The 72,089-nt window shown below is 38.1% G+C and overlaps 1 protein-coding gene and 1 pseudogene across 1 annotated transcript; one reads left to right on the top strand and one right to left on the bottom strand.

Moving 5' to 3' along the window:
• Nucleotides 1-2,647: 2,647 nt before the first annotated feature.
• Nucleotides 2,648-4,787, bottom strand: LOC140231160 (uncharacterized; annotated as a pseudogene).
• A 26,974-nt stretch (nt 4,788-31,761) lies between these two features.
• On the top strand, nt 31,762-54,364 carry LOC140231309 (alpha-2,8-sialyltransferase 8B-like). Its single transcript, XM_072311458.1, has 4 exons — nt 31,762-31,894; nt 46,388-46,472; nt 52,991-53,539; nt 54,070-54,364. Exons 1-4 carry the CDS (start codon nt 31,762-31,764, stop codon nt 54,362-54,364), a joined length of 1,062 nt encoding a protein of 353 aa, XP_072167559.1.
• Nucleotides 54,365-72,089: the final 17,725 nt, after the last annotated feature.

The following is a 72,089-nucleotide window of genomic DNA, read 5'->3' as shown; positions in this document are numbered from 1 at the left end:
ATAATTATGTAGTCCATGGGCCAAGACCCGAAAAATGGGTTATTGGTACCACCTGAGGTGGCAAAACCTTTTTGGTGTCATTTTGTTTGTCGGGCATAGGTATGCTTATCAAGCTATGATAGCATTTCCAAATGAGTAGGTTAGCCATAATAAATAAATTTTTAACCAATTTGGTCTCGTTGTTATATCCCTATACTTCTGAATCGAGACTAACCGCTATACAAAGAAGAGCACTGTCTTCTGTATGTCCCACCGAACTAGAAACACAGACGGTGGTATGTCCACAGGTGTTCTGTTGTAAACGCGGTGCGCTTAGTCTTTATTCAAGGCAGCGAAGGGAATATCCAAAGGTTTAAGATGTCCACAGCTGTCACGCGGTGCGCTTAGTCTTTATTCAAGACGGCGAATGGAATATCCAAAGCTTATGATAGAGTGTATATCCCTTTACCTAAAAACAACAACAACAACAACAAAGAAGGTGATCCGAGAGGATACTCGGATAAAGCAATTCCTCGTGAATTTTGCCGTATTTTTCAATTCATCATTTTCCGGTGAAAACGCTACGGGAAAACACTAATGCCACGCCAATGTCGCTTTATTTCCATCCAACAATGAACGATAATGCAAAAACAATGTACCGGTACACTACAATACATTATAATAAATAATGTAAATGAACAGAGTGATTTTTGTTTAAAACTGATGTATTTATTGAGAGGGTAGTATAAAAACAGTATAGATAATCCCTTTTATTAGGAACTTTAGATATGATAACGATACATTGTTTTGTTTTGTTTTTCTTTTTAGCACAGTGTTTACCAGAATATTGTTGTTAATCAGGCAAAAAAACAAACAAAAAACAAACAAACACACAGACACGAAAACAATTGTCACATAATTAGTCCATGAGCCAAGACCCGAAAAATGGGTTATTGGTACCTCCGTCCTGAGGTGGCAAGTTCTAGTTGTGCATTATGAAATGGCATATATCTAAGGATTATATTTTGCTATGATAGCATTTCCAGAGTAGTAGCTTAGTCATAGATTTCAGCCATTAACCCGACCAATACCAAATATTTTTTGACGTTCTTTGATCAGAGACAGGCAGAGTGTGACCTTTGAAAATGTCAAGGTTTTTAAACCAATTCCTCTGAAATTTGGCACATATATTCAGCATAATGATGATGCTCTAAAAAATGACACCATGAAAATTTCACCGGTTATATTAAAACAGAAGCACAGTGAAATGTAACAACTCACTTTGATCATCGGGACGACTTCCATTCGTACTTCCAGCAAGTGATGGAGTTGCGTGGCATCAGATCTCTCTTTTTTTCTTCTCACCCCCTTCTTTTGTCTCTTTGACCTTCATCGTCCTGTCAATGTGTTCTTAATTTCTGCTACAACACTGCGTCTTTACATTATGTGACAATTGTTTCCGTGTCTGTGTGTTTTGGGTTTTTTTTTTTTGCCTGATTAACAACAATATTCTGGTAAACACTGCTAAAAAGAAAAAAAAAAAACAGAACAATGTACCGTTGTCATATTTAAAGTTCCTAATAAAAGGGATTATCTATACAGTTTTTTTACTACCCTCTTAACAAATACATCAGTTTTAAACAAAAATCACTCTGTTCATTTACAATGTTATTTATTATAATGTATTGTAGTGTACCGGTACATTGTTTTTTGCATTATCTTTCATTGTTGGATGGAAATAAAGCGACATTGGCGTGGCATTAGCGTTTTCACCGGAAAATGTTGAATAATTGAAATACGGCAAAAAATCCACGAGGAATTGCTTTTTTTTTTTGGGGGGGGGGGGTAGATAAAGGGATATACACTGTATCACTGATAAGCTTTGGATATTACCTTCGCCGTCTTGAATAAAGACTAAGCGCTGTGGACATCATAACCTTTGGATATTCCCTTCGCTGCCTTGAATAAAGACTAAGCGCCTGTGGACATACTGAAGACAGTGCTCTTCTTTGTATAGCGGTTAGTCTCGATTTAGAAGTATAGGGATATAACAACGAGACCAAATTGGTTTAAAATTTATTTATTATGACTAACCTACTCATTTGGAATGCTATCATAGCTTGATAAGCATATCTATGCCCGACAAACAAAATGACACCAAAAAGGTTTTGCCACCTCGGGTGGTACCAATATCTGGCCTGGCCCATGGACTAATGTGAGCAAAATACTTGAATAACGATGTCAACATGAACATCCCAAAATAAAAGTGCCTCCAGAGTGAGCTATTGGGGCCATTTGCAAGGTTTACAGTGTTCAGAGGGTTGCATAACAATTCAAAGAGCATCACGGGAACTGTTTTGTATGCCATACAGTACAGATGGCAATTATGAAAGAAAACACAGCTGGCAAACGTAGCATTCATGTGTACTTCTGAGCAGTTTTAATACTCGCACTTTGTTCAGTGAGAACCATGACAAAAATAATAACATCAATTGACAAGTTGAATAGCAAAACGGCGATATACACAAGGCTGTTACAATAATCTTGGTAATAACATTAAGTCGCTGTATACATGTCAAAGGTTATACACGAAGGCACTGTTGTATACAATGTTAAACAAAGCACATATCGCCACATTTAAGTTTATATACAAACCGTTCACGATCGTCTAGGTCCCAAGATTTAGAATAGTGCACGCAAAATTTTGTTCTGTAGAAGGCTTAAAGTAGAACTCCCTAAAGGTTCTGGAGTTTGACCAGTTTGCTCTAGCCATTATTTCATGGATCGAAACACCGTGGCAAAGGGCAGCTGAACTGGCCGCACTACCATAGCTGTGGGCCGAGAAAATTGATGTATCTATCTTTGCTTTGGCTAGAACATTCTTTAACCATCTTGCTATAGTGGCGTTCGACGCCTCGTTGTGTGGCTTCCTCGTCGAAAGAAAAAGCATTGTCTCCTTATTAGCCTGACGAGCCACTTCCGTTCGTTTTAGATATTCCTTTAGAGTGGACAAAACGCAAAGTTTTTCATTTGGAGTGTAAGCGGGTAATTCAACCGACTGGGAAGCGATATTCGCCTTGGGTGACGTTGTCTTTAGCAAACCCATGATTTGAAAACTTGCACATTCATCATTTACAGTCATGTACGATGCATCAAGAAGACCTAACGTCTGAACTCTTTGAGCTGAAACAAGTGCAGTAAGAGAAATAAGCTTTTCACTCAACTGGAGTAAATCGAGATTTTTATTAACATCTAAGGAACTTAAATAGTCAAAAACCTTGGAAACTTCCCAAGTGCTCCTGTACCTCGGTTTTGGAGGTTTCTCATTAAATATTCCCTTCATCAATCGTATGATTAGCGGATGCTTTCCAACAGAATAACCATTAATAGGTGGTAGCGCAGAGGATAGCGCTGATCGATAACAGTTCACTGTAGAATAGCTCTTCCCCAAACTTTGGGAAGACAAAAAAAAAAATGAACAACATGAACCATAGTTCGGTTAAACGGATCAAACGATTGTCTATCATACACCAATGTAGCCACTGGGACCAAGGAGGTTTTATACGTGGAGTTCCAACTGGCTGTAATTATTCAAACAGTTGTCAGATTTCTATTGATGTACAAAAGAATTCCACAGGTGCACTTGTGCCTTTGATGATGGATGTTCCAGGCCGCCGTCTTGCTGAGCAATCTGAAGATTCATTTTGAACGTTATCATAATGTTGGCTATATTTTGCTTATTTATCTATTAAATGAAATGGAATTTCACTTAATGATAAACCATGTAAAACAACAATCAATTCCGTTCAAAAATTTGCGCAAAAGTGTAAATCAGAGCTATATTATGTGAAAATGTTTAAAACTGTACCATCCTGGAAAGCTGGTTTTATCACTTTTCCGCAAGCTGATTTTATCACTTTTCCACAAATGAAACTAACATGGAATAATCTTCAAGTATAATTCTTTATTGATATATATATCAGATTAGTGCCCGGGTATGCCCAGTCGAGTAATTTTCATCTTCATTTCAGCATTTTTTGCTCAATTTCTATTTGCGCATCCTCGTGTCTGTACCACCTACCTTTTACAAGAAGAGATAGCGAAAAGTAATTACCATCACAAAGACATATCTTCCTTTGAAAGTGGCTGGTGATTATGCAATGAGACACGAGTCGATTGTCTTCCTATCTGGGATCATTCCTCGCACTTCGGCCTTTTGGAGTGTTTGGGCTCGCGAGTCGGCCGCTCTAGCTCTGGTAGGAATGGACGCCTATAGCTGTTCATCGACACGGGGAGCACACAGCGCCGGGGCGTTTGCAGGCGTCGGATATTGCTTATCCAGTTTTTCAAGACACTCAGTCTTTGGCGGCATGATCACTGCTTTTGTTAGCCGGGTAGAAAGTGCGTCGAAAACGGGCTTTCCAAGCACCTCGGGGCCATGACCATAATTCGTCGTCAGAGTCAAAGCCATTGTTTTTGTTCAATTGTGCTCTGGAGAAAATCTCAAGGTCCGCTTCTGGGTCATAGCTGACCTGACGACTGGGGGACGACACGCCTGATACAACAGACTCCTCCGCAAAGATGCTTAACAAGTCATCTTCATCATCCCGGCTACGCCGAGGATGCCCGCCTGCAGATTCGGGCACATGCTTCGCATGCTGCCCGGCGGGATGTTGAGCGTCAGATGGTTGGTTCTCCATTAAAGCTGTTAGTTGCGTTTTTAACAGTTCGAAATCCGCCATCGACGGCACAGCAGCTGTGGACGGGACTGGGCCCGTCGACTGTCCCCCGACTTCCGACATATCCATAGTTGAGAAAACTGCGTATGATAAGATGAATACGTCGTCGGTGTTACCACGAACCGACGCTATTTCGTTTTTGAGGGAAAATGCAATTCTGAGAAAATCGCGTTTAAAGATCTCACAAGTTTTAGACAACGTTTTCAATGACTTTTCCTGTCTTGTGTGTGAAAATTTTGACAGGGTAATGAGAGTGGAAGTTGTTCTTCCTATCCATAGTGTAATTTTAGTGTGAATTCAAAAGAATTACGATATTTCTGTCTTCAAACTCACTGCGTCGGTTCGTAAATCCATCGTTTCTTGCGCGCACCATAGGTTATGTACTTAAGCGCGGGTCTCACGAACCGACGTAAGTTGTATTACGCCGGTTCGTGAGACCCGCGCTGTAGGGCCTGCACAATAGGTAACGTGCAATACGCGTGTATTTACGAACCGTCGCTATTTCATTTTCGTATGTGTTTACATACAAATACTATTAGGGCTATACCTGCTTATCAACAATAACCTTATTAATTGAAATCAATTGTCATGTAATGATTATTGTGATGATTATAATACATTAGGTGATAATTAAGATGATAATATAAGCCAGTTTCTCTTAATTGTTCTAAAAAGCGTGTTGTCCTTGTTTTCATCTTCATTTAGCATTGTTATTAGAGCTGTCGTTGATCGCTCCAAAGATTTCTTTGCCCTCCCCCCTCCTTTTTTGTGTGGATATATTATTCAACACTTTTGCATGTGGACATTTATCATTTGGTAATTAATATGTACTCGGTATACTGTGTTTCATATTTTTTTACTTTTTACTGTTTTATTTTTTACTTTTTTAACTTACTTTCTTTATTTTTCACATAATTTTTAATTCAAATTCAGTTCACTTCTTTCATAATAATTATGAATGTTTGTTCTAAGATGAAGGATACCGCTAAATATAGGGAAAAAGATGTGCCAGTCAGTAATGATTACTTGCATTTACTCATCTTTCATACTCATGCACTCTGTTATTTCTTTCTCTGAAATAATCTATTAATTTCTTTATTTCTTATTATTCCACATTATTTGTGACTTTTACTTTGTCACAATTTTTATCGGTGTCATTATTGTCATTTGGCGTGCATGCGAATTCACTCATAATTCCTCATTTTCCATCTTTCTCTTTCCTGCTCAACAGATTCTTTGATAGCTGCACTTGATCATACAAAAACATAAAACTCATCCTGCATGCACTCTTCGAAACTGATAAACTCCTAAAAATACATAAATATGAAAATTATCAGAATTTCAAGCTTCATTTTAAATATATAACAATGGTCATGTTTTATTATGCCTTTTGCAGCAATATATTGAAGAGGTACATTATGTAATCGAAGAAACATAGGTTCTCAATAAAGTATCAAATTTGAATTATTCAGAGATGAGTAATGACAATGGGAAGGATAACAATTGTGGAAGAGCTCCATAAATCAATAAATATCTAATGGCAAATGGAGATGGAATCAATATTAAAGAATATGCGTAATTCAAGTTCATTATTACATCAGTTCTTGTGTGTTCACAAAAAGAAAAACACAGTTCGAACATGCGCACCAAATCTTACAATGTACATTTACATCTATAGAGTGCGGACGGAACATATACAAAAGAAAGAATAACATTCTCAAATTAATATATCAAGCATAATTATGTATATGAACATAAAAAGATGTTGCTGCATATGCATGATGCTTGAGAGTGCTGCGACACACATTATGCTCAGATGGAAACTTGATGTATATCATACAAAAGAGAAGAGGTACTGCATGTACATGTAGTTACACTATTCACAGGACAGTATAGAAAAAGCAAGAGAGAGAGAGAAGGAAATGGGTGTCTAAAATAGGTCGATGTAAGGAGTGCCAAGCCAATTAAGTCTCTAATAGAAGTCATACATATATGAAAAGGAAACAAATTAATCACAACATAAATGATCGTGCTCATATTAACCAATAATTAGCATCTAAAAATGTGTGTAGAAAGCCCATAATATCAGCCTTTCGCCCCGTAGGCTTGTTACATATGAGAAAAGAGAAATTTTGGCCGACCCCCCCCCCTCCGAATCCTTAATCCACCAGTACTATAAACACATGTGCTAGCAAATTCACAAGAGGGGTGGGGAAATTCGGCCAAAATTGTGTGTGGTTAAGATAATTAAAAAGAAGGGTCATCAGCAAAACTACGGGGTGGATGCAGACGAATTTTCATGTGATGACTAAAAAAAAAATGCAGCCAAAGGGGAAAAAAAAAAAGGACGGTGGAGAGGGGCCAAGGCTAATTTGACTCCCCTCCCCCCCCCCCCAAAAAAACAAAACAAAACAAAACAAAACACGCCACTGTTTTACAGCACCTTTAAAGGACTCTTAATTTTCTTTTGTAAAAAACAAACGTCTCGAAGTAAAGAATTCCATATTGTAGGCGAAATGTAGACCGATACAGTGTATGAAGTGTACATCCCAAGCTATTAAAGAAAAAAAAAAACAGATTATGAATATTATTTAAAGTAAGAATTTCAGTGCGTTTAATCATCTTTAGTCGAGTTGCAAATGACATGTGCATATTTAATAAGAGCAGTTAACTTCGAAGCGCCCCCAAGCCATTCTATATTTAATCATTCATGTCTAAAGGTAGTGCTAGGGCATCCCGGTGGTCTAGTGGTTATGGCGCTGGTCTAGTAATCAGGAGGTCGTGGGTTCGAATCCCGCTTGGGCTGCCTGTGATTTTTTTTTTTTTTTCACAGCAGCCCACAAACTGCACACTGCAGTTGCATGTGTTACTACGGATGGAGACAAACGAATAATCTATTATTTTAATATACAATGTTTGACATCCTTTTTGTAATCACTTTCTTTAATTGTACATTTAGAGACATAATGAATTATTATTAAAAGAAATCATATTTCTGTATTTTGTTGTGAGTTGCATGGGAGCATACACGTATCATAATTTACAATTTAGTTAAATAAAGAACATCTCATAACAGAACTGTGTAGTGATGGTTGAATGATTATGTCAATTTGATATAAGTCCTATCAGTTATATGGAGTGCATTTCCCATGTTTATAAGAATCATACGTAACACATTCAAAGTGGGTTGAAGACAACAAAATAATAAATAAAAGAATAAAGGAGAATAGAATGAATTACAGTTTGAGGTGAGTTTGGCATGTCATTAACTGGATTAATATTATCATCTAGCAGAGATGCATATTTGATCATTTGTTGCATTAATTTCATAAAAATACATACATGTATAACATGTCTCAATCAACATTCAGAATGTTTGCAAAATGTAGATGAACATGTATCATGAACATGGTTGAAGATGAAGCTGGAACTTTTTGTTAATGGGTCTAAGCTACCATTTGTGACTCTCATAAATCTGTTTTCTGTGAAAATTCGTACAGCGAGCGAAAAGTTTCTGATATACACATTTTGACAGTGTGACACATTTGGTTATGCCCCCGACAATTTAGATTGACTCTCGCAATTATCACCGTTTACGAAAAATAAATCAGTGAAGGGCATGTTAATCCTCAGTCGATAACTATTACAACTATGCAATGATTATTCAACCATCTAACTTCATCTGATTACAGCATCATCTGAATATTGCCAATGTGCACTTAGAAATTTATCAAGATGTATCACAAGGTTATAATTACCACACAAAACCTTCAAGATTTATTATCATGAAATATATACCAATGAACACTTAAAGAAAATCTAACATTCCATATCCACATGAAGCTTGCCTTGATATAAATGTCTCTCAGTAGTGTTATTAAAGTGTAGCAAAATTGTAATTACGACATCACAGAATGGAATGCATGTTTTCACCTTCAATCTTAGAATCTTCTTTCATGTTTCCACTTTACAATCACATTTTAATGTAGATATACCGTCCTTATGTTGTCGCCCTTCATCCCAAGTTCTCCCTTCTATCCTATCTGTAGATTGTCTTCTTTCCTAAGCCATTGTATTCACATTCCTTGATGATAAGCACGATGCTGTACTTTTTTCTTCTCTGAAACAGTCCAGCTCTTCGCTACTGCATGGCATCAGTCATGTGAAAGAAAAGACAGAAATTAAGAACTTTCGATTAAAATCAAACATCATGATACAAGATACAACTTTCATTTTGAGAAAAAGAAATCAGCCAACTAAGCTGTAGTTGAAATCATTTTGCTCTATTTATATTAAACATAAAACAAAATGGTAGGCCTATGCAGGATCAAAGAATGTCAAAAAATACTGCTGTTCGTCTTTGATGCATATTCAAATTGTCTCGCCTTTTACATATTTTAATGATGCAAGATCTTATGTCTAGCACTTAGTAAGTCTCATGTAGAAATTAAATTATCATTCACATGAATAAATCTACATGTCCTTGTAAATAAGGCATTGCTTTGAAAAAACTGAATATTACTAACTGCATTTGGGAAACAGTCTACGACAATCAAACTTCTTTATTATCAGAGACTTTAACATCTTGTTTAGACCTAGACTCTAATTACCATTGTATTCACATCCGTTGATGATGTACACGACCCTGTACTTTTTCTTTTCTTTTCTGAGACAGTCCAGTTCTTCGCTACTACATGGCACCAGTCATCTGAAAGAAAAGAAAGAAATTAAGAACTTTTGATTAAAATCAAACATCATGGTACAAGATACAACTTTAATTTTGAGAAGAAAAAAAAATCAGCCAACAAAACTGAAGTTGAAATTATTTTGCTCTATTTATATTAAACATAAAACAAAATGGTAGGCCTATGCAGGATCAAAGAATGTCAAAATATACTGCTGTTCGTCTTTGATCCATATTCAAATTGTCTCGTCATTTACACATTTTAATGATGCAAGATCTTATGTCTAGCACTTAGTAAGTCTCATGTAGAAATTGAATTATCATTCACATGAATATAAATCTACATGTACTTGTAAACAAGGCATTGCATTGAAGTAGCTGAATATTACTACCTGCATTTGGGAAACAGTCTACGACAATCAAACCTGTTTCTTATCAGAGACTGTATCATCTTAATTAGACCTAGTCTCTACATTATCATTCAGCTTTTAAAGGTATTAACCATTCACCTATAAAACAGTGGCATTGTCATGTGCATCATATTTCTTTGATACTGCACATATTTTCATGAAGTCTGTGCAAGAATGCAAATGAAACACGTCTGCTGTTTGGTATTTATCAAAAAAAAAATCACTAACCCGGAAGTCCTTGGCCTTAGGAATAACACGTGGCGAGTTAGCAGGAATTGATATTAAAATAGAATAAGAATAGATCTACTAAATAGGCCTTTGCCTCATGAATGTCTGGTCTAATTATAGACTAAGTGAAGTCTAGACCTTTCACTTTTAAGTTACACAGATTTCATATTACTTAGATCTAGACTACATCTAAATCTAGACATCTAATACTATTAGATCTTGGCAACTTTTGTCTTTGTGACACGAAATTAACACGTCACGGATGATATTTCGGCGATGTCCAACAGGGTGACAGTACCACTATTACTAAATCAGTAAGTTGACATAGATAACTAACATCAACTTGTTAAAGTACGTTAGAGATGGCACCATATACAATAACCGGTGACACTGACACTGACAGATCTAGCGACTACGTTTAGACTAACGTTAAAGAGTGAGACTCGCCATCTCAGTAAGTCGGCCAAAGACAAAGTCAATACAGGGCTAAGTCAGTGTTACTGTTATGTTAGGCCTAACAAACGTTAACGGTTACTCGGTAAGGTTAGGTTTACCAGGACTCAAGAGTCCTGGTTAACTCAGTCGAGGGACATTTCTTAGGAAGTCCTTCGATTCCAAGAATAAAAAGAGTGAAAGAACAAAGGGAAAAAAGGAAAGAAGAAAGGACAAAAGATTATGTATGGCTGCTGTGGAAATCGACAGCGCCACTGTATCACTATCAATCAAGCGTAATTATATAAACGCCATTTGGTTGGGCCACATTCACAAGTTTTAGGGGAAAAAAGCCCCACCGCTGTGCTTAGGTACTCCACTCGAACTAACGTTAGACATACACTACACACAGTACGGTACTAGGGCTGAATTCACAAGTATACTTTAACACTGCACTGTACAGGAAAGCCACCTAACCTTTAGAGTACTCGTAGTGTTTAGGTAGTATCACTAGACCACATACTGTCATAGATGACATCTACACCAACGCTGCACACTGGCACTGGTCCGACGGTCCCTGACCAGGAAAAATCACTGTTGGACACTGACCAGTAACTTTTTCAGGAATGGACCAGTAAAGATTGGGGGGAAAAATGGGTGGACTCTACCTACTATTACCACTAGTCTAGATGTAGATCTAGAGCTAGACTACCGGTATGGCTCTGAACTGTGTTAATTTGACTTGGTCTTAGACTTCAGCTGATCTTAGTTTTAGTAACTGGTATTACAAGTAAAGTCTTAACTTAGACTTAATAGTTAGACTTGAAAGTAAAGGTCTAACATGTCTAACTTTATTCTTTACTCTTCCTTTGAGTTTTACTGTTAGACTTTTTATTTTTTTTTTTTTTAGTTTAGTACGCCTTACTTTGTCAATCTCATGATTTCATTTTCAACTCAAAAGTCAAGGCTTTTAGTGTCTTCGAGACTTTGAAATCTTGCAATCTGCATGTCTTGCACACAGACGTTACGACTACAGTACTCAGTAGTCTCAGAAGTAACGACATAAGTTGAAAAGAAACAATAAATAATATGATTTGGGATCTAATTTGAAATTGTATGGCGTTTACAGACTAGGCTTCATAAGCATCACGCGATTGAATACATGGGACTACACACTACCGCAATTAATGGTTATGGTAGTCCAACTGAAACTGTTATTTTGAGCATGATTTTAATAGGATTATAGCTTACCATTCACTTCACTCGTGGACAGTGGGCTGGCTTAGGCCGTCATTCATCTTTCAGAAGGTTTGGTTCTCACTCTGAGATCTGGATTAGGGCCAAAACCTAATTCTAGGCCAGTAAGTTGAACAAAGCTCAAAGTAATGCAACTGCGACGGTTCGTAAAACCCGCATTGCTCTTCACCGTAGCAATTCGGGTTTTACGAACCGGCGTATCTTTCGTGCGTCGGTTCGTGAAACTCCTTTTTCTCAATTTCTCGATATTTCGAGTACCGTCGTTTTTTTCTTTCTTTGATAAAATTAAGAATAATTAATTTTGTGATCTAAAATTTTGGGATTTGGTAGAGTTTTGAAAGCACTTTCATTTGGTACCAATATCTCGATTTTGAAAATTTTGACCGAAATCGAAATAGCGTCAGTTCGTGAAAACGCCGACGACGTAACCTCCTGCCGTTCACACAAGAAAAAGATGAGAGGCGTGGAATATCCACCTCCTTTATATACACTCGAAGACTCAAACTCATTATCATGACAATAGACTTTGAATCTTCCACCTGTGTGAAGCTCCTGCCTAAAGCACGAGGAATATGCAACCCACTGAAGATTGTACGAAAAATTACGTGATAGAATTCCATATCTCAGATTTGTTTTGTTTGTTTGTTTGTTTTTACTGTAGCATTAACCAATCATCTATATACATGACGGTCCTCCTAGAGATATAACATGCATCAACAAAACCATCGTGGTATTGCTCAAACTTTGCTTAGTTGCCTTGTCCATATATGTTCATTCTGAATCTTCAAAACACATTGCATTATGATATTTAGTTTAAATACTTGCGGTCATCCTGTCTTTATTACTTTGCACAATTCGCACGCAGCACAATTTTCGTACTCTGACTGATACGTTCTGATACTGTCACTCACAGCGTTTTTTTTCGCCATCGTGCTTTAGTTGTCCTTCATGTGATTCAGTATAGATTTACTTGTATAGTAAAAATTTTAAAAATGATAAAATCTTCCTGCTTTTTAATGTTTGACCGTTAACATTTGCAATACTTCACTTTTGCATTCGTAATGTATTCATCTGTTTATATGCAGATGTCATATTGTGTATAGGCCCTACTTTCGTCGGAAATGAAATGAAATGAAATGAAATGGATGAATATGTGGTTGCGATACTTTGTCTGTCTATACCGACAGTATACAATGTTGTATGTCTTGATGCACTACAAGGGCCACTTAGAATCAGCATTAACTATCAGACTATGGCTGAAAGAGCACCTATTTTCTTGAGTGGATAATGAAATCAATAAACACACACACACACAATTTAATATGTCGCTCGTATCTATGAGCATGTGTGTGTGTGTGGGTGGGTGTTATCGAGTTTTGTTTTTTGTTTTGTTTTTGTTTTTGTTTTTTGTTTTTGACAGTTGTTAAAGTAGCTGTTCTCGAAGTGTCGTAGGGTGGGATTTCACGGAGCACGCGAACGATTTGCGAAGGACGCGACTGACAAAATCCAACATTCGGAAAAGTTTTTCTCCGAATGTTTTCCGACAATGAAGCCGAAAACTATTCTTGCGCAATTTGTGCGAAGTTTCCACGACGTATGTGCGAATGTCGTGTGTATCATTGCTAAAGTACAGCATGTTACGTACACGAAGAACACGCGACGGAAATGCGAACAACTAAAAATTTGCAGTAATCATGGGAGAAAATGTACCCAAGGAGAGGTGGAAGCTGTCTTGAGTTGAATTTTTTTCTTTCCTCTATTTCTCCTTTCTTTTTCTCTCATTTCTCTATCGTGTGCTTGCCTACATTTTTTTTCCTAGGACATATCTCCACTAGTAAAGCCTTTGATCTTTTTTTTTTTTTTGCAGTTCCTCCAACACATAATCTCTATAGTTCAAATGAAAATTTACATACTGTAGATTAATTTCAAGTGTATTCTACGATTTTTTTTTGTATATCAAACATTCATTTCTCCTTGCTAGTCTTTAATTTCTTTTGTTACTATAGTTGTTAATAATTGTTTGATGTTTAGATGTATGTTACGATTTCTATTTGTAGAAAACGTATAGGTCATACATCCCCCAAACGTGCGCTGAACGTTCGCAAGAATATCTCAAAAGGTACGCGAACAGTTTGTGATTACGTCGTAAAATGATCGGAAAAACTTCGCAGATTTCGCGTAACATACGCGAGACATTCTCCAAAGTTTCGGAGTCTGTTTGGGGTTTCACGAACATTTTGCGAACATCGCGCGTGTCTTGCGAAGGTCTTGCGCATATGACGAGGCTTTAAAGACACTTTCGAGAACAATTCACGAGCAAATCACGACCAAGTGTGCGGAAAAGGTTCGCAAAAAATTTCAAACTTTTTTGAAATTCTCACCGAAGTAAAAACGACATTCGCGAACAATTGACGACGCTTCCGAACCCTCACGTTCGTTTGGCGATCTTTTGCAGACTAAAATACGAATGCTGGATTTTGCTATTCGCGTCCTTCGCAAATCGTTCGCGTGCTCCGTGAAATCCCACCCTTAATAGCCTCGTCACATACGCAGGACCTACGCAGATCGTGCGCGATGTTCGCAGAATCTTCGTGAAACCCAAATCACATCCTGACAGTTTGAAGAAGAATGCCTTGCGTATGTTTGCGAAAGCAGCAACTTTCTTCCGATCATGTTACGACATAGCCACAAACTATTCCCACAGGCGTTTGGTTCATTTTGGGGACAAAGCCGCACCACGATACGTCTAACCTTTATAAATCACATAGCGTAGGTGCCTGATTTTATAATGACTTCATTTCAGTCCATTTCATTCATTAGGTTTTCTACAAATTAACATACATCTACAGACAATAAAAAATACGTTGTAGTTATTAGAAAACTGAAAACACGTAAAGAAAATGAAATCTTTGATTAAAGTCACAAAATACACGTAAAACGGCTCTGCAGTATACGTCAACATGGTAGTCAAGAAAAGCGTAATATGCCTGGGTAGGCCCTGTGGATAAGAAGTCGGAACACACCCACACAAACATACGTACACACACAGCAAGTGTGCGTGCACAAACCAACAAGCAACAGGGAGAAACTACAGGGAGAGAAAGGAAAAGGAAAAGAAAATATGCTATTTGACTTCAACTCAAAACAACCAGTAACTTTCATTTTGCGAAAACCGCCCACATCTTGAGTTGGTCGTGCGCATTTGACGACATTTTCCATTTCCAGAACAAATCACGACCATGGATGTTGGAAACGTGAGAAATTTCGTTTTCTTTAAACTCCAGTCAAAATAAGAATTAAGCCCTCGAACAGTAATTGACGACGCTTCCTAACCCACTGCGATTTGGCGATCTTTTGCAACGAATGTTGGACTTTGCCTTTATGTCGAAATTGGCATACTTCGCATATCGTTCCCCTACCCCGTAAAATGCATGCGTCACACTGTCCCAAATTGAGCACAGATGGACACACGATAAATGAAATATTCAAACTCGGCTCTGATCGTATACACTTTGTCATTCATAGGGACATCTTAAGCCATTGTATGACGGCCGATGGAGTTTCTCAGGCTGCGGCAACAACTATGTAGGGAGCGTCACACATATTCCGAATTAGCACGAATCAAGCAGAAGTGGCCGGAATGAACGATTTTCAAAATTCGTGCGACATTCGGGAAAGAATTTAACATTCATACAGCTTCTTGAGAATTCCTTTCGAATACTTGGAATACGATTCAAACCCGTCTCAAATCATTCTTCCAATTCCGGTTGTTTTAGCTCTCGAATGCGGCTCGAATGTAATTAAAACACAGTAGGAATATCAAGAATGCTATTAGAATACAGTCAGAATATTTTGACAGCACTTCGAATGCCGCACGAGTGCCGATCGATTGTAGCTGCTCGAAGTCTGGTCGGAAGGCGTCTCGAATGAAGTACGAATTTATCTCGAATGCATTCACAGGGCTCCCGGAATCTTAGTTGGTGAATATAGCTTTGCACAGTATGAGGAAAGTGTGGAAATCCCAACTTAGCGACGACATAAAACGGCGACTTTTTGTCAAAACAGTTGAATCTGTATTACTGTATGGAGCTGAGACGTGGACACTTACAGCGAGACAAGAGAAAGCATTAGACGGAGTGTACACACGCATGCTCAGGATAGCCCTTAATGGCCCGAATTCACGAAGGTGGTACAAATGAAACCATGGTTTAAACCATGGACAAAAACTGTGGAGTGCCAAGTGTCGCACGGTATATTTCGTTACGAAATTGGTCATTTCGTCGACAAAATGACCGTTTCGTTAACGAAATTATCATTTCGTGGACGAAGTGTTCATTTAGTTACCAAACGTTGTCATTTCGTTACAAAATAATCATTTCATTGACGAAATGACTGATTTCGTAACGAAATATTCCATGCGACACTTGGCGCTCCATAGATTTTGTCCATGGTTCAAACCATGTTTTCATTTGTACCACCTTCGTGAATTCGGGCCAATGTGTCATAGAGTGACTACGTTAAATAGAAATTATGACTTGTATAATGGTACATTGCCAAAGGTGTCTGACAAAGTGCGTGAGAGAAGGATGAGATTAGCGGGACACTGTGCGCGACACCCTGAGCTATCTGCCAATTCCCTCGTACTCTGGGAGCCTAAACAGGGAATTGCAAAAAGAGGAAGAAGTAAGGCCACTTTAATCAGTGTACTAAAGAAGGACGCAGGCCTTGATGATGCTCGGATCTTCAACGACTCAGTGGAGAACTCAAGTACTGCTTTGAAAACGGAAACACTGGATTTCCGGAGCCACCCCCTTACCTCATGATGACTGCTTTTAGGCCATACTTCATTCTTGGAGATGATGCCTTCTGAATAAGGACCTTCTTGATTCAATAAGAATACTCTTCCAATGCCGGTCGATATTTTTCCACTTCGAATGCTCCTAGAAAGTTTTAAGCATGAGCAAATCATTCGGGGTTGCCAAAAGAAAGGTTCCGAATGTTTGGAATTCATTCAGAATGTAGTCAGAATTTTTAGAATGCACTTCGAATATCCAAGAATGCAAAAAGAATTTTCATCATTCCGCCTACAGTGTGACTGGGGTATCAGCTCCTGACTGTACAACTTCTTAGTAGACTTGCTAAGGGGGTAAACGCTGCATTTAATAGTACAAATGTCCTACTTGGCACAGATGTTCCCTAGGGCAATTGAAAAATTTTCATCTAAAGAGACACTCTGTATCTATGCAAATAAGCCTTAAGTTTTTTTTTTGATTTGATTTGATTTGATTTGATTTGATTTATTTCTGCTTAATTCCGTTACATCAGATAGGATCATGTACATGTCATTTATGACAAACAGTATATCGACACATAGTTTTTAGTACAATTATACAAGACAAATACAAACATACAAGCTTATGGAACTTAAACAGAAGGGTCTCCAAAATAAGCCGAGGCTTGACGGTATATGGAGACTATATGCTTACCTACTCTGAATAGAATAGGGAATAGAGAAAGAGAGAAATAGGGAAGGGTAGGGGGAATAGGGAAAGTTACAGAGTGTATGGGTACCACTCCAACTACTTTACAATAATAGTAATGATGATAGATACAATATGATAATGATATTAAAGTTAACACGTTCAGTTGCCTTTGCCGGAGTAATGACCGAATATGCACTATGAAAATAATAATATGTGAATACAAAATATCTTATACGTATTGTTATCTGACATTGAATAACATATATCGTGCTTGTTTTATGTACGCAGTAATGGTAAGGCACATCGTACACATGCCTGCTCATAATATATACATGATGTATCCTATACATACATATACATACTCATATTCATAATGTGGATAGATAAATAAATCGATATATGTATGCACACATCCATGCATTATGTATCACGTACATATTCATATACATTTGATTATAATACAATAAAGAAATCAGAATGTTATCCTGGGGAATACTGCTTAAGGAGTTGAAGTTTTACAGCCTTCTTAAATGAATACATAGTGGTCATGTTTTTAATTTCAATGGGAAGGGAATTCCAAGTGTCAGGGCCGGAGTGTCTGATAGAATGATGCGCGAGTGCGGTTTTGGGGTTAAATAAATGTAAATTTGTGGATTGTCTGGTTGGATAAGAGTGAATCTCTGAATTTGATCGAAATATTATGTTAAATATTGGAGGCAAGAGGTTTGACTTGAGACAAAACATAAATACAGCTTTTTGGAATAAATTTATATCATTTATCTTAAGGGATTTAAGCTGGAAAAACAATGGGTCGGTGTGATCTCGAGAGCGTGCTCGACTGCACACTCGTATTGCTTTTTTCTGTAGGAGAAGTATACGGTCTGTGTTACATTTGTGGGTTGCCCAGATAATGTTGCAATACGATATATATGGTAAGATTAAGGCATTATACAGGGTAAACAATACACGAGTTGGTAAAAAATACTGAAGCTTAGTTAACAGGCCAACGTTTCGGGATATGGGCAAAATGATGTGTTTTACATGATCATCCCATTTTAGGTTTTCATTTATATACACACCAAGAAATTTATTAAATATTTTCCTTTCAAGAGATATACCACCAATATACAATTCATATTCTGGTAGATCAGCTTTTTTACATTTAAAATGAATGAAATTAGTTTTGCTTAAATTAAGTGCCAGTATATTACTTTTAAACCATGTAGATAATTTCGGTAATTCATTGTTCAAAGTAGCAACTAAGTGGTTTAGGTCAGCATGTGAGTAAAACACATTAGTATCATCGGCAAATAATATATATTGTAACATAGATGATGCGTTTGAAATATCATTAATGTAAATTAAAAACAATAACGGCCCTGAGATCGAACCCTGGGGAACTCCACATGTTACAGGTAGTGTATTGGAGGATACTGAGTCAAAGGAAACAAATTGTTTTCTACATAACAAATAGTTTTCAAACCATGTAAGTGCAGTACCCCGAACCCCGTAATGTCGTAGCTTATATAATAATATTTTGTTCAGTTCAGTTCAGTTTTTATGCCTCCGCCACGAAGTGGTGCCGGAGGCATTATGTTTTCGGGTTGTCCGTCCGTCCGTCCGTCCGTCCGTCCGTAATGAATTTTGTGGACAAGGTAACTATCGAAACCTGTTGAGGTATCCTAATGAAACTTGGCATGTATGTGTATTAGGGGGTGAAGTTGTGCCTATCAACTTTTGGGTGCACATGCTCAAGGTCAAAGGTCAAAAGGTCGAGGTCAAATACATAAAATTTCACTATTTCCACCATATCTATTGAATGCCTGAAGATATTTTCTTGAAACTTAGTGTATACATGTATTACCTAATTAAGATTCTCTGGTGAAAGTTTGGGTCATGAGGTCAAAGGTCAAATGTCAAAAGGTCAAGGAAAAATATTAAAACTTTTTTTTTCTCCGTACCTTGGAAAATTGTTCAAGGTATCTTCATGGAACATAGTATATACATGTACTGACTGGAAGTGATTATCTAGAGAATGTAGGGTTCATGGGGTCAAAGGTCAGGGGTCAAAGGTCAAGTGCAAGACTTCAAAATTTCACTATTACCCTCATATTTATGCAATGCCAGCAGGGTTATTTTTTTACACTTGGTGTATGCATGTGTAACCTAATAGAAATTCTCTGGAAGGTTTTTTTTTTCTCTTTTTGCCTCAAAGGTCAAAAGGTCAAAGATCAAGTGAAAGTGCTGAACTAACTTTTTCCTCCATATCTCGGAAGTGGCTCAAGTTACCTTGAAACTTAGTACATATTATGCATGTTCTACCTGAAAGTAATTATCTTATGAATTTTAGGGTCAAGGGCCAGATGAAAATGGTAACAATTTACTATTCAATTCAGAAATTGCACTTTTTCTCCACACCTGTACCTTGAAAATTACTCAGTGCCTAAATGTGCGAATGGGTCAAAGTCAAGTTAAAGCCCTTAAATCCCTAGATACATGTTTTCTTATTCATCCAATTAAACCTACGTCAAGGAAGGTGAACATTCAACACATTTGTGACAAACTTGTCATTCCAGTATTTTGCCAATTTTGTGAAAATGTAATCACACAGTGTCCACATGTACTATCTAGACCTATTGGGAAAATCATGCATTATGGCGGAGGCATACCAGTCGCCAAAGCGACATTTCTAGTTATTTCTGCATTTCAAAATCAATACAAATCCACAAATCAACAAAATACTTACATAGTCATTTACACAGCTAATATTCGTAACGTTTGGATCTTACATTTTTTTTTTCAAGAACGAATATCATATATGAAAGGAAGCAATAGGAAATGATAAAAATGAAATGCAGGGGACCATCATCATAAGCTAAGCTTGACGAGGAAGATGGCCCCAGGTAAAGAGATACATAAAGAAAATCTTGCCACTCACTGAGTGGGGGGTAATTGTGCAAAGGGCACAACGAAGAGATACATAAAGAAAATCTTGCCACTCACTGAGTGGGAAGTAATTGCGCGAAGGGCGTGCGGTGCAGTGCGGTGTGCATAGTGTTGGGATGAATCTTGGTTTATACGTTGAGTGTTATTTTGTGTATCAGTGTGATGAGGTGAATGTTACTTCAGTTATGGCCGTGAACTCATTGTTTAGGGTGTTTGTTGACCAGGTGGTATGAATATTTATATGTCAGAAGTATACTGGATTATGAGAGTGTTTTTTAGTTCTCGTTTGAAAATGTTCAACGACGTACGTTGTTTTAAATTAGGGGGTAAAGAATTTCAAATATCTGGTCCATTGTGCTTTAAAGATTTTTGAGCTAAAATGATTCTGGGGTTTTCGAGATGGTTATCGGACGACTGACGTGTTGGATATGAATGAACGGTGAAATTTGGAGTGAAGAAGCCATCAAAAATTTTTGGAAGACAATTAAATGTATATTTATACATAAAAACAGCAGTTTGAAAGGTGTGAAGATCCTCAATTTTCAATGTTTTTAGTTGACGAAATAGGGGATTGGATGGGGATATGTAACGGGAATTGGTAATCAAACGTACAGCACGTTTTTGGAGAGTAAGAATTGGATTAATTTTAGTTGAGCCACAGTTTCCCCAAACGATATTGCAGTATGTGATATGTGGTAAGATCAATGCATTGTATAGAATAGTCAGGGAATTTTGAGAAATGAAGTTTTTCAGTCGATATAAAATTCCTACAGTTCTTGAGACAGACGTGTGGATATTATGAATGTGATCGTTCCAAGTTAAACTCGAGTCAATTGTGATTCCTAAGAATTTAGTAGATCTTACTTCAGTTAAAGATAATCCATCAATATTGATATTATAACTGCTGTTAATGTTCTGTGAAGCAGTAGGTTTGAAACGTATAAAATTTGTTTTAGAGACATTAAGGGATAATTTATTACATATAAACCATCGGGAGACTTTGTCTATTTCCGTGTTCAGAGTATTAAACAGTGTTTCGAGGTTCTCATGGGAGTAAAAAATATTAGTATCATCCGCAAAAAGTATAAATTTAAGAGTTTTTGATGTATTTATTATATCATTAATATATACAAGGAACAGTAGGGGGCCAAGAATTGATCCCTGGGGAACACCACATACAATATTAGAATTCGGAGATTTAGATGACTTAAATAGTACATATTGCTTTCTGTTGGATAAATAATCAATAATCCAAGAAAGTGCTAAACCACGAATACCATATCTTTTTAATTTGTAAATTAATATATCATGATCTATGGTATCAAAAGCCTTTGATAAATCCATGAAAATTCCTATAAAATGTTTTTTATTTGCAAAAGATTCAGTAATCTTATCTAACAATTGAATTATAGCTAAATCGGTGGAATGGCCCTTTCTAAATCCAAACTGATTAGGTATAAGTAGGTCATTTACATGAAGAAAAATGTACAGGCGTTTATGAATAATTTTTTCCAGAATTTTAGAAATACTAGGTAATAACGATATTGGTCTATAATTTGTTAAAAGAGAAGGGTCGTCTTTTCTTTTGAAAATTGGAACTACTTTCGCAATTTTTAATGAGTTTGGGCATATTCCAGAAGACAGTGAAAGATTGAAAATGTAAGATAAAGGTGTGGTTATTTGTTTGATGATTTTCTTCAGTATATAAACACTTATTTCATCATGGCCACTAGATCTACTTGGCTTTAATCTGTTAACAATCTCCAGTATTTCTTCCTCATCTGTTGGGGTAAAGAAAAGGGATTTGTCGCAGTTTGGTGGAAGAAATTCAGTAAAGTTTGAATGAACATGTTTGTTTTTTATTTTTGAAGCTAATTGGGGGCCAATATTTACGAAGTATAAGTTAAAAGCATCAGATATTTCATCAGGGTTTATGAGTTCTTTGTTGTCATTATAAAAAACGGACGATGTTTCCTTATTATTTTTACCTGTTATTTCATATATAGTTTCCCATAAGCCATTTACGTTATCCTTTTGATTATCAAACTTATCGGAATAATACATTTTACGAGAAATACGAATCAAATTACTGAGTATATTTCTATACTTTTTGTAATCTGTAAAATGTTTTGTATTGTGGGTAGTAATCGCCAGTTTATACAATTTATTACGGGTTTTTATTGAATTGATGATTCCCTTTGTAATCCAGGGATGTTTGTTCTTTCTGCGTGTTTTTTTCTTAACTAAAGGAATGTTTTTTCGATAATAATATAACAGTTTATCTAAGAAAATATCATAAGATTTATCGGCATTATTTTGAAGATACACTTCTTGCCATTCTTCCTTCACTAAATCAAGATTAAGTAATTCAATATTCTCGTCTGATTCTTTTCTGTACATTATCGGCCTGGGTTTTGAAATACTTTTGACGTTTTCAGAATAACGAAGAATAATGAATATCGGTAAATGATCAGATATATCATAATATAGGATACCATTAATGAATTTATTTACAGAAAAGTTATTAGAAAAAATATTATCCAACAAGGTTTTAGATGTTTGGGATATTCTTGTTGGGTTATCAATATGGGAATGGAAAGCATATGAAAAAAGAATAGTTTTTAATTTTACCGCTAAAGTATCTATTTTCGTCATGTCAATATTATAGTCGCCCATAATATAAATTTCCTTATTTTCTTGTGTAATCGTGTTGAGGCATTCATCAAAATTTTCTAAAAACATTTCGGTTTTATGATTTGGTGGCCTGTATATAACACCAATTATCTTATTTTTCATTTTATCATTAATGATTTCCACAAACAGGCTTTCACAACCTTCAATATCAATATCAGTTCTTATTTTTACTCGCAATTCGTTATATATATATAGGGCTACCCCTCCCCCTCTACCTCTCTTACAATCAGAGCGAAATATTTTATATCTATCAAGGCTAAACAAATTTGGAGACGTGTGCCCTAGCCAAGTTTCAGTTATACCGATTGCGGAAAAGGGAAAATTTTGTAAAGAAAGAAGAAGTAATTCAAATGAATCAAAATTTTTGTTTAAGCTTCTAGCATTCCAGTGGAATAAGCTAAAATCTTTAATGGGGTTATAATTAATGTCATCATTCCTATTTGTGGAATTACTACAGGAATTATTAACATGACTTGCAGTGGAATCAAGTGAAGATTGGAACATATTATTGAAATCCGAAATAGTGTAGTATTTACTGTGATTACTAATGATACCCTGGTCAGGATGATCGTTGTTATGAGTCATGAGGATTTGAGTGCAAAGTTGAGAATGGTTGTTCTGGGGCCATGTATTTTGTGTAGTACGTTGCAATGTCTGTGCGTGAATGTAAATGTGAGTGTGTGCATGTGTGGGGGTGTGCAGTGCATGTGCGTTGATAATAACAATAATGATACTGATACATTTTTACGTTATACAATAGAACAAATGTTACATCATATAGTCTCGCTAAATTTATGTCTACAAAAGTAAATGGAATCCTCCTACACTTAACCTTGGTGAGGTAAATTCGTATGCGTAATATGAAATAACAATGATTATAAAAGAAGACAAGGCGCTTCTATGGTAATAACAGAAATATAATTACTCCAATAATAGCATACGAACGAGGTGTTCTAACAGTTAAGGTAAAAAATTTAGATTGGTTGTTTTACAGAGTCATGCTGACAAGCCCCTTCGAACGTCTATGCATTTACGTAGAGATAGTTTGTGAAGGTGAGACATGAAAGAGGAATGTACATCTGGAGAAAAATTCTTGTGTCAAACTACAATGAAAGGGTTCACAAGTTTACAAGAGTGCAAACGGAACATTCTTGAGTGACTTATAACTGTGCACGGACACAGTCTTGACAAAAATAAAGAATTTTTATGTTATACAATAGAACAAATGTTACATCATGTAGTCTCGCTAAATTTATGTCTACAAAAGTAAATGGAATCCTCCTACACTTAACGTTGGTGAGGTAAATTCGTATGCGTAATATGAAATAACAATGATTATAAAAGAAGACAAGGCGCTTATATGGTAATAACAGAAATAGAATTACTCCAATAATAGCATACGAACGAGGTGTTCTAACAGTTAAAGTAAAAAAAATTAGATTGGTTGTTTAACAGAGTCATGCTGACAAGCCAATTCGAACGTCTATGCATTTACGTAGAGATAGTTTGTGAAGGTGAGACATGAAGGAGGAATGTACATCTGGAGAAAAATTCTTGTGTCAAACTACAATGAAAGGGTTCACAAGGTTACAAGAGTGCAAACGGGACATTCTTGAGTGATTTCTAACTGTGTACGGACACTGTCTTGACAAAAATAAAAAAATTCATTCTGTATACATTATCTACTGGTAGTTTAGGAAAATCCAGACCAATTGAATTTGTCCCGATCGTCAAAAACATCAGCCGTTTGTTTATCTTATACAAAATTTTTAGAATCTGATTTAAATGTAAGCTGGTATGTTGTTTAATTCGTCAGAAGCGGAAATAAATGATACTCTGCTGATCAATAGTGCTCTATGGGGAAGAAGTTCAGTTTAAACAAAAACCAAAAACAAAAACAAAACAAAACAAAACAAAACAAAAAACAAACCAAGATGCGGCCAACTGATGTCATTGTCAATATCAAGGTTGAAAGGTAAGTACAGTTTAGGTATAATCAGATATGCACGTAAATAGAAAGTCTTTCCGGTAATGCAGCGGCGCCGGCAGGGCATTCGGACGAAAGGGTCATAACAAGATAAAAAAAAAGAATATCTCAGTTGCTATTACTGAGTCATGCTGCTTAACCCCTGCCAACGACTGTGCACTAACGGAGAGAAACTTTGTGCAAAGTTCATGCATTCTAAGTAGTAATATGACAATAATAAAATTATATTTCATTAAATCCAAATGGAATGATGTGGTGGGTGTAAATCCACGAAGACCTCTTTAAGAAAGAGAAAAGAAATGTGTTAATTTTGGTTTTGCCCCTTTGACTTTGATTTGTTTTACGGGGGGGGGGAAACAAAGCAACGATAAAAGAAAGCTCTTCCACATAATAAAGACATTCGTCGTGGATTTGTGCTCAAACATGCGACAAATGATATAAAACGTTGTTCGTTGTACATGATTTTCTGCGTATTTCGTTGGTATACTGTACTCCCTTTGGCTATGTCATTTTAATGGCATTCCAAGATATAAGTGCATAATGTATCTATATAAATATGCACAATAGGATTTGTATTATATTGGTACATTGCTGGAGAACACAGTAAGATTTGTTTGTGTTTATATATTGCAGATGTATCAGCATGATTACAACGTCATACTGTGTTGGGGAGGTCAATGAATTAATGTATACGGCAATTTTGAGTGTATACCTCGCTTTTTAACAGTATTGAGTACAGGCATAATCATACAGTAATCTACAAGAGTAACAGGGAGTTCTGCCACAAAAAAAAAAAAGCAGTATGCACGTTTTGACAAAATGGGTCCTATTGGGCAGGACAATAGCATCCTTTACAATAATATCATTGTCTATTAAGGTAAAGTTTATCACATCAATTGACCAGATCATGCAGTACGATCTAATTTAAGGTCATTACAGCATTTTGGTAACTATACACAATGATCTATAGATATGTTGAGCTTTTTTTATCGTAGTGAAATTGTACGGTGTGTTAGTTGTCTTATATAAATGCATATTTGAATAATAATTACGATTGTTTTCAGTCTTCGGTCTTTTGTCTTTTGTGGTCTTTTGTGGTCAAGAGTATCGAATGCCTTGCTCAGATCCATAAATATACCAATTACATGTTTGCGATCTGCCAAGGCACTCGATACTCTATCAAATAACTGCATTAACGCGAGATCAGTAGAATGATTGATTCGGAAACCGAATTGATCAGGATTGAAGAAATCATTCTGACACAAAAATCCATACAACCTATTATACACAATTCTCTCGAGTATTTTGGAGAAACTAGAGAGAATAGAAATGGGACGGTAATTAGTTACACACGTGGGATCATCTTTTTTATAAATCGGTATTACTTTAGCAATTTTGAAGGAACTTGGAAAAATACCAGAAGAAAGAGATAGATTAAAGATATGGACTAAGGGAGACAAAATACTACCTATAATCTGCTTCAGTAAATTGGTGCTGATTTCATCATGACTGACAGAATACAAGTAACTATTTTTAAAAGCACAAACAATTCTTAATATTTCAATAAAATCAGTTGGGTTTAGAAATAGAGATGAATCTATTGGTTGTGGCAGAACATCTGCGAAATCACAATTACTCTTATCGATTTTAGAGCCCTGTTGTGGACCAATATGCACAAAATATTCATTAAACATATTACTTATATCTACCGGATTACTTACAGTATTGCCATCTTTATAAAATACTTGAGAATCAGATGATGATTTACTCTTATTGAGAATTTCATTGATTATTTTCCATATAGTTGAACTTTTACCTTGAGCATTATCTATCTTTTTAGAAAAAAACATTTGTTTGGACTGTTTAATAATGCTTGTTAATCTATTTCGATATGTCTTGTAATTAGAAACATTTTCAGGGCTAGCTTGATAAAGACTTTTTTTTGTACAGAATATTTCTTTTATTTATAGAATTCAAAATTCCTCTTGTTATCCAAGGTTTTATAGGTTTATTACGTTTTCTCCCTGCCTTGGTCTTAGGTATACTAATGTTAAAATATATCTCAAATTTAGCCCAGAATAACTGATATGCTCTTTCGGTATCGTCACAGGTTAAAACATCTTCCCAATCTTCATTCTGCAAATTTTCATTTAACCTAGCTACATTTTCAGTGGTGAATTTACGAGCATAAAATGATTGTCCATTTCTACGAGGAGGAGGGGAATCAATCATTACAAAGACAGGGATATGATCTGAGATTTCAGAATATACAAGACCTGAATGAACATGAAAATTGTGTGCATTGATAAATATATTGTCTATAAGGGTAGACGAATTACCTACAATTCTTGTAGGTTTGTCGATGACGGGGAAACAGGCGTTCGAGTATACTACACTTTTGATTTGATTGACATTGTTGTTATCCTGTTGCAGGTCTATATTGAAATCTCCCATTAAACATATAATTTTACTTTCTCTATTCAGATTATGTAGTATATCATCAAAATCTTCTAAAAAACTATCAATACAATTATTAGGGGGGCGATATATATTACATACAATTAAGTTTTTACTGTTGACCATGTCTATTTCTATACATAATAATTCTGCGGAATTATGAACAAATGAAAGGTCATTTCTGACCTTATAGGACAGAGACTTACATATATAAAAAGCAACACCACCACCACGACCGTCCTGTCTGTCACTGCGAACAAAATGATAATTAGGAATATTATATATGTCTGGGGATCTGGTGTTCAACCAAGTTTCAGTGATTCCAACTACTGAGAAAGAAAAAGACATATTTGTCAACAGATCAGTGACATTATCAAAATTCTTACTTAAACTCCGGGCATTACAATGCAATAAACCAAATTTATCAGGAACATTTACAAAAGTGCGATTGAATACATCCGGCAAATAATACTTACAATTTATGAGTGGTTGTACATTATTATCTAAGTCAGGTATCATTGTAAAGATAGATTCTGAAGTGTTAATGGCAAAATATAAAAGGCAGTTTTAGTACATGAGACAAATCATCAGTATACTGATGGAGTAGTACATGTATATATTATAGGGAGTTTTGACAATGATAGGCAAAGAATTAAAGGAAACATAGCAAATTCTCAATATATCAGTGCATTCGAATAATACGATCTGAGTTGAAATAATGTAAGAGACAGGGAGTATAACATAATTGATACAATTGTTAGAGTATCTGTTGGATATAGGCTGATCACAATACCATCTAAGAGTTGAACTCGTATGGCGCTCCTCCTTTGCTTCTCCATCTGCCTGCGTAGAAGCGTAGCCTGACCCCGGAGTCGTACAGCTGCTGTACGGTTGCAGACCACTTGCGCTTCTCTTTGAGGTCATCGGCTGTTAGGTCATCCGTCATGTAGTAGCGCTCGTTCGCTAGTTTCTCACGCTGAGCCTTCATGATTTCGATTTTCTGGCGATAAGACAGCGTTTTGAACAGGATGTGTCGTGGACGGTCTTTCGCGGGCTTCCCGTCGCGATGCGCTCTTTCGACCTTGACGTTCATAGCGAATTTCTCCCGGACTATTTTCTCAACCAAGGCGACGCAATCCTCACCATTGGCGGATTCTGGTATCCCGATGACCCGGATGTTGTTTCTCCGCGAGAAGCGTTCGCTCTTGTTGATCTCCTGTTGTTGCTTGGCAACTTCTGACCTCAGAGCGCTGACCTCCTTCTCCATTGCCTGCATTCTCTTCTCCAGTTGAGAGTACTTCGCCTCCACCTCGGTGACTCGCATTTGCATAATTTATGCAGAAATTCATATGAAAATTATCAAAATATATATGTGCATCCAGCAGAAATACATAATTTGGCATAGGTATTTTAAAGAGTAAGTGGAAACAATTCCTGCGAAAATTAATTTCATACCTATGTAAATAAACATAAAATTTGCATAACTATGCAAGTTATTGTGCAAAAAATCTGCATTTTTGAAAGACTTTCTAATCTATTAAGCACTGGATCTTGTAGTACAAAGTTTGAACCTGCGATGGATGTTCCTTGGTTCAAAAGCGAATGAATCATCTAAAGAGACAAACTGTCTCTATGCAAACAACCTGTTATTTGCATAATATGCAAATCAATACCTACACACAGATAATCAGAACAAACAAAAAGCAATTATGTGACAATGTCTTAAATCGCTTTGAAATTAATTTCCAAAAAGCTAATAGAATAAGACAATTTTCTCACAACAACACTTTTTAATTGCTTAAATTGTTTCCATATCATTTAATTCACTTAGGCATTTTATGCATAGATTATGTAAATAAGAATACAACACGTGAAATTTCGAAACATATTGATCTTTGAAATAATTTTTACTATCAGATTTCCATCATTGCATAAATGCTTTGCAGGGTGGGAAAAATAGCAATCGAGACACTCAATATGATTATGCAAATACAACAGTATATAGGGCCAACATAGGAACAGATGCAAATCGGAACAATTTGCTTACAAAAGGATTGTTTTTCCCTTGCAAACAGTACAGAACTGAGGTCATGGTTAAAATCATCGCAAAAAACACTACAATAGTGAAAGTGTGAATTCTGATTTTCAATGTATTTTGTCGGCAACCAAGCGAATAAGAGGGGTTTTTTTTTCTTGTTTTAACATCAAACTGATTATAAATTTGTGCAAATTATGTGGAAGCGAGGGTATCTGCACACATTAAGGACTTACAAGCTTGAGTTAGAAACAAAGTCTGTTTCTGAAAAAAAAAAAGTTCCCTCAGTTTACTATGAGCGGCTATGGCACGGAAACTATGCTAGGAAATTTATATCTATCAAACAATCTTAGTCTCTGACTTCAAATCAGTCAATTTCAACGATAAATCAAAGCAGATATAATATGTTCATAGCCATTAAGAGTATATTACACGGCCTTTACAATGTGATTTGTCACGTGCTACTGTTTACGAGGATCGTAAATGTCATTTTCTCCCTGGTTGTAATTGTTTTCCCTTGGGATACTGTAACTCCTTGGCGGTCCAAAGAATGTTATATTCCACCACATACCAGCTACTACGTACCTGTATAAATGATCATGACCTACATGATCATGAAGCTTTTTCAAAAAAAAATATGTTAACTGGTTTCGTGTAAAGATTTCAGAGGTTAAAATTAGAAAAAAAAATACACAAGTAAAGATGTAAAAGGTAAGAATGCCAGAGGTTATACATTTGCGCATCAAAATTAACTTCCATGCATTCATTTCCATTTCCATACATTAAATGCAATGACGGTGATACCATGTCACTGATTTCCATGTTCTTTCCTACTTATCAAGAAGAAAAAAGGGGGGGGGGGCTGAACATTTTTTCGATAATCAACAAGGATATCACTGTCAGGTATAGAACATACACACATAATACTACTAAGTTTCATGATACCTTGATTCACATTCAAGATATGGAAGAAAAAGTAAAATATAGCACTTTCATCAGAGCTTTGACCTTTTGGCAGGAAATTTCCCAGAGAATCTCCATTAGGTAATACATGTATACATTAAGTTTCAAGAAAAATCCTACAAGCATTGCAAAAATATGAGGGAAATAGTGAAATTTTGAGGGCCCGTACAATTGACATTGATCTTTGACCCCTGACCTTTGACAAATGACCCCTAAATTTCCTAGAAAATCCCTGCCAGTACCAAGTTCCATGAAGACACCTTGAACCATTTGGGAGATACAGAGGAAAAAAATTAAATTCTAACATTTTCACCTGACCTTTGACCTCTTAACCTGAAACTCTCTGGAGAGTCTTATTTTGGTAGAACATGTATGGAGTCACTAAGTTTCAAGAAAATGCCTTCAGGCATTGCATAGATATGGGGAAAATAATGAAACTTTAGCATTGACCTTGAACCTTTTTGACCTTTGACCTCTTGCCGATTTTACTTAAAAACTGCTGCTTAATTGCCCCATCACATAATGTCATCCTAAGACTAAGTTTGGTGAAATGTGCTTAATCCAGTCTTGAGTTATTGCGCAAACTGATACAATTTCTTAAGTCGACCTTCACCATTTACTTCTGGTACATTCGGGTATCAATAAGCACAATATGCTAATTAGGTGGTATTTACATAGAGAAATAGTGTTTTGTTATTACAAACCATTTCCCGTTGACTAAAGGATATGCATACTACTTTGGTATTTTTATCATAAAATACAGTTCTTAGACTGTAAGATAAACTTTAAAAATAATGTTTTTACTTTACTTTCTTTCGTAATTATGTAAATTAGCTGGTAATGATGGTTCAATTATTCAAATTCTTTTCTCATTTTGTTTCATAGAGTAATTCTAACGGGTTATAGCTATCAAGGATGAGATTGTGTGGGGTTTCATTGCTTACAAATCAATCTGCATAACTTGCATAATTATGCAAATTTAATGTTTATTTATGTAGGTATGAAATCAATTTTGCAGGAATTGTTTTCACGTACTCTATAGAATACTTCTACTAAATAAGGCAGTTCTGCTGGATGCATGTATATATATATATATATATATATATATATTAATTCTTATACGTATTTTGCATAAATTATGCAAATTAAGGCTTATTTGATAGATACAAATTGTCTCTTTAGATGAAAAAATTCCAATGGTACCGAGGAACATGTGTGCCAAATAGGACATATGTACTAAATATTGCAGCGATCACCCCTTTTTTTCGCCCTTAGCAAGCCTACTATCTTGCAAAATTGAAGAAATCTCTATTCTTATGGCCCTCTTGTGTCAATTTCAGGACAGTGTGACGCCAACATCACTTTAAACATGAGAGTGTATCCATGTCACAAACATTACGGCGAGCAACTGCGTGTAATGTGCGCATGTTAGTTCAGCTCTGAGTGCATGGTGATGATCGTTCGAAGATGGCTGCCCTCCAGTACGTGAAATTGTGCTTTGTTCTGTGCATATGCATTGCCATCTCTTACCTGAGCGCCCTGACAACGAAGACAGTTCGGAGGGACTTCAAAATAGTTGCAAAGTATAGGTCCAACCCTGGTAAGTCGATCATGATAAGTTGCCCTTTTTTAAAGGGGCATTCCAGACGATTTTCATAATTTCACATCATGTAGTACATAAATCGACAACTCCGTGTCTAGATTCGTGGAACTTATTGTTGTCTTTGAGCAGAGAAACCAATAAATTGAAAATCTTACACATATTGCACTGAACAGTGTTGATGACATCAGAGCCTCAAATATTTCAGAAATGTAGCAGAATAATTTCATCACAAGACCACCTGCTTAACAAGTTCACCTGCGAAGAATCCATGCATGCTTTATCCTTTTGTTCTGCTTCCTTGGGCCCCAACTCATGCATTCTTATGGCGAGGCTGCCATGTCATCATCCTTGTTCATTGCAATTTCTTATAAATTTTGAAAACATTCTCATTCCTCATCCAGAACACTTTAAATTCTTAAGCTCCATAGTCAGTTGAACTAATTTATAGATCTGAAAAATCTGAAAATCATCAGGTCCCCTTTAATGATAAAATCTGTTACGTCAAATTCGAAGGCATTTATGGTGTCACATAAGGTATAGTACTGTTCCAAATCATTACGTTTATATGACGCATCTAGCTTTGATTCAGAGAAAACTCTGAATCAAAGATTCCGGTATCTTTTTAAAGGAACTCCTCCTTTGTTTAAAAGTGTGCTATAAAGTCCAATTCAATTCAAATCAAACTTTATTTCCAATATGAAAAAGTCTTTCGAGTACAACAACTACAACCGATCGATGTTATAGAAACTGTCTGAATATACATTTGAAAATGGAACAAAAAAAATGAGCAAGTGCATACATACCCTAGATGAAACTATTTTTTCAAAGTCATTGCGTTATCAGAAAAGAGAGGCCCAAATTAAAGAATGAATTGGAAGTAAAAAAAAAAAGAAAGGAAAAATAGTAAAGAAACGGGAGTGCAGGAGAAGCAAACCCACACACAAGCGCACAAACAATCGAGGAAACAAAGACGTTAATGAGACAAGTTAAAACAATAAAAGGCATCGGGGAGGGGCAGTTGGAGAAGGAGGGACTATTGGACATGCAGCAGGAGTCTTCAGTATATACATGCAACACAAACGCCAGACACTATCCACCAGCATGAGAGCAGTAGGCCCTATACATCCACATCCACAGGAAAGTAGACAAATAGCTTGAATTAGAAAGTAAAACATTATTCCTAAATTATACAAGTAATAAGAAGTATAATTAGAATTCTATAAGCCAGTTCGGAGATAGCTCATGTGCACATGGGTACAAATGACCTTTCATTTTCTCAGTTGGTTAGGCACTTCACTCATTTCAAAGCGACATAATTTATTGTATTGCATTGTATTTATTCAGACAAATCAAAAACAACATGTCTAGGCGTGCAAAAAAAGTACGAATACCCATGCATGTCTGCACCCTTGGAGTACATCATCACCAAATTAAACAAACTAAAAATTTTGATCGGTACATTGAAATACAAAAATCTAAATACATATAGGTACAAATATAATACAGTTATTGTAAAATGACAATGAAATCAAACTCTGGCCTTCGGAACAGCAATATATTGCACAAAAAAATGGGTAACCAGTATAAAATGTAAATAAGTGATATTGCAAGAGAGAAATAATCATCTAAGACAACAAACCGTATTGCAGGGCATGCTGGCGGAATATCAAAACATGGACGAATACATTTAAAAAAGGTCTATATCATAGTATATGCACATTAATATTGCACCAGACAGAATAAGGTTAGAAATTCACCAAATGAGACTTATATGTTATACATGATACATTGTAAAATGAATTCACATACATACATATGTATGCAGCAGCTTGCCCAACATAGCAATTTATGGAACTCGTATTCTAACAAAGAATGAACCTGTGTAGATGAAGTGACCGGAATGTTTCGTCAATCAACACTTTGGGAAACATCTATTTCATTGTGCTGTTTTGAATACATTAATAAACTTTTTTCTGTTAACATTGCCAAATACCAGGCTTGCTGTCAGGTGGATGTACTGGCAGACACAATTTATAAGGATTCCTGAATAATCATAGCGTTACAGATGCTTATCTCCGTGAAATTAAAAATCAACCTGTCTCTCGGTACAAATGACCTTTTTCTGCTCATGCTCAAACTGGAACCCCGAACTGGCTTATTAGTAATAATGAAGTATAAGTCGAAGAGGTTAGCATTTCCCAGGTGTTTAAGACACTGAAGTCACATAATGAAGTTCAAAGTGGGTAAAAATTCCAAGCAGTCCCAGTTGGCTGTAAATACCTGTGTCAATGAGCAGCAAACATCTTTTCAAAGAGAAAACGGCTTTAGACAGACCAGCAACACCAGTATTGGATGCAATGCAGACAATTAGCTCATTGGTCCTTCTGATCATACAAACAAGCAATAAATAAAGCACAATCATTGCTGTTCCAAGGGTACGGAGCATTCTTATACGTATGGACATCTCATGTCAAGCAATTAAACAGAACTTCAGCATACAGTAGGGCCCAGTAGTTTTGACTTCTGTACAGTGTTGGAAAGGGAGGGTTCAGAACTGAAGAGTATCGATTGTAAGAGATGCTGGGTGGGAACCTCTTCGACTTGTACTTCATTATTACTAATAGAATTGTAATTATACTTCTTGTTACTTGTATAATTTAGGAATTCTATTACGTAATACTCGTATAAGTCTTCAGAGGTTAGCATGTTCAAATTTCCGTACAGAAGTCAGTCTAGTGAGGACAAGAGGACAAAAAGGATGATGGACAGTTGTTTTCACAACAAGGTTGAAACTTTAATCATGACACCTCATGCATAGAGAGTGTCTATCGATGGTGACACACATTGTCGCAAACAGGAGAAGAACTCGAGCAAGTTTGCTTGAGAACCTATAAGGTGCAAGGCATAGGTTTTGAGTATGATACCATTTTGATACCTTGCGTGCGTTAACTGGCACAGGATTAAGCATGATAACGCACAGACAAATCAAATACAATGGACCTCTTGTATCGATTTCCCAATCAAGACATAATCATTGTTCCTTAATTCCTTTGATGGAAGAATTAGACATTAACCAGTTCATACTCGGCATAGTAATACTGCAGCAAGCATAATTAGAGGCAACTCTGTTGCCATTTTGGGTTGATATTAGAGTTTAAATTCATCAGTTTAGTGAACCGAATCTCCTAAACGAGTGACCGAGTTATGTGTTGCCAATTTCCAATACACAGCGTAACGTGATATATGGTCTTGTGTCTTGTACTCGTATTAGGACATTGTTCTTAATTGAGATACTGATATACAGGTATACACATACTATCACAATTAACATGTCCCTTTCTAACTCAGCAAAACTGAAAATTGTTGAGCTAATGTGGAATCAATTGTTAGAAGGTAGAAGGTTCAAAATTTACCAGCGTTCGTCCAGTCAGTTGTGGACAAGATTTCGTTACGACTTTTATACTCCATGCGCAAAAGCATTAGAATTTGCAGCGCTTCCGTAGCTATGAGCTGAGAATGTAATACCCCTTTCATATTGGCATCCTTGGATGTCTTACCAGACCAGAGTCTGGGGTGAACACGGGATGACTGTGCTCCCAAATCCTTATGTATGTGAACACGAGGTACGTCCCGTGGTACCCTTTCATACTGATCTCGAAGACAGGTACGAACTCTGTACACGTTTCCATGGCAACAATACATAAAAACATAATTGTATGCAGCAGTCAGTACAGTGACAGTATATCAATTATATCAGTAAGTGTTTATACATGCAGCTGCGAGGAACTGGCTTTCAGCCTCCGCTCCAAGATGCTTGTCGTCACCGATTTGCTGGGATGTTTCGAAGAAATTATGAGTTTGCTTTCTGAACTTGCTCGTTGGAGATGTTCTGTGCATTTAATATACTCGTGAAGATTAGGATTGGAGGTGAAAGAAGGTACTTTAATTACCTGGTTAGAAATACCTTTCATATCTCTAATGTGAAAACGTGGCCTCATCTTCCGGTAATGTCATAAGAACTAGATGCCTCAGCATTTGTGTACGTTGAGCCGAAACGAGTGCAAGCAAGGAAAACAGTTTTTGGCTCAAGGCAAGAAGGAATCTATAGTTCATAGTTATCTTGAAACGATAAAAGGTGATTCAAAACAAGTGAAACATCCCAAGTCTTGTTGTATTTAGGCTTGCGAGGGTCGGAGTTAAATACACCCTTCATAAGTCTGACTCTATAGGGGCTGTTTGCCTATGCCATAGCTCTCAGTTTTAGGTAGTATGGAAGACAGAGCAGATCTATGAGTTAATCGTGGAGTGGGCTTTGTTTAAAAGCTATGCTATAGGCTTAGAAAATTGACAATGTGTTCTGTAGATGGGTTAAAAAGGATCGCAAGATTGTTCAGAACACAGACAATGCTATTGTCTTCAATCACCCTCATATGTTTTGTTTATTGGTATTGTCTCGCCATGATAATGAAAGGAGCTTTGCAGCGTGCTGCGATGTGTCTGTAGCTTGTCATCGCTAGCGGAGAATTCGTTTGGGTCAGGTATGCTACCAACTGTAGAAATGTCTGACCGAATTATGAATATGCAAAATTTTTGTACACGAGCCACACAGGGCTTCAAGACCGTTCTGAATTGCAAGAAGTTCAAGCACATTGATATGCGGGGACTTCTGTTTGACACTCCAGACTCCCTGAGCAAAGGAATTATCATTGTTCAAATTAACTACTTTCCATACTGAGATGCTAGCATCACTTGAAATTATCATGCTAATGGAGGTGGCAAATAATTCTTTGTCTTGCGAGACAGCCACCACCAAAGAATATTTTGTATCGCATGACTAGATAACGTAACTAAAGGCCCAAATTCACGAAGGTGGTACAAATTAATGAAACCATGCTTTAAACCATGGACAAAAACCATGGAGCGCCAAGTGTCGCATGAAATATTTCGTTACGAAATCAGTCATTTCGTCGATGAAATGATAATTTTGTAACGAAATGACAACATTTTGTAACTAAATGAACATTTCGTCCACGAAATGATAATTTCGTTAACGAAACGGTCATTTTGTCGACGAAATGACCAATTTCGTAACGAAATATTCCGTGCGACACTCGGCGCTCCATGGTTTTTGTCCATGGTTTAAACCATGGTTTCATTTGTACCACCTTCGTGAATTCGGGCCAAAGTGTCGAAGTCATCTTCTGCTTTACGCAGAGCATTAGTTTATTTTTTTTTTCTAGTCCCAGGTGACATGAATGTAATTTTCTTTGTGGAGAGCATTAAAATCCCGAAATTTGGTTTCGTTGGTATACAAGATTGAATTTCCAAGAGTAGTAACCTTGTCAATCTTGTTCTGAGGAAAAACTGAAAGTCATTTGCTGCGAATTACTATGAGAACCAAGGAAGGTCTCGACGTGCTTCGGGTTTAAACTGGATTTGTCGAAATCCTTACTGAAACTCTGAAGGATGACAACAATTAAGTTGATCATAAAATTGGTTTTGTCAAGGCACTCTTCTCTGGTGTGAGAAAGAATATGGATATCATCGAAATAGGTGATTGTTCTAATGCTACTACTCCTTACCGAGGCAAAGACAGGTTTCGTAACTTTAATGAAAATCTGTAGCGCCGAACTAAAGCCAGATAGAAGGCACTGAAGGCATGCAGTAAAAATACTATTTCCATTCGAAAGACTATGTTTGATGAACGAGGTGAACGGATACCGATAAATATGCACCTTTGGAGGGGCAAAATTAAAGCCTTAATCAAGCGAAACTGTTCCACTCTGAAGTGTTCGTATCTCACAAATTTGTTCAAGTTTTTCAAATTTATGATTGGACTTGGACCGCCAGTCTTTGGTAGAATAGAATTGATACTCCAAATGAATAATCTCTCTAATAGCTTGCCTTGAGAGAATCTTCAGAGACAATTCTTCATGGGTTGTCTTTTCCTCCTCGGTAGAATGTACACTTTGTACAGAGGAAAATATTCTTTCTTTTTTTTGGCATGGGGTTGAAATGAAATTGGTTTCGTAGCCAAATATTGTGGCCAATATACAAGGATTGGAAGTCATCTTTGAAGAGCTTGAGATTTCCAGCAATGAACGGTTTTGGACAGAACTCATCCTTTTTTTTTTTTCCATTTTGCTGGCTTGTGTAGATACATTGTGACCCACGTTGTATGCTTATGTGACACTTGTCAGTTTTTCTCAGATGTCTTTCTGAACAACTTTCTATCAAGTGGAATCGACTTGCTGCGCAAGTGTTGTTGAGAAGGGTTGAGAAGGGGTTTCAAGATACCTCGATGGTGCATGCTCAGATCATACGATAAGCAAAGCCCGAGAGTGTCAGGCCATCGATGGTCACGTGAGTTGTTTAATTCTTGTTGTGTCCGTGCATGATCTGTGAATTTCAGAAAGGATTTATCTGTGTGGTAGAAGTCCCTTCACTACATTTTGTTGTAGAAGTTGGGAGGTCAAAACAAGACCCAAGGCCTTGTGAAGGAGGATCGCCCAAATTTTGCTCTCGATTTTTGGTGTGAGAACTGCTTGGGCATTCAATAGCAATTGAGCACTTGCTCCGCGATTTTATAGAGACTTTCCTTCTGATGTGGCAGTGTGACTGCCTTCATTAGCAAATCAGCCAGTTTTTCAATTTGGCCCAAACAAGATCAGAATTTGAGTCATATGTCGTTGTTACAATCAAATTTGGTATCAGGCTTTGAAAGAGCTTGGCTGTAAGGGCATGTCATCCGGATCAATTTCGGTTGTCATAATGACCATAACCACGAGGGCAGAGTCAAGGCCACCCATACAGGGCAAGGCAATCAGATTTGCCGGGAAAAGAGGCTGACATTAGAATATCGTCGTCCGATGAGCTGCCGATGGGGTTGGCTAGCTCGCTGAAGTCTTCGATGGGCGGGGCAGCGCCCCTGTCCCCGCGGACATGGCTCGCATGTCCGGACAAATCGCCGGGAGGAGGAGCTCTCCTGCACCAGCTGGCCTGGCTCCATGCCGTTTGTCATTACCACGGTGTCCCGCCGCCCTATCCATGAAGCGGGAGAGTGTCTCGGATAGATTGCGGATCTCTCTGTTTTAGCTTCAAGGCGGCCTTCCATGCCCTGATCTCCCCTCGGGGAGGGGGTAGTTTGCAGGCACAAACCCTTGTTGGTCGTATAGGAGTCTGCATGCGCCAAGACTAATACGCGCAAAACTGCACTGCAGCCTCTGGGAGAAGCTACAACACAGGGCCTATGGGACAGTGCCGAAGTGGTGCATATAGTAGTCTTGGCGCAGACTCCTTTACGACCAACAAGGGTTTGTGCCTGCAAACTAGGGAGGGGGGGGGGGGGTGAGAGGAAGCGTCGTCTTCCCGATCACTAGACAATGGAGTTTGAGATGTATATTCACTGCCGTCACACTTAAAAAAGATGTTTGCTGCTCATTGACACAGGTATTTACAGCCAAATGGGACTGCTTGGAATTTTTACCTACTTTGAACTTCATTATGTGACTTCACTGCCTTAAACACCTGGGAAATGCTAACCTCTGAAGACTTATACGAGTATTACGTAATAGAATTCTTATGATATTTAAAAACCGAGTAAAGCTTTCTTTAGTTTTGTTTGAATCCACCTGTAAAAAAGTGGTGCTTTTTAACCTTATCACTATAATTGATTCCAAAAACTTAGCCCGATGTAAACAAACAGAGTAAAGGTCGCCTAGTAATAGTACAATGGTACTTCTACAAACTATATCAAATAATTTTACCAGCTCACTGTTCCTGCAATTTAACTGTCGTAGTTGTCGTATAGTTGATATGACAGACTGAAACCCTGAGAATTTAGTTTGTAAGAAACAGTACATCATTATGATCACCCGATTGTAAGTGAAATGTGATTTTAAATGTGATGATGAAATAAATACGATTTTCAATCAATTATAGATGTGGGTTTCTCCAAGAAAGAATACTAATTACCGTAACCTAAGTATATCCTAATATAAGACTGAAACAAAGGGTAAGTAAAGTATGTTTCAACTGAATAATGATCCCAATATTTCGAGATATAATTTCACTACCACCATTGTACTATTTACATGAACATCGGGAAATTTTGTGGATAACACCATTTTACGCGAGGTATCATCAAACACAACGTTGTCTTGATGAATTGCCATAGAGCATAAACTTATTCTTTTACAAATTTAAATATAATTTGGCTCCTATTCACTGCGTAACATATTTAAACTCATCGGCCCGAATTCACGAAGGTGGTACAAATGAAACCATGGTTTAAACCGTGGACAAAAACCATGGAGCGCCAAGTGTCGCATGGAATATTTCGGCCCGAAATCAGTCATTTCGTCGATGAAATGATTATTTTGTAACGAAATGACAATATTTTGTAACTAAATGAACATTTCGTCGACGAAATGATAATTTCATTAACGAAACGGCCATTATGTCGACGAATTGACCAATTTCGTAACGAAATATTCCGTGCGACACTTGGCGCTCCATGGTTTTTGTCCATGGTTTAAACCATGGTTTCATTTGTACCACCTTCGTGAATTCGGGCCAAAATGTGTAGTTTGTAAAAGAAAATCAGGATCTCTATTTTGATAGAAAAAAAAATTAGAGTCATAATTGGTAAATAAAGTGCAAAATAGTTTATGAAAAATCTATGAAAATCATTGATTCAGACAATAAACAAACGATGGTCTATATATCAGGCTGCCTTGCTACCTTGGGGTACACCACACAAAATAAATGTCACGCATATGCATTATTATCGACTGAAAAAACAAAAACAAAACTTGTCTATTGCTTAGGTAACTCTAGACCACTCAAAACCTTCAAGACCACTTAAGACAAAACCTCAACTTTACACAGGAACTAATGATGTGTATGTGAGTGTGTACTTACAATGACCCTGAACAATGGACGTGGATACCACCTGTTCAGAGCTCTGCTCCAAGGCACATGAATGCTTTATTAATTATTCATGATGGATTGCCCTGGATGGGCACTGCTACTCTGAATACATGGCAGAGGGTGAAATGCATGCACATGAAAAAAGTAAGCACATGTTTCCATATGCTTGCATACACCACATTTCAGAATGAATAAAGACTAGCTGTGAAAGTGGAATTCCTCATGAATAATGAGCATTCAAATCCTGGTCATTGTCCAGGATCATTGTCTGGGTGTCAACTACACACTCCCATACACACCAACGGCATTGACTTCTGTGCAAAGTTAAAGTTTTGTACAGAGGGTTGAAAATAGAGCAAAATCTGAAACCTAACTGAAAAATCAATGTTTGATTAAATGAAACTGAATCATGCTTTTATTTTGAAATTGCCTCCAACAAAATTGTACACTATTCAGCTATTGTTCATAATAAGATCAATGTCAGTGTTATCTGATGTATGGTTTTTTAATTATTAAGGATCAAAAGTGGGAAATGATTTTTGTAACACCTAGTATAAACATAATATCCATTATGTCCAATAAAAGTAATTATCAAAAACCGCGGTGGTGGCTTTGGTTTTGATGTTTTATCAGCTCTTTCCGCATAGGAACTACTTGCTCACAGCCAAAAATAGCTGGCATGCCAGCAAAGGAGTTTGACTGATACCACAATTGTTTATGATGAAAGAATGAATAAGAGAAAAATTAACAAGATAAAGATGAATAAGATAAAAGGCTATAAAACACGATTGTAAAAAAAAAGATTTAACTATCTTAAATTCCATCCACTTAGACTACACAACATCGTGTTTTATCATGCAAACACCACTTATTGATAATTTCATAAGGACATGGAGAATGAACAACTAGACGTAATGACAGTCAACACAATAGAATGCTGTTCAATTGTGTCTTAAATGCTTTTAAAAAGGAACAGATTTTCCCCTAAAACTAACGCGGAGGAAATATACTCAGATTGGATGTAGAGTATGATAGTGAATTTTTATATACATGCACTTTAATTTCTTTAAACTTGCTTCAAGACCAATTGCAATTTTACTTTATATTTGTTGTTGAAATAACAAATGTCAAATTGACATACATGTCATAAAAATAGGGGAGCACTATTATAAGGAAACAAAAGTATACATAGTTATGATTATATTTGGCTATAGAAATGTATAGAAATCTCCAGGCAATCTCAAATAGCACCGAGTATAGTCCAGGCTAGAAGGCACCCAACCTTGTTTTTTGATATATACAATGTTTTTTGATGGTTTCTTGTCAATTCGAGGGTGCTGATTCCAAATCCGATTGATGCCACTCGCGTAACCTTGAGCATTTTCGGCAAAATGCAATAATTCAAAATGGCCGCCAGATATGCTAATTCGGCCGTGATAAACACAATAATGTGCATTACATGACCAATTATTCCACCAAACTTTGTACATTTCTGCTCCTAGAGTTACTCCATCTGCATTTGCGAGAGAATTTTCATTTCATATAGGTTTATTTATTATTTAAAGCTCATTTTTTAATTCAAAATGGTCGCCATTCCTATGCTTATGTACTATGTGAATGGTAAAACATATGCATGGAAATATATTAAACAAATTTACTGTATTTCCAGTCCCGTACCTATGCTGTCATAAAGAGTTGCATGTGTAATACAAATATGTTGGGTGTCACTTACAATATAGAGGGCCTACATGTATATTTGACCATTTAATATTCATAAACCTTACGATGTTGAACACAATTTCTTATATATTTCATTTTGACTCAACAACGAATATACGTTCACTAAACGTCTCGCAAGAAATCAATATACCATCATATTCTACATGCAGATTGAATATACAAATGTAATACTAACACAATATTAAGAAGCCTAGATGCATGGTATTTATCAAATAATGTTGAAAATGGAGGGGAAGTTAGAAAGCGAAGCTTCTAATATGCATTCCCCTTGAACCATATTATCAAAGTACAGAAAAATCCTATACAGTAAGTGCAGAGATACATGGTTGCAGACAAAAAGCATATCGGACATTGATGACACAACTAAAAACCCTTCACATTGTAGATTTTTTTTTTCCAGCAAGGAGTTGGGGGGGGGGGGGAAGGAGAATTGAGGCGAGTTTGAAATGGATCATAACCTCCATCACTTTGATATGATATAATTTAGAAGTACCGCCTTGATATTATCGAGCAAACTTGATTTTCTTCTTTAATTAAAACAACAACAAAAACTGGCGAAGGCATAAACGAAACTGTCCAAACGCAATACCGTACAAACTATTCATCAAACATCAACCAAGGAGCAATGTGAGATACCTCTTTCAGTTCTCTCACAGTTCCCAGGTGTTGATAATATACACTTTGACATCATGATCTCATTCAGTCTATGAGACGTAAAGGCAAGATCGTCTGCAAACTTCCTCTACGTGAAGTGAATGTTATGTCACCATGTATATGTTAAAAAGAGCTCTAGTGGAGTTAATTTACAGCCACCATTAAGGAGGCTATCATTCAGAGTCCTAACACAGCTGGTCAGGTTGCCTAGAGCAATCCTGAATCTGCAAGTGCTGAAGATTAAAGACAAGCAGTGTGAAGTTGGTATAACACTGCTTTCAAAATGAGGCAGCACTGTACAGATCTGAGTCAGTCTCCCTTGACATCATATACGCAAACACATTCACTCAGAAAAAAAAAAAAAAAAAAAAAAACTGGTGGTAAAATAATCATCTACCATATATAATTCATCCGGGTTAATATGAAAAGTTTTGGGCATTGTTTTCCTTTCAGAGATTTGACGACAGGAAGTGAGGTGGTCCCTTTTTTTTCCACTTTCCCCTGCATCACTGAAAAATTTGTGTACTATAGCTTTTAGATTATGTAGAACAGGACAGGTAATTGGAAATTTCATTTGTGTCATCATCTAGAATTCAGCCTTTTAATTTGGTAAATCAGAGTGAATATTAAGATGTTGAACATCTCAAGGCAAGTAAGTATCAAATGTCCATATAAACGATCTTGATGTTGGCGTCAATTCCAGCTTTGGTGGATTTTTCCAAAATCCTAGGGAAAAATTCAGATTGACCTAGCAAATTTGGATGTTTCCATCAAAAAATAAAACAGCTTTTGTTACTAACTACCTTCTGATTTATAATCAGCACACAAATTGATACACAGTGTACCTGAGTGACAGAAAAAAAATAGAAATTTTGTTTATTTCCATGTACACTTTGCCGTTCGTATTGAGCAGGGGTATATGAGTGGCATCCTTTTTGAAGTTTTGTATTAAGAAGAATTACAATAAGCCTAAAAAACAATAATTTTTGTGTTTGTTTGCTTGTTAGTTTGCTTGTTTTGCTAGTGGCACTCTTCAGATTTGCATTGCACATGCAAAACTTGATAAAAGCGTAGGTATGTGGCAGAAAATTCGTCTTCTATTTCTATGCATAATTTTTTGCTATTCATATAGTACATGAGTATAGGAGTGGCGGACATTTTGAATTGAAAATAAGCTTAAAATACTAAATGTACCTCTTCAAAAGAAAAATTTCTTGCATGTGCAAGTAGAGTCACTCAAGGAACAAAAATTTAAAACATTTTGATGGAATAATTGGTCATAAAATTGACATAACTGGGATTATCATGGCCAAATTAGCATATCTGGCAGCCATTTTGGATTTTTGCATTTTGCCAAAAATGCTCAAGGTTACGCGAGTGGCATCAATCGGATTTGGAATCAGCACCCTTGAATTGACAAGATACCATCAAAAAACATTGTATATATCAAAAAACAAGGTTAGGTGCACTTTCTATGGAACCTAGCCTGGACTAGTAGTGTTCTTAGACTACCCCATTGCTCACTGATATTTTAAGGCGGGCGAAAAGTTAACACGTAAGGGGCTAGAATAAAAATATATGTATTTATGTAGATCATGAAATATAGCAAATATTGACTTTTCTGTCTTGATAATAAAACACCTGGTAGTCTCTTAGTAGTTAAATTTTTCCCGCGAGACAGTATTTCCCTCTTTATATTGCAACTCTAAAAAGGCAATAGATAACATGACGCCTTTGCATAATGCTGCCTTGTATTTGTGTATGTATGTATACATTTGATGACAACCAAATGTTTGTGCCAAGAATGTGAGGTTATGGATCCCTCACTGATTTGTATAGCAGTAAAAAGGGAAAAACCCTTTAATATGATTACAATAACGATATGAGGACATGTCTGTTTACAGAAGATAAGAGCAGAATTGTGTTCTCTTCGTTATAATCTATTGTTCTAGGACGGGCATGTGTGTATGACTGAGAGCATAGAACTATCCTTTATTTCTTTGTTTAAGATATATGCACAAATAAAATAATATAAAGCATAAAAAATAAACATGACACAGGTACGGCATAACAAAGTAGTAAAAAAATCAGTTGAAGATAAAAAAGGAGAAGTGTAATAAACTGAAAGAAGCAGGCGCCCAGATCAAAAGCCGCAAGGGCTTGCAGTGATGGGACCACATGATAGGAAGAAGTTGATTTACACTGGAGTAGAATAAATTACATTGTGAAGTTATGTTGATTTCAAGTCCGGAAGAATTCTAAATCTAAATATTAAAGTATTTAAAACATAAAAACAAGATACCTGTTTCCTGGATTAAAAATGCACGACCTCCAAAGTTCAAGTTGTGGTACAGCGTTTGTAATTTAATTTAAAGAATACCTGGCAGAAGAAATTGGAAGATTTAAAAGTTGTGCCTGACATGAGAGCTAAACATCATAATCTTCTCATGATTAAAGTGTCCGTTATCTTCATTGTTTTATCGCAATTTATTGTTTTTTTCATTTCATAACGCACAACTTTTATGCAGTGTATATCTCGGTAAGGCTTAATTGCCTCATACGCTTTGGCATTGACCCCTGAAGTCTTCCTCCCTTCCCCTGTCCTTTTCTTCCTGTCCCTTTTTCCTGTCCTCTGACAATGTTTGACGTCCCCTGTGGCGAATCAAAGCGGGGAGCACCTACCCCCTTTAGTATTTGTTAGAACAAAAGAAATAAATGAAAAATTGGGGTCGCCCCCCCCCCTTTAATTTTGTTAAGGCGCCCTTCCTTTACGGAATTCCTATATCCGCCCCTGCTCTTTCAGTGCGTATGTAAGAGGGCTGTTTCGTTTCTGTCTGTGTGTGCGATTGTGCGTATGATTTGTTTTATGTCCCCCTGTTTTTCAGGCAGGCAATTTGTCTTATCGTTTGACCATTAGGCATCTTAGCATCCCTCCACTAGAGACATATTTTCCTTGATAAGATTCAGTTGCAGTTCGCCTATGTATTTCCTTAAACCACGTTTATTTCATTGTAAAAAAAAAATGTGAGCTGCATTGATTTCGCTTGTATATGAAAGTGTCATAATTTGTCTCTGTATTTCTGCATAAGCAATAAATGTACTCTATATTATTTTTTGTAAGAAATTGAAACTTTCATTTTGAATTCGGTATATACTTCCACTCAGATCTTGGCCTTGTGCCGTCAGTGCAATTACAGACGACAGCAGCAGAAAAGAAACCCACCAAGCCGAATAAGTACATTGTGGCAAGGTAATACTAATCATTTGAGTATGATGGTCCATCGTCATGATCTTTACGTTGTGCAAATCAATGAATCTTTAATTCGTCTGTTGAGAATGAGAAGGGCGTTAAGTTATCTTGAACACTATGGGTTTTGTGACAACTTAACGCCCTTATCATTCTCAACCGACGAATTATAGTAGAGCGGTTAAGCCCTCAAAATCATGAGAATTGTGCAAAATTTGACTAAAGTATGAAACTTTCACCAGTGTTAGTACATACCATAAGATTCATTTTAAGATCGGGAGGTAAGTCTGATTTGACCTCTGATGACCTCCAGAGGTCAATGAACTTTGAATATCAGAATATTGATGTTTGGAGGCATTTGTGAATGATAGGCTTAGATCTTGGTTACGCTGCACTAAATATGCATTTGTACTACAAATCTTCTGATTCCACAGGGCATTGACAGGTTTCTACCTTTGACCTCTGATGACGTTTAGAGGTCAATGTCTGACCTCAAAATACCATAATATTGATCTGTGATGTTGTGCAAAACAAGCATATCTGTTTTGCAATGAAACTGTCTTCATATTCCAAAGAGCAAAGACAAGTTTCTAACTCTGACCTCTGGTGACCTTTTAGAGGTCAATGACCTCAAAATATCATAGTATTGATCTGTAGTGTCATTAGTTAATGATAAACATGGTTAAGATGTACAAAACAAGCATACCTGTTTTACAAGAAATTGTCTTCATTATTCCAAAGAGCACAGATAGGGCTCTACCTTTGACCTCAGGTGACCTTTAGAGGATGTACAAAACAAACACAATTGTAGCCCAGATGGCTACTAGCACATGTTTATGATAAAGAATAGAATAGAATAGAATAGAATAGAATAGGATAAAGAATACAAGAAAACAGAACACTGCAGTCGTTTTCCTAGACACCCTGTGAGGTCAATTATGCTCAGTCTTTTCCCCTTCTTGGAGTTTATGAAACCGTTTATCTTCCTTCCAGCTATTTCCTTTCTTTTTTTCTTTTTTTTTGGGGGGGGGGTCAAAACGACCTCTTCCAAGAAAAGTCTATGGTCATAGGAATTTATAAGTTTGATGTTGGCTACTTTCCCCGCTAGTGGTCAGCACTTTCAATCCCCAAAGCCCCGCGCCAAATTACGGAGAATGACGTGATGACGTGTTTTTGCCCTCTGATCCCCAAACATAAATGACCCTCTGAGCTGGAAGGTGGCCCTCCTGTCAGAATTTATCCCTCTATTTTAGCATTTATTGTTTAGTGGAGTGGGTCAAACAGGAACTCCAAAGACAAATTCAGGGATAATGACCCAGAACAACGATGACGCTGGTTGCCATAAGGACACTAATATTCATTTGGTTTATCATTTTGATATCCAAGAAACAATAAAGTCTTTACCAGTGGTTACAGAGAACAAGTGAATGAAGAAACTAAAAGACAGTGGGCGAGTTAATCAGAAAATGAGATGAATCATAAAAGATTGAGTTTTCACAGAAACGAATAGGAGGAGCAAATTGAACATTTGACCAGTAAGGAATTAATTTCTAGTGAACGCCACACCCCAATATAAGATTGAGCCAATGAAATACTTTAGGGAAAGGAAGTTTGTTAGTAAATTAGTTATAAAAAAAAACATGTCTCAGCCGAGAAATCAGTTAGAGTGGCAAGCACAGTGGGAGCGGCTTCACGCTATGTAGTGAAGCAAAGGCTGCAGAGTTTTGAGGATTTTGAGAGAATTTTGAGGAACTTTGAGAATAGTTGGAGACCACAGAGATAAAGTCAGGAGTTCCACTTTCTTGGTACATCATGCCCCCCCCCCCCTCCAAGTCAACCAACTAATCTTTATCGACGCTGAATGCACCATCGACCTACGCTGTGAATGTGATGAGGATCTGACTGTCATGACTGAACCGGCGAGCAGCAGGACAGTAGGAAAAACTATGAGTCACGATAACACAAAACTTTAGTTTACGCCAATTTGGAGTGCAATTACAAACTCCAAATAGTCAACTGGTGTCATCGGAGATGGAGATGTTGAAGCGCCCTGTCAGACTGATACAAAGTGGAGAGTGATGGTGACGAAGAGAATAGGCCTACTGAAAGCGTGACGGCAGATCGCTCAACGGACGGCCCAGTCACACTGACGAGATCGACAATGACATGCAGACGAGGACCTCATTCGTCGACCGAGAGTAATCATTTAAGAGGAATGACTTTCATTTACGTTTGAAGACATTTCAAGAGATGTAGTAGTCTGATATGTTAAGGGGCAAATCATTCTACTGTTTGCAGTCTTGTAAACATACTTGTATCTTTAGCGAAAACTGTTCGAGTACGTGGACAGTGATAAGTAGGCCCCTATAAACCACTCTGTCGAGTAAATTATATATGAACTAAATGGCTTCTTTTGAACATGTATTATGTTGAAAAGTTCTTGGTAATTCTTTTCCAGGCAAAATGTGTACATGTAAATTCCGATGTTAAAAGCATGTGATGGGAAATGTAAACAGTACGTGTGAATGCTTCTGTGTTTCCTGCTAAACTTGTTTGTCAGTGGGGAAAAGAAAAGAAAAGAGAAGAGAAGTCTCGATCTACCACGTCTTCATACCACAACGCCTACGGATATCTTTGTTTCACATTGTTAGTGGAGAAAAGAAAAGAAAAGAGAAGTCTCGCTTCATGAGAGATGTTCAGATCCCGCTCGACACCACAACGCCTACGGATGTCTAGGAAGAAGGTGGGTTTGAATGTCTTGTAGGGCCGATAGAGCACCGACAGTAAGTGCAGATTAATTGGCACGCTATCTTTTGAAGAGAAACAATACTTTGTTTCACACAAGATGAAAAAGCAGAAAGACAACTGATAATCATCCGCTCATGTAAAATCAAGCAGAAGTTTTTCAAAACATTTCAAAGAGGCATCTTGGTGAGTTACAGTCTGTTAAACATGCCAATAATACTGTGAAAAACAAATTGAAGGCCACCTTCAATAGGCCACCTGCAATACAGCCCGGCATTTTCCAACATCACAAAAACTTTGATCAACACGTTCCATAATCATATACTCGTGATGGAGAGGGAAAATAAATGAACTTGAAATAGTAAACAACAGCATTGCAAGATTGATGCATTTCTTCCAAGACAACAGACAGGAACAGATTCCACGTAGGATACATAAACATGTACTTTGATTTTTCCATTCATTTTTCCCATATCATTACACACAATCATTACACACGTATACTTGATATGGTATTCAGCTGACAGATTCAGCTGTCAGGGCGGTGAGTTGGCTCAGTCGGTAGCGCGTCTGCCTCACGATCACGCGGCCCGGGTTCGAACCCGAGTCTGGACTGAGCAATGTTGTGTGTAAACATACCGTCCCCTCTATCAAGAGGCAAAACACTCTGTCCCTCGGATAGGACATAAAATGGAGGTCCCGTGTATGAGAGAGTAATAACTCATGCACGTAAAAGATCCCGCTTCATTCATTCATCGCAAAGAGCAGGGTGTCTAACCTGGTGAAGTGGTCCCACCTCACATCCAACTGGACCCCATGGAAGACCAGCTTAACGTAGCTGAATATGGGCTATCCAGCCATCTTCGCAGATGGAAATTAACAAACAAACAAACAAACAGCTCACTGTGTGCAGACTGAGCACGACCCGATAATTCAGAACCTCTGCCTGAGAAAGGCTTGTAGCCTATCCCGCGAGTCAAAAAGAAGCTTTCTTATCATCTCGTGCATCCTGTACTCTATGTGCAATGCACTCATCATAGAGACAAGCTTGCCTTCACCCAAACTGTTTAGATATTGCCATTGGAAGACTCTGATGATCGCATACAGTGGCTGTGCACCTATAGGAACGCTGGTCTGACCTCAGGATGTCTATCCAGTTTAGTCGTGGAGGAGATCTGTGCATACTTGCCAACTAGTAAGATTTTATCAGATTCAGTAAGATTTTTTATGTTAAAAATAGCAAAATCAGATTTTTTGTCAGAGAAATCAGATTTTTAAAAAATATTTAGATATACCTTTCATGTGTATTTTCTGAAGATTTGACCGAAAGTAAGATTTTTAACTTCAGTTTGCATATAAAATAAGATTTTTGCAATCCACGAGTAAGATATTTCATCTTGAAATGTTGGCAGGTATGTCTGTGTGCCGAACGCGTGCTTCACTGAAGACGCAGATGCTGCCCTGTCTTGAAAGAGATCGAGGGTATAGATCTAGACCAATATCAGCAGGTTACACTGAATCATCACTTGCTGGCAGAGAGTCTTAACCGGATCATGTAGGTGATATTACCCGCTGCCAGCGTACTCTGATTCACGCATTGGATGCAAACCGGATGGCGGCATATTGGAAACAACCAATATTTGGGCATGGGGGCACAACTCTTGGCCAGGCCCAAGTGTTAAGGAGTATCGGGCATAAAGAAGACAATTAGAGTAAATAGTAGTTCCTCTCCTATTTTGAATTGAAGTTCCTAAACAGGTCATTGAAAAAATGCCCAAAATTTCCTGACGTAATGACCCAAACTTAATTGGATGACAATAGCAAGTTGCAAGACACGGTTGCTTCATGTGGAATGCATGTTATACCTCACAGTATGTCGCTTTCCAGATGGTCCATGACGTCACTGTATGCTCCAGGACCATGAGTCATTCACCGAAACCATACAGTCCACGAGCTTGACACTGACCAACACAGGCCCGCCAGCTCGAACCTAGGTAGCATTGCCCATGAGCTTGACACTTAGGCAAACCAGGCCCATAAGAGTCCGACATATGGGGGGAGGGGGAGGTCCACAAGACCTACACTGAATAGATTAAGCTTTCTGATGTAATACATATATTAATCTCGTGGGCCTTGTTTTCCTCGAGTGTCGAGCTCGCGGACCGTACAGCTTGAGGGCCTATTATATTTGATGTCGAGCTCATTGACCTTGTTCATCTACTAGTACAGTATTTAGGTCACGGGATGTATGACTCGTGGGCTGCGTAACTCATGGGCAGTACGACTCGGGTTGTTTGACTCGTGACGTACATCTGATGAGGTGGGCCTGTTGTTTTCTGTTACCATCTGTCACCTTTTCATCCAGTTCAAGGGACTTTGCCATATGCCTGTTCACAAACTATTAAGCATCAACCCAAAATATGGTACTCCTCTCCCCACCTTCCATGTTTAAGCGTACAAATTTTGTCCAGTGCAAATTGGATAATGTTGCACATAATTTCATGCAAGATAGTCTGCATAACTAACCCAAACATAAATATTATATTTGAGGTCACTGCCATCACTGAAGACACGTAAGCTTCATTTCTGAAGTAATTGACCGCTCACATTCCTGAGACCTGTTACTATGAACCAATGCTTTGTGGAATGTGCATACATACTTTGATTATAACGTCAAGGCATGATTTGTACATGATTAAACATTTAGGATTAAACCAATGAAGCCAAACATCAATATTTGCAATCCTACACAAATTTTTAGTGATATTCTAAAAGTCTGACCTCACATTGTCCTTAGGGGTCAAAGTTGGATATACACAGGGTAATGACCAATGTTCTGTGGAATGAGAAGACACTTCTTGTACAATGTAGTATAAATGTTATAGCATAATGCATGATTGCACACCAGGTATACAGTTAACCATTGAATATACATCAAATATTGATGTTTTGAGGTCATTGACTTGTCACAGTCCTCAGAGGTCAAAGGCAGAGACATGTAAATAATTTCCCTTGATCTGAGGAATAGGAAAACGATTCAGTTGTAACTCAAATGAATTTTTAGGACATCGTTATGTTTATCATCAACCAATTGCACCAAATATCAAAATTCTGATAATTTGAGGTCAATAATTGACCTCTGGAGGTCATTAGAGGTCAAAGGTAGAAACCAGTCAAGGGTCTATGGAACATGAAGACAATTCCGCTGTAACAATATAATAGTACCATATTATTTAACATTAATCAATGACGCAAAATATCAATCTTTATCAAATTTTGAGGTCATTGACCTCTGGAGGTCATCAAAGGTCAAAGGTAGAAACCTGTCAGGGTTCTATGGAAAATGAAGACAATTCCACTGTAACAAAAATGAGTTTTTAGTACATCATTACCATATTTAACATTAATCAATGACGCAAAATATCAATTTCTATCAAATTTTGAGGTCATTGACCTTTGGAGGTCATCAGAGGTCAATTCAGACTTACCTCCCGATCTTAAAATGAATCTGATAACATGTACTAACACTGGTGAAAGTTTCATGCTTTAGTCAAATTTTGCACAATTTTTCGGTTTATCTGCTCTACTATTATGAACAGTATAATGAATTATAAAAATGTTTCATAAAGCACACAATAATGTAAGGAAAGACTATTAAAATACAATGAATATTGATTGATTGCATTCATCATAACTACTGAATGACTTGCACTCTTCGAAAACGTAAGACAACGATGCGCCTTTTCATTCCATTTTTTTTTCTGGTTCTTTTAAAGGGAAAATTTAACGAAGAAAATGACCCGCGAGAAGACTATCCAGATATTTCTACCTGGAATACGGCCGGATGAAATGAATATAACTTCGTCTCTAATTCGCTTGAAGCGGTACAACCAGACCAGGTCCCTCCCGCTGATAGATTCCTGCGCAATCGTGGGAAATAGCGGCGTTCTATTGGCTAGCAGTTGTGGTGACGTCATCGATAGGGCAAATCTAGTTCTACGAATGAACCTCGCGCCCGCCGGCGGGGAATATGCTCGTGATGTTGGATCGAAGACTAATCTAACAACGATTAACGGCGAACAGAGTAGAGCAATGTCGGCGTGTGCTAAAGATGAATATGCCAATACGTCGGTCGACAATTTACCAGACGATTGTCGAAGTTTGTTGAAACTCATGCGGCGTCTGAATAACAGTGTAATTTGGTGCTTCAAAGGTTTTACGTTGATTAAACACATCAGGAAAGGATTGGAGTTCTACGAGAAGTATCATGGGCTGAAAGCTTCATTGGCCTACAGTCCCGCTAGTCCAGTTGGTACAGCAGAAAAGTATGTATGACTGTTTTCGCAGTTATCTGTGGTTACACTTTTATATCCTTCTCTTTTGTTTATTATTTGGGCATTCAGTGCCTCTTCTGAGATTGACACCAAATTGGTCGTTAAAATATGTTAATGCGCTGAACAAAAGAACAATACAAAAATGTTTGCTGAAACACCTATACTGTTCAGTTCGTCGCTGTAAATTCTTTCATGAAAAAAACTGCTTCGCCTAGCATTGAGGGTACAACTTTTATTTTCATCTTGAGATCATTACGTCTGTCCACTTACCCAAGAATCTAATTTTTCTTGGATGTTCGAAGCAAGAGTGACTTATCATCGCTTGTTCCGTCTAGTTTGGGGACATCATGACGAAACAATATGTTGAAATTAATAGTCAAAGTGTATCTTTGGTCCCAAACTAAAATGTTCTGTGTTATCATTCTTGCTTGATGTTTTCGGACGATATATTACTTGTCATGGACTTTGTCCTTTACCAACACTGTTTTCTTTCTATTCTTTTTTTGTTTACTCTCTGTCAGGTGGATGGAAGTAAGACATGCAACCACAGGTGCAGCACTCTATCTCGCAGCTACCACGTTTTGCCGACGAATCACGTTGTTCGGATTCTATCCTCGCTATGTCGACCCAACAAACCGAACCCTTCGCTATCACTACCACGACGACACACCCAAGAACTACTCGACAAGTCCTCACTCTTTCAACAAAGAGTTCAATGTGTGGCAGTCGCTCGAAAAGGACGATTACTTGCGGGTTATCAATGATTGTGCGGGAAGGTGGGACAAGCATGACTACCACAGCCAGCTAGACACATAACTGAAGAAAGACACACAGAAAAGCTCTGATCGCTGAAAAGATTCATCTGATTGGAAGGTCAACTGGATAGAAATTCACTTTGTCACAATCAATTACAATTCACCTGTTAGATTAGACTTTCGCCCACTGGATCTGAAGGCTTCTTCAGATCGATCGCCATGAGAGAGCTGTGTTCCCACTAGCCGACGTAGCTGGCGAACGCCGATCTGAAGGTATCCCCCTCCGTCCTATCGTCGATTACATTGGATCCACATGGTACAATAAATATTTCCAGGTCATTGGCAGACATTTTGTCACGGGTGGTGTTGGAAAACAGATCATCATGTCAGCAATTCAAAGAATTGAAAACAAGAAACCATCGTCTCCACCCATGATGGCTTCAAAGCTAGAGTTTGGAAGCGTTATGTTGATGACATCCTTGCCACAGTTAAGACAGACACAGTCGACAGACTCGAGGCGCACTTGGACCAGGTTGACGACACAGGTAGCATCAAATTTACTCATGAGCTAGAGGTAGTTAACTCTATCCCTTTCCTGGACTCCAGGATCACCAAGAAATGGATGGCTAAATGAAGACGGTCATCTACAAGAAAAAGACACACACCTAAACTTCCAGTCACAGCACCCCCTCCATCAGAAACTGGGGGTTATCCGTACCCTCAAAGATAATGTACACTCTATCGTCACTAAGAATGAAAACTTGAAGGCAGAAGAAGAATACATACAGTCATCTCCATAGAAATGTGGATTCCCCAGATGGTCATTCCAAAAAAAAAACAACAACAAAAAAACCCACATGAAAAATTGGGGGAAAACAGACCAAGAAAAATCTACATACTAAATACACCAGTCAGTCAGAAGAAGAAATTGGTGACCATCCCATATGTGCATATGGTATGTATGTGAAAGGAATTTCTGAAGCTCTGCAAAGGATCTATCAAAAGCATATTTCCACAGCGTTTAAACCACACACAAAACTCAGGACCATTTTGGAACACCCTTTGTTTTTGTTTTGTTTCTTCATTTTCCATCTGAGAAGATGGTTAGATAGTCCATATCCAGCTATGCTAAGCTGGTCTTCCATGGGGTCCAGTTGGATGTGAGGTGGGCATGGGCGTAAATCCCGGGGGGGGGGGGATGGGGGGATATATCCCCCCCCCCTGAAATGGAGGAGGGGGGGGGATGGCCTGTACAATCATCCCCCCTGAATTTTGAGGGGGAAAAATGGAGGAAGCAGAAATGTGATTGTATCAATTTTGGCATATTGCATGACGTTTGTACGCCGGCCTTCAAACATGTAACAGAGCTGAACAGTATTCTATCTTGTAGGAAAATGTATACATAATTTTCTTAAGCGCTCGATCGCTTCGCTCGCTCGCGAAGAAAGTAACATTGACATACACTGTAAGGTATGGCTCAGACGTTGACAACGTCAATACAATATAGGCCTACATGTAGGCCTAAACATGCTATGATGCGAGTAACTGGGGACCATCTGCAAAATATGTACGAAAACAAACAAACAAACAATAACAAAAACTATATCGCCATAATTGAACCCCCTCCATTTCCTGAATCATTCCTGAGAAACGACAGTGACTAATGACTCAGTCCGGATACATTATCATCTATGGGCATACCCAGGGAAGATCAGGGGCGTCGAATCTATGGGGGGGGGGGGGGCAAAGGGGCATTTGTTTTAGGCAGACAAATACTTTATCCCCCAAGCAATTCCCGAGATGAGGACAACTCTCGAACTTTCTGAATGGAAAATTGTCGAAAAATCGCCAGAACTCTGCACCAAATCGTTGTATTGCAATCATAAACATGCAAAATCTCCGCTATACAGGATCCCTTTCGATAAACTTTGTACAATTTTGACATTGACGTATATTTCCCTAATTTATCAAAGAGTGTGCAGCAGATCTTTCACTTAACAAAAGCACCCTCATATGCAGAGGCGTCGATGAGGGGTGGGGGGATGGTTCCCCGATAAAGTGGGACGAATAAAAGCGAAAAATATAGCTATATACAAACGGCAGTTTTTGGAGTGTAAAATGTCAAAATTTTCGCTCGCTCGCATTTAACCGCTATGCCATTCTCCTGATGTTGCTGATAGTGACTGACAGCAGTTGCGCCCAGTGCGCCCCCCTTAATTTCCAAAGCGAAAAATTTATCTACAAACGGCAGTTTTGGGACTTTAAAATGTCAAAATTTTCTAGCTCGCTCGCTTCGCTCGCTCGCATTTAATCATTATTCCATTTTCCTGAGGTTGCTGCCAGTAATTGCCAGCAGTTTTCGCCCGATGCGCCCCCTTAATTTCCATAGCGAAAAATATAGCTACAAACGGCAGTTTGGAGATTGTAAAAATGATGTCAAAATTTTCAAGCTCGCTCTCTTTCGCTCGCTCGCATTTAATCATTATTCCATTCTCCTGATGTTGCTGCCAGTAATTGCCAGCAGTTTTCGCCCGGTGCGCCCCCCATAATTTCCAAAGCGAAAAATATAGCTACAAACGGCAGTTTTGGGACTGTAAAATGTCAAAATTTTCTAGCTCGCTCTCTTTCGCTCGCTCGCATTTAATCATTCCATTCTCCTGATGTTGCTGCCAGTAATTGCCAGCAGTTTTAGCCCGGTGCGCCCCCCTTAATTTCCAAAGCGAAAAATATAGCTACAAACGGCAGTTTGGGGACTGTAATAATGTCAAAATTTTCAAACTCGCTCGCTTCGCTCGCTCGCATTTAATCATTATTCCATTCTCCTGATGTTGCTGCCAGTAATTGCCAGCAGTTTTCGCCCGATGCGCCCCCTTAATTTCCAAAGCGAAAACTATAGCTACAAACGGCAGTTTTGGGACTGTAATAATGTCAAAATTTTCAAACTCGCTCGCTTCGCTCGCTCGCATTTAATCATTATTCCATTCTCCTGATGTTGCTGCCAGTAATTGCCAGCAGTTTTCGCCCGATGCGCCCCCTTAATTTCCAAAGCGAAAACTATAGCTACAAACGGCAGTTTTGGGACTGTAAAATGTCAAAATTTTCAAGCTCGCTCTCTTCGCTCGCTCACATTTAATCATTATTCCATTTTCCTGATGTTGCTGCCAGTAATTGCCAGCAGTTTTCGCCCGGTGCGCCCTCCGTAATTTCCAAAGCGAAAAATATAGCTACAAACGGCAGTTTTGGGACTGTAAAATGTCAAAATTTTCTAGCTCGCTCTCTTCGCTCGCTCGCATTTAATCATTATTCCGTTCTCCTGATGTTGCTGCCAGTAATTGCCAGCAGTTTTCGCCCGGTGAACCCCCCGTAATTTTCAAAGCGAAAAATATAGCTACAAACGGCAGTTTTGGGACTGTAAAATGTCAAAATTTTCTAGCTCGCTCTCTTTCGCTCGCTCGCATTTAATAATTATTCCATTCTCCTGATGTTGCTGCCAGTAATTGCCAGCAGTTTTCGCCCGGTGCACCACCCGTAATTTCCAAAGCGAAAAATATAGCTACAAACGGCAGTTTTGGGACTGTAAAATGTCAAAATTTTCTAGCTCGCTCTCTTTCGCTCGCTCGCATTTAATCATTATTCCATTCTCCTGATGTTGCTGCCAGTAATTGCCAGCAGTTTTCGCCCGATGCGCCCCCTTAATTTCCAAAGCGAAAACTATAGCTACAAACGGCAGTTTTGGGACTGTAAAATGTCAAAATTTTCAAGCTCGCTCTCTTCGCTCGCTCACATTTAATCATTATTCCATTTTCCTGATGTTGCTGCCAGTAATTGCCAGCAGTTTTCGCCCGGTGCGCCCCCCCCCCCCGTAATTACCAAAGCGAGAAATATAGCTACAAACGGCAGTTTTGGGACTGTAAAATGTCAAAATTTTCTAGCTCGCTCTCTTCGCTCGCTCGCATTTAATCATTATTCCATTCTCCTTATGTTGCTGCCAGTAATTGCCAGCAGTTTTCGCCCGGTGCACCCCCGTAATTTCCAAAGCGAAAAATATAGCTACAAACGGCAGTTTTGGGACTGTAAGATGTCAAAATTTTCTAGCTCGCTCTCTTTCGCTCGCTCGCATTTAATCATTATTCCATTCTCCTGATGTTGCTGCCAGTAATTGCCAGCAGTTTTCGCCCGGTGCGCCCCCCGTAATTTCCAAAGCGAAAAATATAGCTACAAACGGCAGTTTTGGGACTGTAAAATGTCAAAATTTTCTAGCTCGCTCTCTTTCGCTCGCTCGCATTTAATCATTATTCCATTCTCCTGATGTTGCTGCCAGTAATTGCCAGCAGTTTTAGCCCGGTGCGCCCCCCTTAATTTCCAAAGCGAAAAATATAGCTACAAACGGCAGTTTGGGGACTGTAATAATGTCAAAATTTTCTAGCTCGCTCTCTTTCGCTCGCTCGCATTTAATCGTTATTCCATTCTCCTGATGTTGCTGCCAGTAATTGCCAGCAGTTTTCGCCCGGTGCGCCCCCTTAGTTTCCAAAGCGAAAAATATAGCTTCAATCGGCAGTTTTGGGACTATAAAATGTCAACATTTTTAAGCTCGCTCGCTTCGCTCGCTCGCATTTAATCATTATTCCATTCTCCTGATGTTGCTGCCAGTAATTGCCAGCAGTTTTCACCTGGTGCGCCCCCCCCCTTTAGTTTCCAAAGCGAAAAATATAGCTACAAACGGCAGTTTGGGGACTGTAAAATATTAAAATTTTCAAGCTCGCTCGCTTCGCTCGCTCGCATTTAATCGCTATGCCATTCTCCTGATGGTGCTGCCAGTAATTGCCAGCAGTTTTCGCCCGGTGCGCCCCCGCCCCCTATTTCGAAAGCGAAGAATATAGTTACAAACGACAGTTTTGGGACTGTAAAATGTCAAAATTTTCAATGCAAAAAGATTTCACCGTGGGAGGGGGAAATTCCCCTACCATACCCTCCCCCCCCCCCCCGCTTGCTTCGCTCCCTCACATAACCGCTCCTCCTAAGATCAAATCCTGTCTACGCCGGTGATAGGCCCCATTATTTAGTAGGCTTTCACAGTGTTGTCGCACAGGTGGAGCAAGAGCTGAAATACCTCGATTTAGTCATTCAATAATATATTGTTAATATTTCATTTTCTTATTTTTTTTTTAAGAAAAGAAAACAAAATTTTCACCAAAAGTGTGCACCAGATCGCTGAATTTCAGGTCTAAAATGCAAAATCTTCCACGTGTGGGAGAGGGATACCCCCCCCCCCCATACCCTCCCCCAGTTCGGTCGTTCCGCTCCCTCTCACTGGTATTTCAAAAAAAACAAACAATGTTTTCATACTTTTAAGGTCTGATTTTCCGCCAAAAGTCATCTGACAAGCAAAAAAAAAAAAAGCAACAATAATAAAAAGTCTTCATATTTTTGCTGCCGCTTTCCTCCCACTTTATATTTCATGCAAAAGAGTGGGACATCCGATTCCTGTAAAGTGTGTGCGTGTGTGTGTGTGGGGGGGGGGGGGACACCAAGCTTCCCCCCCCCCCAAAGGCTGCGCCGGTCCGGTTATGGGCTTGTAATCGTGGTGATGGTGACCATCCCCCCCCCACTCCTCAGTACGGATTTACGCCGTTGGAGGTAGGACTACTTCACCGGGTTGAATACCCTTAACCGGAGGGCCAAACCCCAAAAACTCGCTTATTTAACGAGTGAGTTGCACTCTCTCTACAAACTAAGTAGACCACGCTTATTTTCAAGATTTTATTGTAACAAACAACATTCCACTGGTCTACCTCAAAAAATTTGTTGCGAAAGCCTCCAAATCCAAGATGGCGTCCAAAATGGCCGCCATATTTACTGAATTTGTTATTTGAATGATAGAATTCGACAGAAACATCAGATTTCAACAAATGTGATGTCATATAAAAGAGAATAAAATTTTCTACAAGTTGATACCATTTTTGTGGGTTATTGTGATAACTGGAGATTGAGATTTTAAGGAAAAAACACTAATTTTTTGATATTTTTCTGAAAAAAAGGAAAATCATGAAAATGCTTGATTCAGCATAAATCAGAGAATGACTGAAGGATTATCTTGAAACGTTTCAGGAATTTTGTTTGACATATAATTAATATTTGGAGAAAATTAGGGGTCAGTACCGCTTTTTGTTCAGGAGTAATAATGTTTCAAACTTGAAAACTCACGTTGTAAAAATGGGCACTTTAGTTGTGACAAGACATTGCTGGTCATAAAAAAAGTCTGCGCGCGTTAAGACTACTATACGCACCACTGGCACTGGCGCGTGTAGCAGTGCCAGTGGTGCGTGTAGTAGTCTTAGCAAACGCAGACTCTTGCATTGACAAACAAGCGTTTGTGCCTGCAAACTAACTTTCCATACCAAGTGGTAGCTTAGGTGACGCTGATCGCTATTATTTCAAAGTGGATTGTTCTGAAGCAGATGAGATGAAGCAAAAATTTCTTTCAAATAGAGGTAGAAGCTTGAAACAACCTGGCTTTAGAAAGTTTCTAACAAAATTTGGATCAATCACTCCAAAAAAAAAAAAAATCAAGATTGCAGGCCATCAAAGCTGACATAGTGTGTTTCGCCAGAGTAAATGTATCATTTCGATTTTGATATAATTTTGTCTGTTTTGCTTATATGGTTTGTTTATATGGTTTTTATATAAATTTGAAAATTGTAATGCTATTTCAAACCATCTTAGGTTTTTATGGAGACATTGTTCAGAATGCACCGTAAATATTTCTCTAAAAAGTAAAAAAAAAAAAAAAATTAAAAATGTTTACGAAAACCATGTAGAAATTAACATCTTTCCCATATAATCAATATTTGGAGAAAATTAGAGGTCAGTATTGTATTTGGTTCAGGAGTTGTAATGTCTCAAACTTGAAATCTCATTTTACATAATATCATGTTTTTACACGCATCTGTTTCCAAAGATGTCACAGAGGGTCAAATCCAAGTTTGTGCTTACTTTTCGAGTTCAACTCTCTCTATGAATATTAAGACCATACATAAAGTTACTAAGCGTACTAAGCAATGTTTCGTAAGTACACCTCAGTAGATTTGTTACAAAAACCTCCAAAGTACAGATACGGTCCAATAGGGTCGCCATTTTTATTGATTTAACATTTCTATTGATAGAGACATCGGATTGCAGAAACTTTGATGTCATTTGAAGGAGAGTATAAAAGCTTCCTAAAAGTTGATACCACTTTAGCTGTGTACTAGTATTGTGATGAATGGGGGGAGGGGGAGGAAATTCATATTTTTATATTGTTTTGAAGAAAGAATGAAATGTAAAAATGCATGATTTAGTATTTATCAAAGAAGAACCGAATAATTATTTTGAAACCTGCAATTGTGATTGAAATCTACTGAGAGGAGACATAATTCATATTTATGGAATTACAAGCAATATCATACACTGTTGACATGTTAATATCTAAAACTTGAAAAAAAAAGATATATCTATGCATTATAAATTTTGCATACAATGTGTTTACATGGTCTCATGTATACATGGTCACATGTAATACTGTAATGGTCTATTGACTTATAAGTGCCTGCAAACTATCTTTTCATGCCAAGTGGACAGGTAGGTGACACTGGTCGCTATTACTGTAGCATTTCATGGTAGATTGTTCTGAGGCAGATAAGATTGAACATTGAACAAAAAGTATTTTCCAAAAAGAGATAGGAGCTTGGAATTTGGCACAAATTTTGCCAATGTGTCATATTTAGCGACAAAAATAGTATCAGCACAAAATTCAAGATGGCAGTAATTGATTGAGGTTGTCGTTCAAGGCATTATTTACCATAAGTGCACGTAAAACCAAAACCCACCTTTAGTTAATTCCTCAAACTAGTTCTAAACTGTGAGTTAGGGATAGAACAACTAATGTACAAACTTAAATCAGTATAATCATTGCAAATATTATTAGATATGCTAAATAGATCTGATAAGAACGGGGTTTTTATACTTAGCTGTCAACAGTTATCATGGTTAATGGTTTCTTGTAAAGAAATGGTGATATCTTCGTATGATTTAGTCTTTATTTTAATTTTTATACATGGTAGAATGTTTTGTGATACAACCAACCTGCACATATAAATCGAATGTGATATCCCAATGGTAAACAATACATTATGTGTGTTGCGTCAAAGTTAAATCTCAACTTATGATTTAATATATTCTTTTAATCATCTTATATTGCTGTCTATTATATGTTTCTATACATCCGAACGATATTGTATAGTGTAAACCATATTGAGGGTCTTTTTTTTTGGGGGGGGGGTGGAACTCATTCCAGTGGAACTCATTTTGGGTAAGGCCCAATCTTTGATGAAAAAGAAATGCTTCTGTATCAAAGATATGCTTTTTTTTACTTGTATGCTACTCTGCTGTTGCAGAAACGTGAATAATGATGGTACTATGTGTAATAATGTCCGTAGATCCTTGTCCTTGAAAGCCCTTCTGATCCCCCCCCCCCCCCCGGAAAATCCGACATGGCGGCAATTTCTCAAATTTGCCTTTAAATATCTTGTGCGAAATCATTTTTCAGTATATTTTTCGAATAAAACTGTCCAAATGTATTTTTCGTGCTGTATATTCACATTTACAAATAAGCATGCTGAAACTGTATTTACTGTTATAAGATTTTTCTTACATTGTTTTTAGGCTGATTTCATGTTGGTTATAGTGTCACAATTATTGATCTGAACTTAGGCCATTTCATGCTTTCCCATAGTAGATATCAGAATCACTCGAGAGTGAAAATGTTCATTTTCATTCATTTTAGAGTGACCTCAGGGATCACTCGAAGAATGACGAGTGTTCCCTGAGGTCACTCTAAAATGAGTGAAAATGAACATTTTCATTTAAAATTCACTCCAATTTCACTCTAAATTCACTGTTTTCTGTTATTCACTCCTTCAAAAGTGAATACTTCCACTCGATTTTTTCTCTTTTTTGGAGAGTAGAATATCACTGGTCTTAAAATGTCTCCATAAAAACCAAGACGGTTTGAAATAGCATTACAATGTTTGAAATATGTAAAAACATATAAATAGATAGTACAACAGACAAAATTTTATGGAAATCATGATAATACATTTAATTTGGCGCAATAAACTATGTCAACTTTGATGGCTGTCATCTTGATTTTTTTTTTTTTTTGTGGTTGATCTGAATTCTGCCTTAAAGGACAAGTCCACCTTCAGATACATAAAGATTGAGAGAATGCAGCAATATTAGTAGAACACATCAGTGAAAGTTTGACTTTACTTTTTAAATAAAGTGCACATTTCTTCGACTTGCAACTGACGTATGTTAATGGTAATATTATTCCCCTTGCCTTCTGAAAGAGAGAAGTCATGTGTTCTTATGTTATGCGAGAAAAATGGAAATATGTTGAATTTTCTTTATTCTTTCTTTATATCGTTGTACTCATGTGACATCACAAGCTATAGTAGTCTTTCCATCCAGCCATGACTAAGTAGAAACTTCAAAAATTCATAATTTTTTAACAGATTGTCTGATTTTGCTCAAACTCTCACTGATGTGTTCTACTAATATTGCTGCATTCACTCAACCCGCATGTCTATGAGGGAAAACTTGTCCTTTAAACTATCTATAACAAGATTGGTGCCAAGTTTCAAGCTACTACCTCTATTTGAAAAAAAAAAATGCTTTATATCATTTGCTTCAGAACAATCTACTTTGAAATAATAGCGACCAGCGTCACCTGAGCTACCACTTGGTACGAAAAGTTAGTTTGCAGGCACAAACCCTTGTTTGTCAAAGCAAGAGTCTGCGTTTGTCAAGACTACTACACGCACCACTGGCACTGCTACACGCGCCAGTGCTAGTGGTGCGTGTAGTAGTCTTGACACGCGCAGATTTGTTTTATGACCAACAAGGTCTTGTCACAACTAAAGTGCCCATTTTTACAAAGTGAGTTTTCAAGTTTGAGACATTATTACTCCTGAACAAAAAGCGGTACTGACCCCTAATTTTCTCCAAATATTAATTATATGTCAAACAAAATTCCTGAAACGTTTCAAGATAATCCTTCAGTCATTTTCTGATTTATGCCGAATCAAGCATTTTCATGATTTTCCTTTTTTCAGAAAAATATCAAAAAATTAGTGTTTTTTCCTTAAAATCTCAATCCAGTTATCACAATAACCCACAAAAATGGTATCAACTTGTAGAAAATTTTATTCTCTTTCATATGACATCACATTTGTTGAAATCTGATGTTTCTGTCGAATTCTATCATTCAAATAACAAATTCAGTAAATATGGCGGCCATTTTGGACGCCATCTTGGATTTGGAGGCTTTCGCAACAAATTTTTTGAGGTAGACCAGTGGAATGTTGTTTGTTACAATAAAAACTTGAAAATAAGCATGGTCTACTTAGTTTGTAGAGAGAGTGCAACTCGACCTCTGTTTTAAGGTTTTGGCCCCCCGGTTACCTGCTCTTTGCGATGAATGAATGAAGCGGGATCTTTTACGTGCATGAGTTCTGACTCTCTCACACACGGGACCCTCATTTTATGCCCTATCAGAGGGACAGGGTGTTTTGCCTCTTGCTAGATGCTGGAGGTGACGGCATGATTACACACAACATTGCTCCGTTCAGACTCGGGTTCGAATCCGGGTCGCTTGGGTCGGAGGCAGACGCGCTATACCGACTGAGCCAACTCACCACACTATTAAAGAGAAAAGATCCACCGACGACCAAGCGGAGGTAGTCCACCAGATTCCATGTGGTAACTGTGAGAAAACGTACATTGGAGATACAGCTAGGAAATAATAATGGGACGAGCTAATGTTTTATGGACAGACATTCCTTTGCCAGCTATGCAAGCATTTTATATAACTCTACCAGGCGAATGTTTTCTTTTTTTAAACAGCAAAGACGCGCTATACCGACTGCGCCAACTCACCGCACTAAAAGATCCAACGGTGACCAAGCGGAAGTAGTCCACCAGATTCCATGTGGTACGTAACTGTGAGAAAACGTACATTGGAGATACAGCAAGGAAATATGGGACCAGAGGAAATTAACACAAACAAGAGTTGGATGCAGTTAGCTCATCCCACTTCACAAGATTTCATACAAAATTGTGAAGTGGTCCCACCTTTCATACAAAAATTATCACTCCTAACTTTTTTGACATGCTTGGCGGGCATTATTTTTATCAAATGATTATAGCTCACTTGGTTGTACTGTCTTGGTAATGTAAATGTGTTTTTTGTAACATTGTTTTTTCTTTTTGTTTTGTTCTTACATCTGTATATTTGTTCAACTCGTTGTTTAAAAAATGTGAAAATGATTACCACCAATGCATTTTTTTTTTTTTATCGATCATCTGGGAAACTAGTATCCTCTCCTATCAACTTCTGTATCTGTACTGATTCTTTGTTCTTCTTTATTTCTCCTGAAAAGTTGTGTAGAGGTTAGCTCCGAAAGTCCTCTGCCTATCAATTTCAAAATTATACCATAATTATGTATCGTGTCCAAAAGCCGACAGATCTAATAAAATCACAGTGATCAGTCGACCGTGACGTCATTATGTGAAAACACATTTTCATTCATATCTCATTAATGGAATGGAATTTCTCAATGAAATTTACGTCACATATAGTTCAAGTCAAGTTCATTCTACTCATATTCTCAAAATTCATCTCTACTCTTAAAATGTGCGCGTACGCGCGCGTTGAAATATTTACATGCTCCAATCGAGCTCAATTTTTTTTTGCACACGTTTCAGATCATTTAGAGCATTTATAAAAATGAAAAAAAAAATGGACGGACGCGTACGCACGCGCATATACGCACGCAGAGCTCATATGCAATAGAAATTTCCCATTTTTTTTTCTTTTTACACGGAGCGAATGTTTGCATTGTCAAGAAATAATTCTACCAAGTTTCAAGTCTATCCGACTCAATATGACGTCATACGGGCCCGTCAAATGTGAAATTCTGCGCGCGCGTCAATGGCGATATACAGTTCAACTGTGCCAAAAAAACCAGCCAATTTTAAATCTGATTTTACTCGTCAGAATGGACAGTGACCCCCCATTTTCTTTACATATTCTGAAAGCTGATGAGTTGTACATGTCATTTCATGGGATGGCTGTGTTGGAAAAAACGATTAAAAGATATCCAATTTCTTGATAAAACAAAAGAAGTAAATTTTCAAAATGACGTCATCAAATTTCAAGTTTACTCGAGCGTATCTCACTTATCCTTTGCCGATTTTCACCCAGATTTCAGTATGTTGTAGCTTATTAATTGCTCTTTCACAAATGACAGCATCATCTCGTAAAAATGGATTGATAGTAACCTTGTCAAATTTGACCAGTTTACGTGTTATCTCTATGGAAGTGCAGTTTTTTTTTGGAAATGAAAATTGACATGACTATCTTTTTCGACCACTAGCTCACTTATCCTTCCGTGAATTTCTCCCTGATTTTAATATGTTGTAGCTGAGACTTTGTGCTATCATCAAGGTACCTCTGTTTTTTCATACGACGTCGAGATCAAGTCAAAAAACTTGGTTGAAATTTGCACTTGGCTTCGATGTAGCGTCATTTTGCTTAATATACAGAGCCAATGGAGGATGAAATAGGTCAGTGCATAGCGCATCGGACTTTTAATCTAAAGGTCCCAGGTTCGAGCCTCACCCCTGCTTTTTGCTAAAAAAAAAAAAAAAAAACGTTTTTCTTCTTTTTCTTTAGTTAGTCTTATTCTCCCTTCCTAACTTTATATTTTTCTGATTTTTTTTTTTGCTTCTCCTTCAAATTTCTATACAATACCTTAACTTTTTTTTAATTTGTCTTCCTTTCTTCCAATTTCTGTTCAATAGATCAACAACAACAATGGCTATCAACCCCATATTTTGCACATGTTTAGTTCATGTCACGAACATCATTTCATAAAATAACAACTACTTCCTCCGACACCATCTTGGGTAGGTAAAGTAGGGTCAAAGGTCAAAAGTGTTTAATCCTGTATCTTGGTCATGTTGGTAAATACACGTCCTATCTTTCCCACATTTTGCACAAGTAAGGAACATGTTGCAAGAATCATTCCACAAAATAATATTTTGCTCAGATGCCATCTTGGCTGTGTAAAGTGGGGTCAAAGGTCAAATATACTTCATTTTGTTATCTCATTAGTGTATATGGTATCACCGTCATATTTTGCACACACATGGACCTCGATAGATGGATCATTTGGTAAAATATCGACGCTTTGGTCGGACGTCATTTTGGCTGTGCAAATGAGGTATTATCTCTATGGGAGTACATTTTTTCTGGAAATGAACAATGACATTGTCACAGTGTGTTACACGTGACCTAGCTTATTGGTCTAGATGAGGCAGTTTGATCACCCGAAATGAAATATAAGAAGAGATAAAGTACCGTTGAAATTATGTGTGCATTTATTAAAGTGTAATCAAGTCTTCAAATCATACATCCGGTCGTACAATATAATAATCTTCTGAGCTCAGAGCTTAAACATATCTCGCAGATTAAATGACTGTTATCCCATATATCAAATACTAACAACCTTCTAACTCCAAAACTAATAACTCTCAGTATGTATCTTCTGACTTATAAACTAACTCAGTAACCCAGTACTATCACACTCCTCACAATTATTGACATAATTATGAGACGGCGTGGGCATGTGGCTTGCCACAACAAAATATATCCCTGACCATAATGTCGGTCAGCGTTCAGAGTTCAGTTCAATACAAACTTGTGGTTCCGGTTTATCATTTATTGGGAAATGTTGTCATACTGACTTTGCTTCGCGAATCGGCGTTCTCCATATGCGACGACAGCCTTGCGTCCTTGGAGACGGCGAACGCGAAGCGCTTGGAGAATGTGTCGGGGCGACAACGACGTCCTTCGACCGGTCGACCGCGGTTCAGCGAAGGCGACGGATCCAGCCCCGTGTAACCGGCGTTGCCGTGGAGGGGTGCGTCTCGAACTCGGCGAGGGAAATCAGGGCAACGGGTCAGGCAGCGGCTGAACAGGAGACACCTGTGGAGTCTCGACCTGGTGATTGTGTGAGCTTATCTGGACGAAGCTCCACTATACCCTTAACAGCCGTCTGGAAAAATATTACAAACAACATCTTACGAGACAACTGTCTTACAATCATTATCCACTTCTGTAATACCTTTACCTTGTTGCCGTCATCAACTCACAAACATAATGAGGGCATTATATATACATTCAAACAGCCTATTTTAGCCATTTATATAAGAAATACAGAAATATCACAAGGGCCTCTCAAATGTATCCTAATCTCAAAATATACAGCAAACCGTTAAATCCACAACATCATCATCACTACAATTCACTACGTGGGGACATAATTCCGCGTATTACACTGTACTCCAGACTTCAGCTATCAAAATTACTCCTTTTCCTTACAATTATCTTCAGTCCTCCTCATATCATACTCGAATACAAACAAAAAACCCTATATCAACTTTCTTGAGTTAACTTAAACTGTATTCATATCACAACTTCAGACAGTAAGGAAGGGCTTCTAAACTGTCCTGGTACCAATAATCATAGAATACGGCTTACCGCCAGAAATATAACTATACAGTAACAATTACTATCTGAGCAAACTCAAACCATTATCCATAGTACAGAATTATAAATAAGACAAACTGAAACTTACAGTTGGGCCTTGGACACCCCAGTTGTGGCATCACTGCTAGACAAGACTCTGCAGCGTCTGGTCTGTCTGGTGGCAAGACAGGGTGTGGCAGCTTCACTTCTTGTGAGCCTGCCTATACATACGCTGGCTGCTGCAAACTTAACTATGCCGGGAAACAATAGCTGTCAAACACCTGCATGTGGGATGCCTCCAACCCAACTATTTAAATTAGATTTAAATCAACTCCTTACACTACCCCCCATTTCAAGAAAATGTATCACATTTTGCCAAACCCAACAGAAGAGCTATTTTCACTCACTATGAGTGAATCATTTTTTTTTCTCACTATCTTACTGTCAGGGGGAACTTACTGCGCTACTTTACTCTAGTATAGACCACGTAAATAACACAGCGTGAAGATTTTTGTTTTGGATTCAAAATGCAATAAACACAATTTTAATTCCGCTGCGGGTTCTATGTTTTCTGACAGATGTCATCATAACGCAACACAACATAAATAAATTATCTGCTTATATACTTAAATCAAATATTCCACTGAATTCATTAGATTAAATCAACCTCATCGAACTCCCTGTTACAATTACACTCCACTTGTATTACTGCCTACGGAGCTCCTGCAACTATCAACTGTCAGGCGTTATCTTGCCGAGTTCTGTGTCCTATGACGTCGCTGGAGGGCGCCCCCGTGCGTCTTGTAGATCGCTAGGGTGCAGCGTCGGTGCCGACGTCGACCAGTCTGGCCCGGCCAGTGATGATAGCGTCTCTGCTGACGACCGTGACTGTGTCACCGAGCAGCGGTTGGCCCCGGACTCGGCTCGTAGTAGTGCGGCTGTCTCAGCTCGTAGCACTGCGGCTGTCTCAGCTCGTAGTGGTGCGGCTGTCTCAGCTCGTAGCACTGCGGCTGTCTCAGCTCGTAGCAATGCGGCTGTCTCGGCTCGTAGCACTGCGGCTGTCTCAGCTCGTAGCAATGCGGCTGCCTCAGCTCGTAGCAATAAATATATTGGATGCGGAGTTATTTCTGCCCTGCACCGCGCGGAGAGTTGCCGTCTGCCCTCGGAGTTGTCGTCCAGTACCCCGTCTGCCAATTCCGCTCAGCAGCAGGAATACTTTAGCCTCGGAGTATCACAGGTTCAATTTCTCTCTCGCTTTCTCCCTCTAGCATGGGCTGGAATTTTCCGTGTTGCACGAGGTGCCCCAAGAACTCTAATTGTTTGCACCCAAGTTGACACTTGCTGGGGCGAGCAGTCAGTCCTGCTGCTCTAGTCGTCGAAGCAACTCGCGTAGTGTATCGAGGTGCTCCTCCCATGTCCGTGTGTGTATGAGGATGTCATCCAAGTAGTTTGTCACGTGCTTCATGCCTGCCAGCAATTTCCGCATCACTCGGCTGAACGTGGCCGGTGCGTTGACTAGCCCAAAAGGCATTACGCGGAAATGGTACAGCCCACCTGTAGTCTGAAATGCTGTTTTCTCCTTTGCGTCATCTGAGAGAGGGATCTGCAAGTATCCCTTACTCAAATCCACTTTGGAGAAGTAGTGTGATCCTGACAGTCCGGAGAATATTTCTTCTGCGTTGGGAAGGGGTTCGGCGTCGAAGACAGTGACGCGATTCAGCAGGCGAAAATCGATGCAGAAGCGATTACTGCCGTCAGATTTCTTCACGATCACAATTGGGGAAGAGTACGGGGAGTTAGACTTTTCTATGACTCCCAACTCGACTATCTTCTCAACTTCCTCTTCAATCACGCCGCGGAGGGCATGGGGGACAGGATACGGTTTCTGTCTGACCGGGTCATCTGATGTCAGCCGGATTGAGTGGCTGCCTAGGTGTGTCTTACCCGGGAGGTCAGTCATGACATCCCGATACGCACCCATCAACCTCTTTATCTGGCCTTACTGCTTAGCCTCCACGTCTGGTCCGAACTTTACATCCTCTACAGTCTCGTTTGCCTCTAGGACTGGGACTTGTACGGTCATGGGGCTGGGGGTTGGAGGTCCGACTACCTCCTCGTCGTCGTCGTCATCCTGGTCGACGATCGTGGCCTGAGCGACGACTTCCAACATCCCTGCAGCATACACATCAGAACCTTCATTCACATGATTAGAGGTTATCTTACTCATGTCTACTCTCTCTGTGTATTTCTTCAACAGGTTGTCAGGATGTATCGGTTCTTCCTGGTCGTCGTGGGGTGGATAGGACCTACTATATCGATAGCTACTCGGAGAAAAGGTGTGTCAATAACTGGCAACTGACCAAGTGGTACCTTGGGAACTCTTCCCTTTGGCACCGTCCTTTGACAAATATCGCAAGAGCGACAGAAACGAGCAACATCAGCATGAATGCCAGGCCAGAAAAAACAAGACAAGACCTTCTCTGTAGTCTTACCTATGCCTTGATGACCACTCATGATACCTTCATGAGCAAGGGACAACACTGCCTTTCGAAATGGCCTCGGCACTACCAACTGTTTCACCGAATTACTAGTCTGGCTTTTAGGCTGGAATATCCTGTACAACAGTCCGTCTTCGAAGACGAAGTGTGTATCTCTCCTCTCTTCATCTGACAACCTAACCTGAGCAAGCTCCCTGGCTTTCTTCAAAGTGGGATCGGTTGCCGTTTCCTGCCTGATTTGTTCAGGGGATACATTTGGGATTTCCGATGGAACAACAAGAGGGCGTTGCGGGCGCTTTGATTCCCGACTCTGAGATCTTGTCTGCACAGCCATGCCTACACTAGTACTAGTACTGCCATCATGTTTGACGTCATCATCCTTCCAACCTGGATGGGGATCACTGACAGAATGAACATTCTCAATGTTACCTATTATGACATCGAAGACCGGCGTCTCCATGCATAAGGCCTCTGTAGTACCTACGAACAATGGGGAACTAATGTGGACGCGGGCCACTGGAAATTGACGCACAGTTCCGTCAATCAAAAGACATTGTCTATGTTTGCCTGTGAACTGATCAGAAGTCACAAGAGATTTCCTCACTACTACGCCAGAACAGCCCGTATCACGAAGGACAGCTACCTTCCTGGATCCAATC

This window comes from Diadema setosum, chromosome 7, assembly GCF_964275005.1.
Source record: "Diadema setosum chromosome 7, eeDiaSeto1, whole genome shotgun sequence".
Classification (NCBI taxonomy): domain Eukaryota; kingdom Metazoa; phylum Echinodermata; class Echinoidea; order Diadematoida; family Diadematidae; genus Diadema; species Diadema setosum.
The sequence above is the reverse complement of the archived record's forward strand: the minus strand, read 5'-3'. Positions and strand labels throughout refer to the sequence as shown.

What these genes read in the sequence shown, in the direction of transcription:
- LOC140231309 (XM_072311458.1), top strand. Translation starts at nt 31,762, where the DNA reads ATGGCTGCCCTCCAGTACGTGAAATTGTGCTTTGTTCTGTGCATATGC. An exon ending in AAAGTATAGGTCCAACCCTG is followed by an intron (nt 31,895 to 46,387) that starts GTAAGTCGATCA and finishes ACTTCCACTCAG; the next exon opens with ATCTTGGCCTTGTGCCGTCA. An exon ending in AATAAGTACATTGTGGCAAG is followed by an intron (nt 46,473 to 52,990) that starts GTAATACTAATC and finishes GTTCTTTTAAAG; the next exon opens with GGAAAATTTAACGAAGAAAA.